Below are 62,075 nucleotides of genomic sequence, written 5' to 3'. Positions count from 1 at the left end.
ACCTTTGGATAAGGAATTGAAACTAGGTAATTTACCCAGAGTTAACAGTACGTAGTAGAATGGGGATTTGAAACTGGGTTAGTCTAAATATAGATGTTCTTCCATTTGTATCTCACTGCCTCTTTATTCCAACTTAGCCAGCTTCCAAGAGTCTAGGAAAAAGTCAGGGTGTGTGTTTAAAACCCATGCCTCTTGCCCTTGGCCCGGTGGCTCAGTTAGTTGGAGCATCATCCCATACACCAAAAGGCTGTGAGTTCGATCTCTGGTCAGGACACACACCTAGGTTGCAGGTTTGATCCCTGTTCAGGGTGCATATGGGAGGTAATCAATCGATGTTTCTCTCTCTCTCTCTCCCTTTCTTCCTTCCTCTCCCTCTCTAAAATCAATGACCATGTCCTCTGGTGAGGGGGAAAAAAGACCCATGCTTCTCAAACTCTTTGGCTATAAAAATCCAATCTATTATGAATCAACATTTTAATAAAATATAATAAAAATTACTAGGAAAATGAAATGAAAAAATATAAAGATATATATAAAATATAAGCCTCATTTTCAATGATTCAATCTAACAAACCAAAAGTACTGTCAAATTGCTATCAAGTTTTCTAAACATCAGCTCTTTGTTTCTGTACTGCCCTTGCCAGTGACTGGTAACAAACTGTGGACCAACATTGGTCTTCAGGCCTCGCTGAGCAACACAGATTTAGACAGCTTTCTGCCTTCATCCTCCTCCCTAGACTTCAACTCAGGATGTCTGATGCTCTTATGTCTCAGCTGAGATGAGGGTGGGAGAATTACTCGTTGTAATGTTGAGCTAAACATCATAAGAAAAGGCTAGATTTTCCTTGGCTGTTTTCATGGGGAATTCTGTTTTCGTCAACAGATTTGTATTACACTTTGGGAAACACTTTCCTTTAAATTTTTGTTTTATTGATTTGAGAGAGAGAGAGAGAGAGAGAGAGATCAACTTGTCCACTTATTGATGCATTTATTTTTTGATTCTTGTACGTGCCCTGACCAGGGATCAAACTGGCAACCTTGGAGTATCAGGATGATGCTTCAAAAAACTAAGGTACCCAGCCAGTGTTGGAAACACTTTCTTGATGGTGATTTTCTGTCCTTTTGGTATGTAGGAAAGAGACTGAGCACAGTGGGAATATGTGGGATAGGAGAAATCTGTAGGTTGAAGAACGTGCCCACAAGAGGAAAGTTCTGCATTTAAAGATTTGCAATGTCATTGAATAATGACTCATAGTGACAAAAATTATAAGCTTCTTGATTTGAGTGACTATTAGGTTGGGTGTGATTAATTCGTGGGCATTTGTTATTTTTCTGACGTAAAAATGACTTCAATCTGGTAAGATATGTTTATAACTATATTGGTCCTTTTATTTATTAGGAAATTCCAAGATGTCTAGTCTATAGGGAATCTTCTTAGAAACTCAAGAGGTTGCTGCCTAGATCTGTTCTTTTCTAAGATTTAGAAAATGTAAAATGATCACTTGGCCCTGGCCAGATAGCTCAGTTTATTAGAACATCGTCCCGATATGCCAAGGTTGTGGGTTACATCCCTGGTCAGGGCACATAGAAGAATCAATTAATGAATGCATAAATAAGTGGAACAACAAATAAGTGTTTCTCTCTCTCTTTTTCTCTTTCTCTCTCTGAGATCAATAAATAAAAAAATCTTAAAAACGTGATTATTTGCCCAGTGTATGAAACTCTGAGAACTCTATTTATGTGGAAATTAGAATACAGAAGAAGCTTCAGGATGCTGAGACATCTTCACATCTCTTTCACTCACAAATGATCTGAGGACCTATCTCATACTCTTACTTCCAGTGCCTTCTACTGACCTCCCTCCTACTGCCATGAGCCTGATGGACTTCAGTGCCCTTGTGGATGATTTATCCAAAATGTGGCTTTGCAATTACATTCCCTCAAGATTTCCGATGACCTTTTCCTCTGACTTTATTCAGATACCTACTCTAATGGTTATAGCATGGACTTTGTCATTCCTCAAAACTACCCACCTCCAAAATTTCTTCTTTCAGTCTTTCTACTCTCTGACCACTGCCTCCTCTCCTTGGTGATTTGGATTCTACCATTACAACTGTTTCTCTCTTTTAAAAAATCTTTAGTGTATTTTTCCATTAACATTTAGTTCCCTTATATCCCCTCCCCAACAACTGTTTCTTGAACTCATCCGAACCCCAGTCTTTCTATCAGCTCTCTCCTGTGTTCACTTCCCTCATTATTCAACTTTGACTCCTGAGTCCATCTTTCTAATCAGGATCTTTCCTATATTTTCAACGTCCTCTCCCCCTTGTTCTTTTGTTATTGTACATCAATGGGGCAAACCAATACTGCTTTCTGTTGTGTTGACTCCAGGATGCCAAGAGAATTCTGAGAAAAATGATACAATCTGACAGACCACTTCAATTGATGATTACCTATCTCAACTGGGCTCAACATTGCCTGGAAATCCACTATGCTTCTCTAGAGTTGTTTGCTTTCCACATATCTGTGGACATCATTGCAAATCTTTTATTTCCTCTCCTCAAATATCCCTGAATTCTCTCCTTTTTATTCATTCTTTTCAGAGAAAGTGGAAACCATCTGATGGAAATAACCTCAACTTCCTGCCAACAAATCCTCAAACCAACCTGCTTCTGTACCACTGTCCCTACTTCCTTTTTGTTATTATTCAGTGAAGGGATTTCTCTTCTTTTCAAAGATTGTTCTTTCCTCTACCTGTATAGTACTCCTTCCTGCTTTCTAAGGAGACTGTCTTAATCATTTTCCCCATCTCACTCCTTGATCTTGAACTTATCTTCTTCCTTTATTGGCCCAATGTCTTGAAAGAGCCATTCATACTTGTCATTCCACTTTTTTTTACTCCCATTCAATGCAGTCCCATCTCCCATCTCCTGCCACTCCCTGAACTTTTCTTGATAAAATCATCAGTGCCCCCCTTGCTATATCCAGCAGGAATTCTTTTGTCTTGATCTTACTGGACCTCCTGATAGCATTGGATCCAACTGACCATTCCTCTTTCTTGAAATAGTTTCCTTTCTTGTCCTCAGGCATGCCACTCTCTCCTGGTATATCTTTTTATGCTCAGTCCTCTCTTTACAAGTCCTTTTGTCAGCATCTCCTGCTCTGACTTACAAATGGCTGGGTTCTCTGGGGCTTGGTTATGACTCTCTACCCTTCTTACTCTATATTCTTTTCCTTGGTGATTTTTCTCCACTCCCATGACTTCACTTACCATTTCCATAGCAACAACACCCACTTACACTCTGGACTACATTTCTATGTCCAGCTAATCACTCTGGATATATTCTCTCAATGTCTTGGAGGCACCTCTAACTTACCAGGGTCACTGTGGAATGTATGACCTTCCCCCTCAAACCTGACTTTTCTCTACCTAGTTGTTTGGGCTAGAAATCTGAGATTTATCTCTGTCATCACCTGCTGTCACCACTCTCATCTAAATAGTTGTTGGATATTTAGACATTGGCACTTCTCTTAATTCTTACTTATTATCACCTTGGTCCAGACTATGACTCACTCTGAAGTGGAAACAAATGGCCCCTAAAGGGTCTCATTCTGAACATATATTCTCCTCTCTACTTGGTAGCCTTCAATGGTTTCCCTTTGCTCTTAGGTTAAAGTCTAAGTTTTTTTACCCCAGTTCATTTCTTCCAGCTCATCTTAAATCTCTCTCCCTCATGTACACTGCCCCTCACTTGCTGTGTATCACTTTTGAGTTCCTTAAACAGTTTAAGTTCCTTCCTATTTCAGGGCCTCAGAACATGAGAGGAGATGGAGAAATAAGAGGATCCTGAAGGGGGCCAAGGGTCTACTGTGTTGAGATCAGCACAAACTCTTGCTTCAGAGACACCCTTTCCCCCATTCTTTGAAGTTCTAAGGGGTATTTAAAATGTGGCTCTCTCTGCCTAAGGTCCTTGTCAATTCTCTCTTTTTTTGGGCCAACTCTTCTCATTTTTCATGTCCAACTGACTGCCACCTTCTCATGAAAGCCTTCTTCTAATCCCACAGCTAGGTTAGTTTCTCTGCTAGAAGCTCATTTAGTAGTTGTCATAATTATAGTAAAATTGTAGTTAACTTTGTAATGCCTTTTTCTGCTCCTAACTATTACATTTATGAAGGCAGGCACCGTGTCTGTTTATTCACTGCTTTTCCCAGCACCCAACATAGTACCTAGAGCTTAATAGGTTCTGAGTGAATAAATGTGCGTATCATAAAGACTGGATTTGGGACAAAGGCCAGGAAGAAGTCAGTCTACTTCTGTTTTGATTTGAGTCTCATTCTTATCAGATATGAATGTAGAGATGATTCTGTAAGGATCTTAGCTTAGTTATTTATGCTGCATACTAGCCATAGTTTCTAATTCAGCCCTGGTGATGGGAGTATCATAGTGTTCGACTGGGGAAATGATATTTCCTTCTTCTAATCCAATAGGATTTCTTTGAGTAGGAATGAGATTCTGAGTGGTGTATTAGATGAACTTTGTTATGCAATGACTTCTTGACTTTGGAAATAGATACATTTTTCTTGAATAGTGATCAAGGAAGAAGCAGGGTGGGATGCTATTTCATTTTTCAGGTTGGTAGTAGATAAGCAACAATAATGAGTAATGAGCACATATGAACAAAGCCCAGAACTACTGTAATCAGTAAGAACTTTCTACATAGTTAATCTAACCTATATTTAATGGTATGTGTAACTGTTGTTCTCTTAATGCAATTAGACACTTAAGTTAAGCAATTCACTAGGCTTATGTGACTCTACTGGCTGTTTTTCATATATATATATAATGTATATGAACTTGGCTTGGTGAAAAAATATATTCTTATACTATATATATATGAACACACACACATTTTTCACCAAGCCAAGTATTTCTGAGACCAATTTCTGGTACACACACAAAAAGAAGTCATTTTCCTTCTTTCCCTCCCAAGTGCAAGAGTGGTCCATTTTCTCTTTCTGCCTAGAAATGGTGGGTAGGAAGTAAGGCAAAATGTGTTATAAGGAAAGGTCCAGGTCTGGTGGATGGCACACAAGGTGTGTCCAGCTTATTTTCATGGTTTTAGCACTGATCTTACTATCTGGTCCCACATGAGCATTTTCCCAAATGTCTAAGAGAACTGCTTTAAAAAAACTGAGTGTTAACCCATGCTTTACATGTATTCATGTTTTTCTGTTTTACAACAACAACATCTTGAAGGAATGATTATTTTCTGCATGGTACAGAGGGAAACACTGAGGTAGGTGATGTCTCAAGGTCAGAGTCGACCATGACCTTGAGACATAGGACTATGTCCCAGAGGAGGGTTCAAGTAGGCATGGGCCTGGATGACTAAAGGAATCAGATGCAGCTGTTAGGAATTATGGACTTGAAGGGAAGTCACAGTCATCTAATAGAGTGTTTTAGAAACGTTGGCTACAAAAGACTGATGCTATTACTTTTCTCCAGAGAATCTCTATTATAAAATATCTTGCCTGATTACATTTTAAGGGAATAATTCCACTTTTGATTTTGTTAATAAGTTATATAATAGATGACTATCAAATAGAGCCTCTGATCAACATGAGACTACCTATTTTTCCATACCCAGTGGCTATTACTTCAGCCAAGCACACAAAAATGTTTTTCAAAGAGCCTGTGCAGACTTATGAGAGGTGGGGGTAGAAAATGTATAATTTCATTAGGATTTTTCAAATTTTGGAAATTATTCAAAGACAATACTCTTTTCACCATGAGTACCTTCAAGAATGTATCAATCTTGGCTCTTGTTAGAAACCATTAATCCAGATCTATTTCTTTATTTTATTATTGAGGAAACTGAAGCCCAGACAAGGTAAGGAAATTTTCCAAAGTCATCAAGTGAATTAGTGCATAAAAGGAGTACTGAAACATTGGACATGTGTCACCTGCGACCCATGAACCACTCAGAGGTACAGAGTTGACTGGTTCATTCCACAACCAGTTCTGCAGCTTTTGAAAGTCCAAAGGACTTCTTGCCTTTTTAAATTGTGAGTATTCATTTTAATGATCCAGCTCTTCTTTCCTTGGAGTATTATTTCTGCTTTTCCCTAAACCACTCCAGGCCTAAAGCTGGTCCTTATTTTCCACAATTAAATCCACTAATACAAGTGTCTTAGGGGAAACATGCCATAGAGTGGGCACCTTCTGCTATCAAGTCGTGCTCTTCTTTCCTCTTTCTTTTCATTTCTGATCTCATCCCCTTCCTTCCTGATTGTGCCTTGCTCTCAACATAGAGCTTTTTTGCCTGTCTAATTTCTGTCAGTGGACAGATAGGGTCACTCCATTGTCATCACAGATCCTGGAAACTTCTCTCACTGCGCCCACCCTCCTCACCTCTATGGCTAGGGCCACGGACAAACAAACTCTCATTTTCCACTGTTATCCAAACTCTGATATGAGGAGACAGATGGAAAGGAATGAGGTGATTGCTCTTAGAGAATGAAGTCTTGTTGCAAAAAAAGAAAAAAATCCCCATTTAAACTTCATTTCTATACTTTCTGTCCAAAATACATATATACCTTCATAACTGACATTCCAGTTGACCCTTAAATCGAACCTGGTATGTTAGTAAGCTCAGGCTGCCATAACAAAATACTACAGACTGGACCACTCAAATAAGATAAATCTATTTTCTCACAGTTCTGGAGGCTGAAAGTCCAATACCAAGGAGCTGGTAAGGTAGGCTTCATTCCGAGGCCTCTTCTTTTGGCTTATATGTATCTCCATCTTGCTGTGTGTTCATGAGACTTCTTTATTGTGTGCATGTGGGAGAGAAATAGAAAGAGAGAGAGANGTATGTTAGTAAGCTCAGGCTGCCATAACAAAATACTACAGACTGGACCGCTCAAATAAGATAAATTTATTTTCTCACAGTTCTGGAGGCTGAAAGTCCAATACCAAGGAGCTGGTAAGGTAGGCTTCATTCCGAGGCCTCTTCTTTTGGCTTATATGTATCTCCATCTTGCTGTGTGTTCACGAGACTTCTTTATTGTGTGCATGTGGGAGAGAAATAGAAAGAGAGAGAGAGAGAGAAGAGCTCTCTGGTGTCTCTCCTTTTATGGACAGTGATCCCATCATGAGATCTCACCATCATGGCTTCATCTAACCCTAAGCAACTCTTAAAGGCTCCATCTCCAAAATAATAAATATTGCATTGGGGGCTTCAACATATAACTTTCTTAAAAAATATTTATTTAATTGTTGTTCAAGTACAGTTTTCTGTCTTTTACTCCCATCCCAGCCCATGTCCCCAGTGCTCCCCTCTTCCCTCCCATTTCCACCCCCTCTTAGTTTTTGTCCATGTGTCCTTTATACTTGTTTCTGTAAACCCTTTCCCCCTTTCCCCTGAAAATTTACTCCTCTCTCCCCTCTGGACACTGTTGGCCTGTTCCCTATTTCAGTGTCTTTGGTTATATTTTGCTTGCTTGTTAGTTTTGTTGTTTAGCTTCCTGTTAAAGGTGAAATTATATGGTATTTGTCTTTCACTGCCTGGCTTATTTCACTCAGCATGATGCTTTCCAGTTCCATCCATGCTGTTTCAAAGGGTAGGAGTTCCTTCTTTCTTTCTGCTGCAGAGAATTTCATTGTGTAAATGTACCATAGTTTTTTGATCCATTCATTCACCGATGGGCACCTAGGTTGCTTCCAACACTTGGCTATTGTAAATCGTGCTGCTATGAACATTGGGGTGCATAGGTTCTTTTGGATTGGTGTTTCAGGGTTCTTAGGATATAATCCTAGCAATGGAATTGCTGGGTCAAAAGGAGGATCTATTTTTACTTTTTTTTGAGAAAATTCCATACTGTTTTCCATAGTGGTTGTACCAGTCTGTAATCCCACCAACAGTGAACTAGGGTCCCCTTTTCTCCACAACCTCTCCAACACTTGTTTGTTGCCTTGTTTATGATGGTCATTCTGACCAGTGTAAAGAGGTATCTCATTGCGGTTTTAATTTGCATCTGTCTGATAGCTAGTGATATTGAGCATCTTTTCATGTGTCTCTGGATCCTCTGGATATCCTCCTTGGAGAAGTGTCTGTTCAAATCCTTTGCCCACTTTTTAATTGGGTTGCTTGTCTTCTTAGAGTGGAGTCATATAAGTTCTTTGTGTACTTTGGAGATTAAACTCTTATCTGAGGCATCATTGGCATGTTTTCCCATACAGTTGATTCTCTTTTTATTTTAATACTGTTTTCTTTAGCCATACGGAAGCTTTATATTTTGATGAGGTCCCATTTGTTTATTCTTTCCTTTATGTCCCTTGCTCCTGGAGACACATCAGTAAAAATGTTGCTGTGTGAAATATCTGGGATTTTCCTGCTTATGTTCTCCTCTAGGACTTTAATGGTGTCATGGCTTATATTTAAGTCTTTTATCCACCTTGAATTTATTTTGGTGTATGGTGTAAGTTGGTGCTCGAGTTTCATTTTTTTGCATGTAACTGTCCAGTTCTCCCAATACCATTTGTTGAAGAGGCTATCTTTACTCCATTTTATGTTGCTTCCCCCTTTGCCAAATATTAATTGACCATAGAGAGTTTGGTTTATTTCTGGGTTTTCTATTCTGTTCCATTGGTCTAGGTGCCTGTTTTTATGCCAGTACCAGGCTGTTTTGATTACAGGGGCCTTGTAATACAGTTTGGTATCAGGCATTGTGATCCCTCCTACTTTGTTCTTCTTTCTCAAAATTGCAGCAGCTATTTGGGGTCATTTATGGTTCCATATAAATTTTTGAAGTGTTTGTTCTATGTCTGTGAAACATGCCATTGGTACTTTAATAGGTATTGCATTGAATCTGTAAACTGCTTTGGGTAGTATAGACATTTTGATGATGTTATTCTTCCAATCCATGAACATGGTATATGTTTCCATTTGTTTGTGTCTTCCTTGATTTCTTTCTTCAGTGTTGTGTAGATTTCTGCATACAGGTCTTTTACCTCCTTGGTTAGGTTTATTTCTAGGTGTTTTATTTTTGTTTTTGCTATATTGAATGGGATTTTTTTCTTGATTTCTGCTTCTGTTGTTTCATTGTTGGTATACAAAAATGCCTTTGATTTCTGGATATTGACTTTGTATCCTACTGTTTTGCCAACTCATTTATTAGGTCAAGCAGCTTTTGGGTAGAGTGTATAGGATTTTTCATGTACACTATCATGTCATCTGCAAACAGTATCAGTTTTGTTTCCTCCTTTCTGATTTGGATGCCTTTTATTTCCTTTTCTTGTCTGATCGCTGTGGCTAAAACTTCCAATACTATATTGAATAGAAGTGGTAAAAGTGGACAACCTCGTCTTGTTCCTGATCTTAGTGGAAAAGCTTTTAGTTTTTGCCCATTGAGTATGATGTTGGCTGTAGGCCTCTCATATATGGCCTTTATTATATTGAGGAATGCTCCCTCTACTCCCACTTTGCTGAGTGTTTTTATTATAAATCAGTGCTGTACCTTATCAAAAGCTTTTTTTTGCATTTGTGGACATGATCATGTGATTTTTGTCTTTGCTTTTGTTTATGTGATGTACTACTCAACATATAACTTTGAGGGCACACAAACATTCAGCCCATAACACCTGGAAAAGAAGTTCTGCTAGTTTTCAAGATGAGAAACTGAGGGTCGGAACCAGTAAACAACATTAGATGGAGCCAATGAGAGAGAACGGAAGAAGGAAGGGTAGTGTCTATGATGATGACTCCTCCATGCTCCCTGATGCCTACCTATTCTTCCCCTTCCTCTGACCTAGGACAGAGCTGTTTCTTCTAAATTCTTAGAAGGGTGTAGTCATTTTAGAATATGTCTATACATCATAAAGCTGTAAATACTCAGGAAATGTTTTCTGAATACTATACTTCAAAAAATATTAGTGCTAATTTTGAAAGTTAAGACTCCAATCCTTACAAATACAGTATGAACTAGAGCATATATCAATTAAAAATATGTCCTGAGGGTGTCCCAATATGCTGACACCCTCAGGACATATTTTTAATTGATATATTTTCTAGTTCATACTGTATTTGTAAGGATTGGAGTCCTTAGCATTAGCTTGGAATACCTTTCATTCCCATTTTCCTCCTAAACATGTGCCTTGGAGCTAGATCTGGTTTTGAATATTACCCTCCTATTACATGATCTTGGGCAATGTTTATAATGGCCTCATCTATAAAATAGAGGAAATAATAATAATTGTTGTAGGGAATAAGGATGTGTAAACCTTAATCACATAGCAAATGCTCAAAACACATAATTATGACTTCTTTCACTGCTCCTTGAAATTTAAATCTTAGAATATCTTGAATTAAAGTTTGAGTAATCAAACTTTACCGTTTGAGTAATCAAACGGTAATCATTTATCTGACTCTTGAATCTGCACTTCGGGAGCAAATCTGCAGTTTGTAGAGCACATTTGGATGGCTCATCTCTATTTCATTCAGCCTCTACGGGAGAAGAAGGAGCCACTTTATGTTAGTGCTGGCTGTTGGCTGGCAGCCCCAGTTCCTCTCCACAGAGTCTTCTCCAGAGGCTATTCATCATCAGGATCATCATCACACAATGGTAGTTGGTTTTCAGAGAAAGTGGTCCAAAGAGACAGGAAGTGGAAGCTGCAAACTCAGCCTGGGTCTGAACACTGTAAGTTCTTCTGATGGTCCTAGAACCTGCCTAGATTTCAAAGGGGGTGGATATAGAGTACTGTGAAATAATTAGCGGTAACCTTTACTATGTAGCAGGGCAGGATTTGGATCTCCCCAACTCCAGTCAAATTGCTTAAGGCAATTTTTTAAAAAATCATCAGGAATGTGGAATTTAAGTACAACTAGCTGAAGCAGTTTCAGATGATATGGCTGCTATTTTAGGTACATATTAATTCACTAGTCATTCTCTAAATGGCAGCATCTCTATAACACTGGCTGTTAAACAGCTGCCCACCCTCAACTCTTTATTATCTAAAACAGCTTATTTGAATGGTTATCTATCTTTAATAGAGATTGCTTTTACATAAAAAATAAAAATATGTCGTCCTGGCTGGTGTAGCTCAGTGGATTGAGTGCGGGCCTGTGAACCACACAATCCCGGTTCGATTCCCAGTCAGGGCACATGCCTGGGTTGCAGGCCAGTTCCCAGCAGGGGACTCACGAGAGGCAACCATACATTGATATTTCTCTCCTTCTCTCCTCCCCTTCCTCTCTAAAGATAAATAAATAAAATCTTAAAAAAATAAAAAAATTTGTCTACAAATTCTTTGATATTCTTACCTTCAAAATGTGGAATCTACATTTCCCCCTCTTGAATAAGGGCTATACTTACCAATTCACTTCTAACAAATAGAATGTCACAGATGCAATGGTGTGAGATTTCTGAGATTAGGTTCAAAGGACACCGTGCTATCTCTTTGCTGTCTGTCTCTCAGGTCATGGCTCTGGGGAAGGCAGCTGCCATGCTGTGAAGACATGCAGGTAGCCCTAGGTAAAAGCCCATGTAGTGAGGAACCAAGGCTACCAGCCAATAGCCAGTGAGGATCTGAGGCCTCCTGTCAATAGCCATGGGAGTGTGCCACCTTGCATGGGACTTGTCCAGCCCCAGTGATGGCAGCCCTGGCTGCCATTTTGACTGAAAACTCAGAGAGCCTGAGCCAGAACCCCTGGTTGTCACTCTCAGATTCCTGACCTATAGAAACTGAGATAATAAATGTTTGTTGTTTCAAGCTGCTACATTTTGGGGACAGCAATAGGTAATTAATATGAAGGGAAAGGTGTCTTATGCTATGCCCAGCTCACCATTCTCCCCACTACCCATGTGGCCAAGCCATATCAACATTTCTGAGTCAGTTTCTTCTTATAGAAAATAGCAACAAGGCCTGACATACACAGGGTCTGGCGCAAATAATGCCCCTTTATATTACAAAATACTTTTATTACAACATCATAAACATGTAATTCTGTAATATAACAGTATCACACTCGAGCACATGGCTATTGCACCCATATTATTACCCTACCAACCCCACTCAAGCAGGCCTTACTTCTGCCGGACTCTATATATGCCTATTACTGACTAGCTCAAAATAAGCTCAAAATACGATCAATAAATTGTAGTTGTCAACACCTGATTAGCTGTGTGGCTTCCCTAGGTGGGTTTCTGTCTTTTGGCTTCAGATGTCCCTCACTTCCCTCACATGAGGTGCCAACCTCAAATTTGGGTTAGTGTGCACTGCCTGGAAGACAGCCCTAGGCACCTGAACCTTCTCTGCTGAGGGCTTCATAGCTTCTTCTTTATTTCAGTAAGGAGAGTCTTAGTGAAGACTACGTCACCCCTTCTCTCATTTTCTTCTGCTAGCTTCCATTCTTAAGCCTAACCTTTCATCTCAGAATTTCAGCTTTGATCCTCCCCACTTCCTTCCTATGGTTAATTTAACCGAAGTGAGTCAGGTCTTACTGAAAAACTGACCACAGCCAGTCAGCTCTTACCCTCCCCTAGAACTGGGGCTGCCTGAGCAGAGTGTGAGGGGATCAGTGTTTACTTAGCCCATTCTTTTCCCTTTGTGCCTCCAAGTTACTGGGCTTTGAGCAGGGCTTCCCCAGCTGTCATGCCCCTCCCAGAAGATCCCAATCAGGAGCCAATCTCATCTTTGATGGCTCAAAGAGTAGCAGCAGCTTGAATCCCTGGGTTTCCTATTGAGTGGGCTAATTTGCTTATGTTCTACTCTGTTGGGCCAGCCTGTTGCCTCGGATCAGGGAGGATTTGGTGGACACTTGTAGTTGTGAAGACCAGTCACAACCACCTGTGTGCCCTGGGGCCATCTCCAAGTGCTGGAGCCCTGAGAGCACTCCATCTCAGTCCTTCCAACAACCCAGGCAACTGAGTGTTCACACCTGGAAATTGGGTGCTTAAAGAAGCAAAGAACACTAAAAAACTTCCTCTGCTTATTCTTCCAACTTATCCTTAGCCTTGAAAATCAGCACGCTCTTTGAGGATTTAAGGGTAATTCCTTCAAGGATTGAGTTTATGGAGAGACTATAGTGGTCTTCGATATTGGCTATTGAAGGGAGAATATCTCCTCCGACCCTGCTTGGATTTGGAGCCTTCCCTCTTTCTGGGAGAGGGTAGTTGGCATCTCACTCTGGAATGTAGAATTCACTCATCTATTCTCTTCTATCTTGGATACTTTGAGGGAATAATTTTAGTCAGACAGAAATCAACTGACACCATAACATGATTTTAATCAAACCCATTTATTTATTCAAAATTAAAATCTGCTACAAAGACAGACAAACAATGTAACATTCCCAGAGGAATTGAACTGCTTCTAGTTAAAACTGAGTTCTATTAGAACCAATTTTAGGTTGTTATAAATAACAAGCTGACCACAACTTTTAAAAATAAAGTGGTTGGGGAAAGAGGTCAGGGGAATCCCTTTGAGCCACTGGGATAGCAATCACCAAAGGGGCTCCCTAGTTTCTCTTCTTAAGAGGGTGAGATCTTTGTAACACTCTGGGAGCCCCAGGCCCAGTGACAAAAGAAATTAGAGGGAAGTCAGGGAAAACAGCTCAACAGCTACAAAATATGGTCAGGCTCTGAATGGAAGCTTCTGTTGGCTTCCCAAGAAACATTTTTTCATTATATAACTTACAATTTCTCTTAAAACACTCAAATACCATAAGGTGTTACCCTATGGAAACAGCTTAAACACAGGTGAAAATAATAAATATTGAAAAAATATAATATTGGGCTTCTTTCTAAATAGTTCACAGAGAAGCTCAGAAATAAATAGAAGTGGGAGTTGAGGTATCAGAGGTAATAAATATTCTAGGAGAGAGGTACTATGGGGTTCTCCAAGGAGCTGGTCCATCTCTCCTGGAACCCTGGATCTGATTCTGAAGATCTTTAATTTATTTCTTAGAGTCTAGTAGAGTCATCATCCTGGATGTTTTGTTCCTTAGGATGTTTCATTTTTTCATCTTCATTGTCATGTAGACTTCTATGTAGTTGATGAAGATGTCAAACTCACTCATGGCTTTGTAGACCCCTTTCTTTTCAAGCTGTGTGGGGAGATAAGAAATGTTTAGTGAAAACCTAATCTGAGTGAATGAGTAAAGTTGGCTTCTCACTTGGATGCTGTGACCCTGGGGCCTAGAAGCTGCACTTGACCCCTCAAGTTGGGAGGTGAAGGATGGGCCCAGAGAACTTGAGAATATGTCCAGCTGCTGTGAGAAAGGCTATGCATTGATGTGAGGCATGGCTAGCAGTGGGTGGCAAGAGGAACATCCAGTCTGCAAAGCACAGTCTTCAAAACGGTGCCTTTCCAACAGTTTTAAAGGTCATGTGCTCACATGATGCTTATTCAGAATTTGATGAAAAAACATTAGAGGAACCACTTTGAAAGCAGGACAGTGGGAAAGGAGAGAAAGGAGCCTCTTTTAGGTTTATTCCCTTCCACCAACAGATTGAGTAGGACTTGCCCAGCTGTTCTGGCCTATGTCAGGGGATTCATGTCCCCTGGTGTTGAAACCCTGCCCATGGTCTGTCCCCAGCCCCTGAAGAAGACACAGGCCACATGGCTTCTGGGAAATGGGATTTAAATGTTCACGAACAGTTGGAAGTGTGAAACCCCATTTGGTTTGAGAGTTGCCATTTTCAGGTATCTCAGGAGTTGTGAGTGGCAGATGGGAAGTGGGCGTGGACCAACTCTAGATAAGTGAGGATCCTGCTTCCTGCTCTGTCTGAGTTTTGGGGAATCTAGGATAAACCCTTGGGTGTGTTTGTGTGTGCACATTCACGTGTTGACTTCCTGCACGTGTGGCTTCGGCCTGGATTCCCAACAAGCTACTTTCTGTTTCCTTTGTCACTCTCCCCAGCACCTAGCTCAATGTGTTCACAGACTTGTTGGCTGGCTCAACCCACAGGCCTGCAAAGGCGGGGAGTAGTCATTTAGAAACCCCCAAAGAGACTTCACAGAAAACAAATATAACCGAGGCGGCAGATCCTCACTTGCTGAGGCGGTCACACCACCTGTCGGGTTCCCACAGTCCCTCCCAACGAAGAATAGGGACAACTGAGCATGTGCCAACTTCTGCCCCTTGGGGAGTGGTCAGAGGTCCTGTTCCCCAAACCCTCCCTGCCACCATTCAAGCTTACCTTACTAAAGGCACTCTTTACTTGCTCCACTGCTTTGCTCTTGTTTTCACAGGGCAGAAAGCGATGCTGTGGAAGAAAAGAGAAAGTGTTAAAGATTCTGGCTCCCAGCTTCTGAGTCCATAGCACTTGAGGGAAAAGCTGGTGGAAAGAAGTAGGGGCCAAACTTGTCCTGAATGCCTTCCTCTGTCCAACCCTACCTCTCATTCTTCCCCTCCAGACAGAGAAGAAATGTAGCCCAGGAGCCATTCTGAAATGTTTACAAGGCTTGCTGAAAGCCCAGGTCTTGGAGATTCCTCCCCTGCCATGCACAGTGCTGCCTAGATGCTGAGCCAGCCTTTTTGACCTTTCCTGCTTCTCTGTCCTGTCCCTACCCTCAGTCCCAGACACTGAAGACCATTTCTAAGTCCCTGAGAAACAGAGACACTCTCAGCTATGTGGACTGAACACGTTGAATAGTCTTATCTTACAAATAGAGACCCAAATATGCTGATCTTCCATTATCTGCAAGAGAACCAAGGAAACCACTGATGACGGTAACATTTCAGTTGGAGAAACAGATTATCCTGGGGACTTGTTCACAGACACCAACCTCAGGGCCCTTCTAAAGAACCAGGGAATATCCTGTCAGTATGCTTTCAAAAGGTTCAGAATAAGAAAGAAGTGAAATTTCCTTCCCCGGGATCCTCAGGTCCTGTCTCCTCAAGGGACAAGGGAGCCCTGAGGAAAGCTCTGGGCCCATTTCATACAGAGACAGGGGAGTACTTAATAAACCACAAATGACTCACAAATAACAGGAAAGCTGTTTGCAAATCTTCACATGTAAATGCCTAGCAGCCACCCCACCCCCTGCTCAGAGAGAAATGAGTGGGCTCCTGCCACTCTGCGTGCCTGGGTGTGAGTGATGTGAGGGCATGAGGCAGTGTTCTGGAGTTTCTGAAAAGCCGAAAGGGAGAGAACTAGCCCGCTACTCACACAGCGCCGCAGCCTCAGCCTGAGTGTCTTCAGCTTTTCCCCCAGAGAGTTCACGTGTTCCTTGATGTCTGGGCCCTGGCTCTCAGCCTGGGGCATCACCTCTTCCAGGTAAAACTGGATCATCTCTGACAAGGCTTGGCATCCCAGGTAACCCTAAGGGTAGAAGCATGGGGTGGCGGTTGTGAATGGGAGAAAGGGCTGCTGCTACTAGCTGGAGAGGATGGCTTTGTTCCCAAGGACATCTCTTTACCACCCGCCTCCCCTCAGGACTGAGCCCTTGTAACACTCTGGTTGGCCTTGTGCTGAGTTAAGATCTTCCCACTTCTCCTTTTCAAGAGAAGAAAGCAGACCCAGCTCTCTACGGGTGTGAGGCAGAGCCTCACTTCTCCTAGTCAGGGGTCACACTCGCCCACCCACCCGCTCTCACCTTAAAGTCTTCCAGCAAGGACCCATTCAACAGCATGCTGTCCAGCTGGTCATTCATTTGCTGCAAGAAGAACAACATGAGACTAAACCTGAGGTTTGGGGAAATACCTGAAACAAATGTTCTTTATAATAGAGCTTTTGATATTTAATCAATGCAGCCCAGGTTCAAAACTGGAGCGTTTTCAAAATGAGGCATTCTGCAGTGCTGGAACCCTTAGTTAAATCAGGTCCTCTCGCTCAGGATCAAATTATTTAAAACAATCTGCCTAATTTTGAAGCCAAGGCAGAAGCTCAACTCGTCCCAGTCCTCCTCCTGCAGAGACATCCGGTTTGGAGAAGTAACCCAGGTCAGGCTTTCAGCGCTTTCTCCTGTCTCCCTGCCCCCACCCCGGTCCTGCTCTCACCGGCTGCAGCTTTCTGGGCTCTCCGGGAATGGGAGGCATCTCCTCACACAGGATGCCCCCTGCATGGCACTTCCCCAACTGGCAGCCTTTCAGATTCTGGGTACTGCTCTTAGCAGAGGTAATTTATATTTTGCTGCCAGAGGTTGTGGGCAGCATCTTCACCCTCAGTCACCCACTTCTTGATTTCTCCCAGCTAATGAAGCATTGAACTCCAGCAGAATCTTGTAAAAAGTTTCTGAGCACAGGAGAGAGAGAGAGTGCTTTTACCTCGTAGGCAGCTTTTAACCTGCGTGCACATTTGGTGCATCATCCAGGCTTAGCTTAAATCACTGAACCCATAGTTGATGTGTGTGTGTGTGGGGGTCTCTTAAGAATTTAACTTTGGAGGCAATGAATGCTGGGGACGGAGGAGAACAGGAAGGAGTGTTCTTGCAGCTCTAGCAGAATGCCTAGTTCAGGTGGTCTTAGGGAGGAAGGACAGGGGGCATCATACTCACAAAGAAAGTCTTCACCATGCTGAAGGCAGCGCGGAGCTCTCGAAGCATGTTGGGCAGATTGGCTGGGAAGTCACTGCAGTTGTTCTCAGATAGCCTGCTCTGGTCTTGGCTGGCCCCCACCCCAGCCAGGAAGACCAGGCAACAGAGAAGTGCTGAGCTGGGCATGGTGGGGCTCTGCCTCTTGTGAGTCGGGCTTGTGGTTTGGTTTTGCAAGAGCAAGGCCCTGATGTGTAGACCTTCACCTACTGTGTCCCCTTTTATATTGTCCCCATTGATAAAAAACCCCCACGTTTCCTGACTAAAGCTCCTCCTCCCTTCTGTAGACCACTCTTTGCATTCGATGAACTTCGTTAAGTGCTAATTTGTTTTTTGCATTGTAAGCAAAAAGGATAATTGAATAACTTCTGCATTACAGCTATTTTTAGAATTAGCTACCTCTTTTAAAATATTTTTTCAGCTTCTCTTAATAAAAAAAAAGTTGATTTCCTGAGATGGACAGCTGTTCTGTGCGCAGAAGCCCACAGTTGTGAGTTCCCTTCACGTGCTCCTAGGTCATAGTGACGTGAACAAATTGGCCATTCCAGAGTATACTGAGGTTGAGAAAGAATTGGATCCCTTTTTAACCTGGGGTGAATACTCAGGGCTTCTCCTTGCTGAATTAGGCAGTCACCTCAACTCTCTGGGCCTTTAAATTTCCTGAGTGAAAGCTGCCTTCTGCTTCTCTCATTTTCTGTTCCAAGGCTGCCCCTTGAAGATGTTGGCTTCCTACAGGATGGAAAGGGGCATGGGGTGAGCTTCAGGCTTCTTCTCTGGCTCTGGGTTCTCTGAGACACTCGGGACCCCATCTCCACCTCCTCGGCTGTCCCAAGACTCGGGGGGAAGTTAGTAAGAGTAGTTCATTCTTATCGTAAGTTTGGTAACTGCCAGCCACCATGACCCTTATCACCTCCATTTTCTAGTGAGCAGGCTGGGGCCAGAGGTGTTAAGTAACCAGCACAAAGTTACATGAGTGCTAAGTGAGGGTGACAGAGTTTGCACCCAGGCTGGCCCGACACTGGCACCACCGATGCTCCTCACTCTGCTCTACACGCTTCCCAATGTGTGGAATGAAACGATTGGATTAGAGGCTTTCAGCTTTCTTTTAGTTGTAGCTTCTGTGACTGGAGACTTAAGCTTGAAAGAGGGGGAGGAAGAAGTAGAAATAATACAGAAAATAAGTCAGGATTCCGTGAAGGTGGGCTTGCAGGCCTCTTTCTTTTCTTTTACCTATTTCTTCTCTCCTTTCCCAAAGAAGCCTTTGTTGTCTTGCATTTGGACCTGTGAATGTATGTGCATGTGTGTGTGTGTGGGGTGGGGGGGCGGGGGTGGGCACAGCAGCCAGAGGTAATGAGGCACATTACTCTTCCTCTGGTTAGGAAAGACCAGAGCAGTGACATATTTCTTCAGGTCTCTGGGAAGTCTCTGGGGGGCTTTTGTACCCTGACCTCCTCCTACCACAGGGGCTTCTTCCACCAGTGAAGACAGTAATAGGGAGAACACTGACCTGGGATTGAGGGCTGTAGGCCTGGGCTCTGTCCTGGTTCTGTCACTCTTTAAATCCGGGGCACGTCTCTTGACTTCTCTGTGTCTGTTTTCTGTCTGTCCCAGGGGGCAACAATATGGCCTTGGGCCTCACGTGGGATGGGGCTTGGGGAACTAACAATTGGACCAGGATGTAGGGCATCTTTTGCTTTCTATTATTTCCTTGCCCCCCTGCATCAGTAGTGGGACACCTTGAACGGTGCTGGGTTCTGAGCTTGCCACATCAGAGAAGGAGCTGTTTTAGAAAAGTGTAATGGACACACTAGGGTCAGGATGGAATGAGTAGGAGGGAGAAGCAAGAGGGCCCACCCTGTAATGGTACCTTGTAAGTCAGAATCAAGGGACTACAACCTCTCCTCTCAATCCTTTGGGGAATGTTACTATAGAAACTTAAGGGAGTCATGAAGGGAGAAAGAGCCTTTTGGAGACAGGAGTGGTGCTAACACAGGAATTGCTTCTCCTGCCAGATGTGAACTGGGCTTAGGAGGACTTTGTTTTATAACCAGGAAACAGAGAGGAGCCAGGAGCCGGGTCTTGCATCCTTTCTTCCCTTCTTTGCTCTTGGCTCCTGGGTTTTCTGGTCTGGGTCTGCTTTAGCCCATAAGGCTGACCCCTATCTGAGCTGAGTGTTCCAAGTGCAGATTTAATGTAGCAGAGCAGATAGGGTGGGGAACCTGAACAAGGGCAAGGCTCTGAAGTTCTCCCCAATACAGGCAGCATGGACCCCTCTAACTTTTGTTAGCCACCATGCCCTGTGCTTTCCTCCACTACTAAACCTATAAGCCTACAGCTATCATCCATGTCCACACCTTGTCTCCTCACATCAGCTATGAGGTCCCTGAAGCAGGATGTTGCTTTATTATCCTGTGTATACATTGTGCTGAGCACAGGGTCTGACCCATGGTAGGTGCCAGGTACACAGCTTCTTCTTTATTATATTAGGATGGGAATAGCACAGTTTCCTGGGAACCTTGGCTAGGGCTGGAGGAAGAATGCTAAGGAGGCTGGTCTGCACACAGGCAAGGACTCAGAGGGATGGGGGAGCAACTTAGGGAGGCAAGAAGCATCTCTTTCACTTTCTTATGATTTGAGATATATACATACATATACATATATATACATGTAATCCCATGCACAAGATGGCAGGGAGGAGGCAAATGGGCAAAAATCATTTCTATCTTTCTTTAATCCATAAGCCATTTGTTGAATAGTTGATGCTTTCTCCCTTGATTTGAAATCATTTTCCTCTCTTATTTAAGAATTTCAGAATCTAGTTGGTCAGAGATAACCATAGGCAAATTTTGTGACATATTTTCTTAATTAACAAATAGAGGTAACAATATATTCCCTATCAACATATCTCATAGGATGAATGTCAAGCTGATACCAGAGAATAGGGATGAATATTTTGGGAAAAATTGAGACCCTTTTCTTTCATATTGATAAAACAAGGAGAACAATAAAAATAGGAGTCATCCTGTTTCTCAAGGCCGTGAAGATAATCTCTTTATTGAAAAAGTCCTTAGGGTTTATTAAGCCCCAGACTCATGGGTCACTTCTGAGCAATAAATGTTGACACTCTGCGTGTTAGGAGATCTGAGTTTGGGCTTTAGTCCAAGGGAAGTACTGAAGGGAAGAGCCTGTGTAGGGAAGGAAGTGACAGAGGAGGACGTATGGATGGAAGGAGTGTCAGTCTGGGCACCGCTGACCTTGAGGATTTCAAGAGGATATAAAAGCCACTCAGCAAATTGTGAGCTCCTTGGGATTAAATGGTCAGAGTCCAAATTTCCCTCAAATCCAGATGCACAGGGGGTATCTAATATATGCTTATTAAATTGAATTTAAATGAATTTTTCACTGGGAGCTTACTGGAAAATAAGAGGAAGGTTGTGGGAGGAAAAAAGATTTCTTCTCTTCCACCCCTGCTCTAAAATATTACCTAATTTTGGTATTCATCTGCAAATGAAAAAAAATCTTACTAAATAAGCATGGCTTTAAAAAGCAAGGAATATATATATATATATATATATATATATGAATATTCCTATTCCTAATAGGAATATATATAAAGCAAGGAATATATATATATATATTGTCTAACCCAACAAGAAGTCCAGAGGTAGGTAGTCCGAGGCTGGGACAGCTCTCACATGCCACCTACGAGCTGCTTTTTCTGCCTCCCTGCTCTGCTATTCATTGCTGCAAGATGTCAGGGAAAAGGGTCATGGGAAAAGTCCAAAGGTCCAAAGGCATATCAGCCTAGGAGATCCTAATATGCTTTCTCAAAAGTTCTACTCAGTGAGTTTCACTGGTTCTGCTGCAGAGGAGTCTAGGCATACAAGAACTGCCAGTGTGTGTGTGTGTGTGTGTGTGTGTGTGTGTGTGTGTGAATACATTTTGGAGGGTCTTATTTACAGTGCACTAAATCTTGTAAAGAGTCACCTCCCATTTACCCTCAGCAAAATGACAGCCTTCTTGGTGTAGTTGCCCTGCCCCTTGAGCAATTCCGCAACTCAGACCCAAATGTGGGGAAAGTCCTGTGGTCTGCACTGGAGCCTCGAAAGGAAGGCTAAGGAATCTGGGTTTGCTGGACTTGGGCTTCAGCCAGTTTACCTGCTCACAGGGTCATGTGAGGGGGAACAGACAGGTTCATTTGGCAGGCAGAGAAGGTGGAATGGTGGCTTCCTAGGGCAATGGGATCACTGTCCTGATGAAGAATCCCCTTGGGGACTGGCTCCTGCTCACCCATTAGGAGTTACTACTTCACAGCGGGCTAATAGCGGGACTTTCATTTCTTCTTATCTAGGACATGTAGTGCATGCAAGTAGTTCCTCAGCTTGAAATTTCGAGTATTCCCTTGAATAACCTTTCTTAGCTCCCCAGTCAGAGACTTCCTCAGTGGCTGTGCTGCAACAGGCCTGGTCAACCCACCAAGTCTGGCATGACACCCCCAAGCGTGACTGGGAGGGGGCCCAAAGGGCAGGGATCTGTGCCCCAGTCCTGTTCTGGGCTCTTCTGACTTTGGTCTTGTGCCTGGGGTGCTTTATAGTGAAGGCCTGATGGGTTGAAGGAGCTGAGCTGGGGCTGACCGCTTGGCCCTGTAAAGCAAAGTGTATGTCAACCTGACTGGGTGCTCTTCCGAGGCTCATGCAGGCAGATGAGGCAGACACTGTAAACCACAGCGGAAAGGCTGCTCTCTGGACAGCCAGTGTGGAATTCCCCTCTGCGCAATGAGGAGAATCAAGCAATTTGGATTTTCCTTAGGACACACTGTGATCTGTATGTAACTTGTCATATGAGACATTTGGTTTACTGGGGCCAGGATGCTGGGCATTGGAAGTCTCCTGCTACCCAGAGGTGATAGCTGTTTTGCTCTGTTTGCATGACAACCTGGGATAGCCAATGGGTTTCTGCACCTGGGGTACAAGTGGCTCCAGTGCCGTTAGTCTGATGGGATTGAATTTACTCAAATCTTCTCTGGATGGCTGACACCTCAAACTCGGCACATCTGAATAGAACTAACTGGCTTTGTGACCCTGAGACTTGTGTGGTCACACAGAGTCCCACACTTGGAAAATCCCTGCCCTTGCCCTGCTGCCACTATCTTGAAATTCTTATAATTTTTGAACAACAAGCTTCACCTTTTCATTGCCCTGGGACCACCCTAGTTTATGTAGTTTTTTCTCATTATGAGACTAAACTCCTCATCTTCTTTCTCCGATCTCACCTTCATCCACTCTTCCTTAATCAGTAAATGGCACTACCATCTAACCCATTATACAAGCCAGAGATGTAGAAATAACTTGCTGGTTTCTCCTTCTCTCTTGCCAACTTATATGCAATCTATTTCCACGTCCTCCAGATGTTTCTTCACAAACATCTTTGTAATATGCTTATTTCTCTCAGTTTCCATCATCATCAATTGTCTGGTTCAAGCTACCATTTTATCTCTTCTGGGCTCCAAAATAAAGGCTAATTGATATTCTAATATCCGCTCTCCAAACTCTTTTTCACTTTTTAGCCAGAGTGATTATTTCCAGACACTAACGTCCTCCCCTCCCCACTTAACCCTCCAGTGGCTGCCACTTGTCCTTTCTGGGTAAGGTTCCCTTTCCAACCTTAGAATATGTGCAGACGAAAAAGAGTTTCTACTGCATTTGCCTCTGAGACATAACTGCAGAGGTGTTAAAAGACATGGTTTGGCATGGCCTCCCACCACAATACCCCTGAAGCACCATCTCCTTCAAGAAACTTTATTCAAGAGAACAGCAAGTTGAGTACTTCATCTTGTTTATTCTGATCTTTATCTTTACAATGTACCCCTAACTCTGACTCAACCAGACTCTTTGTGTTTTTAAAATTGATTGTAGAGAGAGAAGAAAGGGGATGGCAGGGGAGAGAGAGAGTCATCAATTTGTTGTTCCACTTATTTATGCATTCTTGATTGATTCTTGTATGTGCCCTGACTGGGGAATTGAACCTGCAACCTTGGTGTATCAGGATGCTGTTCTAACCAACTGAGCTACCTGGCCAGGGCCCATACCCCTTGTGTTTTTAATGTGTGCTTTAGACACACATATACATTACATGGGAAGAGCCAGATGCTCCCTCATTCTGGACTCATGCTACTTCTGCTGTGACTATGTCATTTACATGTCACCCTTAGGTCATAAATTCCCAGGGAGGGAGTGGCAGTGTGCCGCTATGTCCAGTGTGGTCCTAGATTCTCTAAGTCATTAGGGTTCAGAACTCTTTACATTCTTAAAAATTGTTGAAGAGCTTTTACTTATGTGAGTTATATCTACCAAGTTATATTAGAAACTGAAAATGAGAAATTAAAAACATGTCTATTTATGACATTTTGAAGTAATAATATTAAAAATCCATTACATGTTAACACAAACAACATAATTTTTATGAGAAATAGCTGTATTTTCCAAGTCAGAACACATTTAGTGAGAAGAATGACATTGACATTTGTTCCAAACCTCTGTAAGTATCTGCTTTAATAGAAGAACTTGTATTTTTACATTTGCTTCTACACTCAGTGTGTTGTGATATGTTGTTGTGGTTGAAGTATATAAAGAAAATCCAGCCTCACATTACACAAATATATAGTTGGAAAAGGGAGGACCTCTCAGGGGTCCTTGGACCACCCTTTAAAAATCTCTGGCCTAAGTGTTTAACAAAAATCTCTGAGTGCAGATGAGTAGGAGGAGGGTGATCAAAGTTTGGCCTCAGAGGAAGGGGTGAGAGATACAACCAAGGGCACCTGGTCTGCATGGAGAAGGGAGGAGCCCAGTGCCTCACTGCTGTCTTCTTTATTCAGAGTTTCCAAACAGCCAGTACGGTCCTTAAAGCGCTGCCACCCTGTGTGCATCAAGTATGTCATGGAAGCCGAAGTGCTTCCTCACACGCAGTGTTTGTGGTTTCAAGTCAGAAACCATGCGATTTTGGGGGCTGATGTACCATGTTGTACCTGTTACTGTAAACCCCCTTCTCCAAGGGGCCCCAGGCCTCTGACCGGTTGAGGTGCTGTGTGCGATCAGGCGGCACAGGGATATTGGAGGGACTCTACTGCGAGCTTATTTTGGGTTCCACTTTTCACTTCCACTTTTAATTCTTCTCTGTATTTTTCTCTCTCTCCTTCAGTTCTGACACAAAGTTAAAAAACTCTGCTTTCTCTTTGGTTAGGCTTGTACTTTCTCAGTTTTCAGAATAACCTGTGAAATAACATTCGACATTTCCCAGTCCAACTTCCAGGATTTAGCCAATCAAATGAGTACAATTTGTTTTTTATTCTCTTCTCACCTCATGCAAAATAGAGTGGCATATGCAGTTAGGGGCTGTTATTGATCTGCCTAGTTTAGAAATGACTGATAAGGTGGGCACTGTTTTAGGAACTGGGCTGCACATTTTGTAGTCGTATTAAACCTTAATCCTTGTTACCCTTTTGACTGTGGGAGACTCCCTATGGAATGAGTGGAAAGAGAACCTCTATTTTTCCAGAGCTGGACTAAGAACTCCTGAGGCCCTAAAATGATTTAACCTTTTAATGCAGTTGAAAATAACACACCACTAAACTATAAGATAAGTTTAAGGAAGTCCAACAAGTTTTGGCTACATTTGATGATTACATCAATGCTTTTAAAAATATTGTTTTTTTCAAAAAGTTGAAGAGAATTTGTTTGATCCTTGGCTTTTGGGTGATCTGGGACTGTTGTTGGTAGTAGTAAGGTCAGAAACATCATGCAGGAGGTTAGATATAAATTGGTATCAAAGAGTCGATTGATTGATTTCATGAAAGAGTGGCTAAGAATTGCGCACCGAAGCCTCTTTTGCAGCCGACCTCAGAGACATTTGACAGCAAAGGCTAGATCTCTGATAGCAAAGCACTCATCTTCCCCACTTTGCGAACACTCCCCCCACTCTGGGTCCAAGTGTTCAGTTCCTGCAAAGTGTACCATGTGCCCTGCTTTGGGGCTGATCTTTGCAGAAGAGTGTGGTGGTTAAATGTGTGGGCCCTGGGTTCAGACTAAATTTGCAGCCCAGCCCTTCCCCTCACAACTGGTGTGACCCTGGACAATTTTCTGAACACTCCTATGATGGAGTGTCTATGGTTGGAGCTGATGACTCCTGCTGTTGCTGTTATGGACCAGGTGAGTTCCTGGCCCCTAACAAGCTGTCAAGACATCTGAGTTGTGGTTGCTAATCCTTTTGTGTGGTAATACTCAGCTGCTATAGAACTGATGTATCTCCTTGTGGACCTGAAGACTTGGAACACAACAGGATCTCAACCCCAATATTCTGAGGATGTTGCAGGAGGCCAGGGGCAAGTGGGGGTGTGGTCAATCCCACAGTAGAAAGAGCTCTGGCTTAGGTGTCTAAAATAACAGTAATCAGACCTGGACCTTCCACTGTGAGATCCTGAAAACATTCTTTCCCATCCTTCAGCCTTCCTTTTTGCATGTGCAAGCAGGAGATTTGACAGTTACTTTTCTAAGATACTTTCCAAATCTAACATCCCAGACTTTTGTTATTCCCCTAAGTCCTCTCCCAACCCTGCCCCATCTGTTCTCTTTGGCAGAACTTGGGTGGCACGGTGTGGTTCTGATGCATACTTTCCCTCTCTGCCAAATCCATTAGGTCAGCACGACTGCAGGCTCCTTCAGTCACTTCCAGTTCACAACTTCTGCCCCGCTGAAGTGCCATTCTGTAAGAGGAACAAAACCTTTTCCTCAGGCAGTTTGCGTGTGTTCACCTGTATTTCCTTCTTGCAATCCTGGCCCCTCATGTTCTTGAGGTTGCAGTTTCATTGTGAGTCAGGCCTGCTGAGAGCAGTGGAAATCAGAGGGCCTCCGCTTGCTGGGAGGACGTGATGCTGCCTTTTCCTCAAGAGCACAGGCCTGGGGGTGGCGGCGTGTGGGAGGGAGGTGATCACCTTCCGGAAGTGGATTTCTCACATTGACTGTCCTGGGAGGAAAGAATATTACTGGAAAGCCCTAGAGATCGCTTCACATCTCTTTCAGAAGGGCCTTCATTTCTTAAGAAATGATCCACACCATGTGGTAAAATGTCTGTCGTTTTAATGTCTGCTGCGAGGCAGGCCAGTGCCCGGGAGGAAGCCCCAATTTAGAAATGCCTGTTTTCTGTAGCTGAGAGGAGCATCTATTGCTTCTTTTTTACCCTTCTGAGGTAAGGAACTTTTTACCTCAGGATTCTGTTTCTGAGAAATCCTTGATGAAGTAGCCAGTAACTTCTAGTGAGCCATTGAGCTCTATTTAGAGTTGCTGAAGAAGCAATGAGGAAGAAGCAGCAGCCCCTTAGGTGTGCTGACCCCAGAGGCTAAGTTCCATGGTGGACCGGTCATGAGCTAAGACAGCTGGGAAGGAGAGTATGTCAAGCCTGGCAGAAGGCAGGGGTTTCAGCGGGGTGGGGGAAGGTCTCCTCAGAGGGGAAAGTAAACAAGAACTTCTTAGCGAGGGGTCTCAGGGAGAGGGAGTAGAGCGTGATAGGTGGTGATCCAAAACAACTTTGTCTATTTCAAATGTTGCCTAAGACAGATTGTATGTCCAGTAGGAGAAAGAAACTCTCCTTCGTAAATCTTGTAGACCTCAGCTCCCATGAATCTGAACTGAGTTTGGTGCTATTTATAGCATAACTCAGTTAAATTGTAATTAGGAAAAACCAGAATTTATGAAATAAACTTCTATGGTGACATTATTTCAGGTTCCAGAAAAGTGACTCACAACCGTCTGTGTGTAGGTTGAAGCTACCTGCACTGCAGTGTACAAACATGTATCTAGTCAAGGGGGCTGCATGATTCAGCTGTGTGTTGCGAAGTGGGGGATAGGGACGTGGGGCTGGCAGTGGATGGGGAAGGAGACTAGGACATCCTTAGCTGGTGTCATGGGCAAACTGGCCTTTGTTGCAGCTCTGCCACTGGAATCCAGAACCCCATGTACACCTCCACCAAGGAAACCCTATCTATGTGTGAGATGGAGTAAGTACTAATACCCATCTCCTGGTGATGAACAGAAAACAGGATGAAATGCATGTCACAATGTCTGGCCCACGGTGAGTACTCAATGACTACTATTACCTGGAAATGTGTTTCTTATGCTATATAACTATGCTACAGTTTTTATAACTACCACAGCCACTACTATCAGAACAGCTATGACTATTGATACTATAATTTCGCTTTCCCTTCTGAGCCTCCTGTAACAACTTTGAACATCCAAAGAATGGTGCAAGTGGAGGAAGAGTTGAGATCACCACTGAGTCCTTCCTGTGGAGGTGAGGCTACAGGGGACCAATAAGGCAGGGACCTTGATGAAGGCAGATGAGATGGGGAGCAGCATGCAGGAGCTTCTGGTCACCATGACTACAGCGGAGGCTTCTGTTTCATTTCACGTAAAATCAGAGGGCTTTAGAGTAAATTGGAGGGGAGGAGGAGGAGCTGGGTTGCAGCAGGAGGCCACCTGGAGCCAGAGCTTGCTCTCCTATAGGCTGTAGTGTTAGGAATGTTGAGGTTGAGGCCCACTGGAGTCAGTGCAACAGAGATCTGGGTCTTCAGAAATGGTGGGAAGGGGGTCAAGTTCTTCTTATCGACTCCACTGTAGTCCCTTGATCTTTTTGCCCTAGCCTAGTTAAGGGCCAGTGGAGGTTCAGCTGTTGCTGGTAGTTACTACCATTACCATTCTAAGGACAATAAACTTAATTCTTTATGTGGTTGTTCCCTTCAACCCCAGGCAGCCAGCAAATGGATGCATACTTTTTTTTATCCTCACCCAAGGACATGCTTATTAATTTCAGAGAGAAGGGAAAGAAAGAAGAGAGAAAGGAGAGATAAAGGGAGAGAAACAACAATCGGTTGCCTCTTGTTAGTGCCACAGCCAGGGACCTCATATATGGTCCCCAACTGGGGACTGAACCCGCAACCTAGCCATGTGTGCTGACTGGGAATCAAACTCCTGACTTTTCAGTTTATGGGACAACACTCCAATGAAGTGAGCCACACCAGCCAGGGCTAGAATGCATCTTGCAACCAGGTTAGATGTCTCTAGACCACAGGCTTACCTGTCTTTTGAATGCACCAGTTTCATCACCAACCCACCACATGCATGAAACTTGAATGGCTGCCCAGTGCCTTCAACGGAACCTGAGCTTTGCATTCACACTCCCAAATACCTTCGCAGCCTTCTTTCCCACAAAATTTCTACACAAGGTCTCTGGCCAACTTGGGGGCTCTCATCTGTTGTCAGATGATGCCCTGTTCTCTTACAACTCCTCGCTTCCATTTGGCTTCATTGGCCTGAAATGACTGCATTCACCCTTTCCCCTTCCATCCAACAGAACTCTTCAGTGCCACCTCTCCTGTGAGCCTTTGTTTACCAATCTGATATCACTAAGTTTTTTTTCTCTCTTTTAAAAAATCCTTCAGTGCTTACGATTATACTTGGCTGCACTTGGTGGGCACCACCTAGAGTTGTGAAGCATCTTTTTCTGGGTATGTATTTGTGTGTGTGCACACATGTGCATGTGTGTGTGTTTCATCTTTGGGGACTGGACCTATGTTTAACATATGCTAGGGAGAAAGAGGAGATACAGTCTAACTCTGTGTAAACATTTTATTCATTTTGGCTACCATGTAGGTTTAACATTCTCAAATGGTAGAGATCTAGGCCCAGGAAAAGGAGACCTGTTTTAGTTTTAGTCTTTTTTTCTGTGTGATTATGAGGAGGTGTTTCACCTTCAGTGAGCCTAAGCTTTCAGTCTCTGTGAAATGGGGACTCCTCACTTCTTTTTCCTCCCTTGCAGATGATCAAAGAGGCTTGTCAATAGGTTGAAATGCTTTAAGGCTACAAAATAGCTCATGGCATGAAAGAGTTAGCTCCTTTGTGGTCTTTTCTTGACTCAGGCATGGAGGCCCTGGTGGTTTTTCCTAGAACCAGCAGAAGGAGTAGAATCCAGGACTTTCTGCTTGCTAACCATGCCACAAACCACTAAGCCACATCTTTTCCCTGGGCTCTATTCTTCCCACTGTCCCATGTGGTGCTGTCTGTCAGGCCTCCCTATCCTTTCATCCAATCATCTTACAGCCATGGGATCTGAGTTTTTCAGAAATCTTCCTTCTAAAATCCCCCTCTGCTCAGGATTCATGGGACCCTGCAGACCTTCCTTCCTTCCTGTGGCATGGCTGGGAAAACACACTGGTGTGCAGACCTCTTATTCATCTTCTCAATCAGGAGATGTGAGCTTAAGCAATGATCTGTTGTGTGAGTGTGTGCTTGTGTATATGAGGAGGTACGTGACTCTTTAGAGCTCTTCTATGACTAACTGATGCCAGCTATCTGCTACCATATAGTGTGTGCCTACGGTGTGCCATGGACTTGACAAGGTCTGACCCAAGTATCCATGAACCCTTGCTCATGCCCATACCCAAGTACTCCCTGGCTTAATTGGTTTTCCTTTACCTCTCTGATCTCTCACTATGTTCTAGGCACTTTATATTATTTCAATTTGAGTTTTACAACAACCTCAATAGTTTATACAATTATTGATTCTATTTTACAGTTAAATGAGGTTCAAGTAACTCACCCAACTCATACAGTTATTGAAGCAGATTTGACCCCAAAACTTACACGTTTAAAAGACCTATATGTGCCCTGGCCAGTGTGGCTTAGTTGGTTAGAATGTTGTCCTGTAAACTGAAAAGTTACGAGTTCTATACCTAGTCGATCCTCTGTTGGGGTGCGTACAGGAGGCAACCAATCAATGTTTCTCTCTCACATTGATGTACCTCTCTCTCTCCTTTCTTTTCTTTGTAAAATCAATGAAAAAGTGTCCTCAAGTGAGGGGAAAAATCCTATATGTTTACTTTCTTATATGTGTAAATTCTTCTTAAGAATTTTCTCAAAACCACCATACTTACTCATTGAACTTTTTTGGAAGCTACAAAACTACTTCTCTACATTGCTTCTAAACCTTATTTGCCACCCATTGCACCCATTTCCCCCAATCCATTGCTTCAGAAAACATTGCCCATGCACTCATATCCTCTAAAAGCATCTTTCAGGAAACTGTCCTAGATTTCAGTAAGCCCTAGACATAGGAAATGAGCCTGTTTAAACCCAAAGGGCAATAATCTATGAATCTTCCCACTTTAACCCTTACACAGGAGGCTTAAAAAATTTAACAAAAGAAGCTAAGTAGGAGTCATTTGATCTAGGTTCTTGCTTACAAGACATGACTAAACAATCTGGGGCCAATTCTTGTATATTCTTTTCCTGAAGCCTTTTTGAAAAGATTCCATGGTGTCTAATGATCCTAGTGGTCAGAATTTTCTTTTTTATTCCAACAAAACCCCTCTCCTTCTTTAGCCTGTTGCTAACTCCATGGAACACCAGGAGTTTCGGGTAATCAAAATCTTCTTGCCTTGTCCTGGTAAGTAGAAATTATACAAACAATTTCCATGTGTCCAAGGTGTCAAAGCTTACAAAGTACTCTCACATGTGTCATTCAGTCCTCCCAGTCTCCCTAAGAGACAAGAAGGTCAGAGTTCTTGTGGTTTTACAGATGAAGAAACTGAGGTTTAGAGAGGTTAGCTGGGTGCTCAAAGTCAGGTAGGAGAATGTGTGGGGTTAGGACTTGACTCCAAGAACTTAGTTATTAGAGTAAGGAGGAATTTTGGAGTTTATTTTCCAGTTTAATTCCATATTGATCCTCTTATTTCATAGATAAGGAAATTGAAATTCAGAGTCTTTAAAGAACTTGCCTGAATGGCAGACTAGAAATTAGAATTTTGGTCTTTTGCTAATCAGTTTGTTTCTTTACCCAAAGCATCATACCAAGATGAACAATGTGGCTCTGGTTGGTGTGGCTCTGTAGTTGGATCATCGTCCTGTAACTAAAGGATTGCTGATTTGATTCCCTTTCAGGGCACATACCTGGGCTGTGGGTTCAATCCTTAGTTCAGATGTGAATGGGAGACCACCAATTGATGTTCCTCTCTCACATAAATGTTTCTCTCTATCCCTTCCCTCTCTTTCTAAAAGCAAAGAAAAAAAGTGAGGATAAAAAAGATGAACAGTGTGGCTTCAACAATTTTTAGAAGGTTAAAATATGTCATTACACCTGAAACTGATATAATGTTATATGTTGATTATATCTCACAAACTGACATAATAATGGTGTGGTCCTCTCCACCCCCATCCTCTCAGTGTCCCAGAGGAAAACCTGAGCCCCATGGAATTCCAATTGCTACTAGTATTCAGTCTCTTCCTCTAATTGTGGCTTGCCTAAGGACAGGTAACAGCAGCTCCTCCATTTCAATGAAACGAAAATACCTGCCACCCCCCAAGTAGAAAAAGAGGGAAGAAAGAGAAACCCAAGCTTGGTAACCATAGAAAATAAAAAATATGTGTCTCAATACGGTTCATCAGTAGAATTTTCCCCAGAGCCAACGGCCCGTGTCAGAGCTGTATTTTCCACTCTGGCTACTGTGATTTGGTTGTGGCACACTTGCTTTCTTTCCTTTCGATGGAGACAGACTCTGACGCAGGTTTAAGGCTCCGGCAGGTGTCTGGGGGTTCACTCTGGTCTCTGACACCTCATCCCCTCCCCCACCTTCTCTCCCTCCCCAATACTACCAGACCAGCTGGGGCAGAAGGAGTAGGTGGTGCTTGCTGGAAAGGAGTTAGGGTTTCATCATCTTCAGAATCCCCTTAGCATGTGCCTACAACCTGAAGGCAGAGTGGGCAAGACAGAGGGGAGATTCTAGATTCCATAGGCGTTTCTTTTAGAACACAGCCTGGAAAGTTTAGGATGACTTGATAGATGGCATTTGATATCTTTCCTCATTTCTTCTTGCTAAGTTATGCTCTCTTAAGCTTGAGGCATTTGTGGGCCGGAGAGCTTCCCCAGCGCTAGTCTGATGTCCATCTTATCTGCTGATCACCATAGGAAAGATGAACAGTGTCTGCTACATCCACCAATAATCAGATGCCAATTAAAGGACCAGAGTGACCTCTTCAACTTATATTTTGGGAAGGAGATTGTTTTCTGGGACCACTGTAGACTGGATAGAGAGAATGAATCAATGAACATGATTTGTTTATTACTAGGGCAGGGCTGGGTGCTGCTGCTGGCTGTACCCAAGGTGTCCCTAATTTTGACTTTAGTTCTCTGCATACTGTGCCCAGCCACATCTCTTCCTGTGCCCTCTAGAGACCTCTCATCATTTCTCTTGGTTTCCATAACTTCAGTGTGGTTTCCTCTACCAACAGCTTCACTCCTTCACCCTGACCAGGTGCTCCCTTCTCCTCCCCCAACAAAAACCCCATTTTCTTAAAGGTAACTGACCAACTGAAGACCAAAAAAAAAAAAATAAGTTATAACCGAATTTTCTCACCCTCCCAGGAAAACTCAGAGTTTTCATTGTAATATTGAAAATAGGGTGTCTAACTTCAAGTGTTCTTATGTGTGTGGTGTGTTCCTTTGATGGAAAGGTGGGTGTAGGCCCTGGACCTTCCTACACTGGTTGAATGTATCTTCTTATTGTACACTTGAAACTGGTGTAATGTTATATGTTATAAGAGACCTTCTCCTTATGAAAGATGAATAGTGCCAGTCATGAGCACATGTCCACTTCTCTGGAATTGCCCCATCCTGGTAACATCTGTGGCTTCAAAGGGCTGAGTTTGAGATGCCTTTTCTTTGTTCTAAGCTTCTGAGAAGCCTGGGAAATAGCAGAAAAGCCTGACCTGGAAACAATATACAAGCAAACCGGCTTCCAACCCACTCCCCAAATAAATGTGGCAGGGTATCCCTGAGTCTGGGGCGAGTCTGAATTTCTTAGACCATCTCCTCCTTCCCTAATCCCATCCTGGCTGTGGCCTTGGCCCCCTCTGTATCATGTTAAAGGCTGTGTTTAGTCAGCAGTGCTGTGTGTTCTCAGATAGAGCCTAGGAAAAACTGGGTAATGACAAAAACAGGATTGCCTTCGTTGTCCCTTTTGGGTTTGGCACATTCATATTGCCTGTCTTTTTAATAACTGTTTTCAGGATTGAGCCTGCTATAAGTATCATGTCACCTTTAAAATAAATAACAGAAACAAAACTAGAGCTATCCCTTGGAATGTATTGGGCGCTCTTCTAAACGATGTACATATATTAATCCCTATAATATTTGCCACAATCCTAATATAGATTCATATAATTGATTTTGCCTCTTCCATCAGTCCAATTTACAGTTGGTGAAATGTGTGTCAGAGAGGCGAGGTGTCCAATCTGAGCACACATAGCTTGGTAAATGCCAGAACCAGGATTTAAACCTGCGCAGGGTGGCTGTAGAAGTCACCCTCTGTTGTCCCTTAATAGACAGAGCTTTGGGGCAGCCAGTGGCATGTTCAAAAACCATGGGCTTTAAAATCAAAGGCATTTTGGTCCTAATTCCAGCCCTGAAAGCTCTGATGGGTGAAATTTTCTTCTTGGACAATTTTTTTCCAGTTAAGAACCACAACGGTACATTTCATAGGGCTGTGTGATGATGAGCTAAAATGAAGAATTTAAAGTTCACCAGATGGTGTCCAGCCCATAGAAAGTACATCATAAATGTTAGTTTCCTTATCTTTTTTTCTGTTCCTCTGCTGGGAATGGTTTGCGTCCTAGGAGCAGAGGAATGAGGGCATTCAGGGTCCATTACAGAGTGGACTGGAAGTGTTGGAGTTGTGCCTGTGTTTGTGGAGTGCCCATGCAGGTGGCTGGCAGTCACCAGGGTTGTCCTGGAGCCAGATTCTGACCAGGCTTTCTGCAGGTGACTTTTAGGGTGTCTGACACTCTAGTATCTCCATCTCAGGTAGAGTTTGCTGTCTGAGAAATTTGCGGGGTGGGTATTTTAAAAATAATTTGAGGTAGCTGGGAATGGCTGTGTCAGGGGCAGCACGTGAGCCAAGTTCCAGGCGGCAAAAGCCATGAATCAGGCGTCATGTAGCAAGACAGGGTTTTCCTTCAGCCGGCTTGGGTCAGCATGGTCCGGTTCCCTTGAGGGATTCCCCGACTGTATGCCTCAGGACTACCGTCTTGTAGAATGTCTCTGATTCTACCATCTGGCCTGACTCACCCCAGCCTCCAGAATGCTCAACGATGCTCAGATCTCCATCAAGATGCTGCTTGGAGAGTCAAATAGGACCTTCCACAAGCTGAGTGTGAGGCTGAACAAAATGGCATGTCCTCTCAGTTTTAGGAAACGTCGGACCATCCTGTCACTCTTCATCTTATGCTTGGAACTCAAAAAGAGGAAAAAACACAAGGCTGGAAAAAATAATTATAATAATTATTAATGCTTTCTGAGTCTCTGACACTGCTAGATTAGTCATAGCTGCAGTTTGGGTAGCTGTGATGGGAACACCTCGTTGGCCTCCTTAACAGTTAGTGATGCTGAATTATTTCATCCAATCACCTGGCCAGGAAAGAGTGTTCTTGCTGACAGATGGAGAAGCTGAGCATCAGCGAAAGGAGAGTGGGACAGGGCTGACACCAGGTATGGAGAAACGCCCTTGGGGCAAAGGCTAATTTTAGTACACCTGAGTCAGGAGGGTGAATCCCCAGGTCAGAGAGCATCACCCAGTTTCCCAAAGACATCTAGAGGGATCTTGGGTCATCTCTCCTCTTGATCTCTTAAGTGGTAGGTGGACAATGTTCTCCAGCCTCCTGAATTCCATGGCCAGGTCACTCTTACTTCATCCTCATTACCATCAAGTTACTCCCCATTTTGGCCACTGACTGAGACGTCTCACTGGCCAACAGATAAAGTCTATGTTCATATAAGTACCTCAGTTTCCCATATGCAAAATGGAAATATAGATACTAACACTCTTTTTTTAAAATCCTCACCTGAGGATATGTTTATTGATTCTAGTGAGGGAGGTAGGAGAGAGAGAAATACCAAATACCAGTTGGTTGCCTCCCATACCATACAATCCCTGACCGGGGATTGAACCTGAAACCTAGGTATGTGCTCTGATTGGGAATCGAAACTGCAACCCTTTGGTGTATGTGATGATGTTCTAAACAACTGAGCCACCCAGCCAGGGCATTACCACTCTTGTTGGAAAGATAAAATGAAATAACAGATAGAAAGTGCCTGGCACAGCAAGTGGCATACAGTAGACATTCAACAAATGGTGGCTTATTTAACTCCAGTTTCTCTTTACAGTCTGTCCCATTATATAGTCCAGTTTCTATCCCCTGCTCTGAACTCCTCACCCCGCCTTCCTGCCTCCCCCACACTCGGAGATTTCTGTGCCACTATATTCTCGATGATCCTCTTCTATGAAGCCTCTTCCCACTGCTCCGCTCTCATTGACTGCCCTTCTCTGAGACTGTTGTATTTTTGGTTGGGTCCTTGATTGTTGTTTCCCTCGTGGGCCCTCCCTACTTGTGGCATGAATGTAAGTTTTGTTCTCCATGTAGACTGTAGTTTCTCAACTTCAGGAACCATGTTGATTGCTTCTTTTGATTCCTGTGCTCAACAGGTCACTTAGTGAGCAATAGGTTCTCTTGAAGAGACCTGGGTGGTGGGTGTGGGTGTATGGCAATGGAAAGTTACCCAAAGTGTTGGGGAAACCAGCTGGGGCACTTCTGTTTGGGGATTTCCCTGGACCATGTATCATGACCTGTACCAACCCTCTTGCTTTGTCAAACTGTAATCCCACCACACTCCTTACTTTCTATACCTATTTCTGCCCTTGGAACCCATTTGAATTGGTAATGGTGCTGTGGAATTGAAAATTTCAGGATTCTCAGGGCAAAGGCCAATAAGTGCATCCTTCAGGGTAGGGTGGGGTATCCCCAAACCTTGTGCTCTGCATATTACACTGGGCCTCCCAAACCTCACCCATCTCCCTGTGCCTATTGAAGCAACCCCAGTTGTCTTGACCAGGTGTTTCTCTGAAGGGCCTTCTTTTCTCTGCACAAACACTTAAGACACAGGAACCAATCTAGATCCAGACACATGGGCCAACTTAACAATTTGAGCCTAGAGTAACACCTGGCAGCTAGGACTAGTACTGTTCTGCTGGCAACAGTCTGTGGTTGTTGGTCTGTTGTTAGAGGGGATATATGAGTCATCATAAAGCTGCAGTACCTTTCTACACCCAGCCTCAACTTGTTGACACACTTCAGTTTCTTCATATCCAGCTGGGTTTATTCTCTCATGTCCACAGGTTGCCTTTTGTTCTGGGGTGATTTACAGGGACCAGTCTGGGATGGTGCTTGGTCAGGAGTGAACTTTGAGTTTGCTCAACCCAAGCTGGTATATCTGGATTACCCTCAGATTAAATGCCTCAAGAGCCTAGCCTATCCCCTTTTACTTGGCACCTATTTTTTACTTAGTGCCTATATTCTACTCAGCACCTATTTTCTTCTCTACCCAAGCAAACTCATCCTCAGGCTCTTTCCTATTTGTCAGGATTATAAAATGTAGAAGGCTGGAGCTGTAAGGAGCTGTAGGAACTAGCTAGTTTCCTTCTTCCTCATTCTGTGGTTGGGAAGACGGGCTCAGGGCATGGGAGTAACTTGAAGTGAACTCATATGACTTCTGCACATGGATACCTGTGCACTTGCCTAACCTAGGATTGGAGCTTTTCCTCAGGTTATTCCTCACAACCCATTCTTGTTCTATCAATTGTGTCTGAATCAATGACTCCCTTCTCTTCATTCCTTCTACTACCAGTCTTAAAGCTTACCTTCTCCAAGAACCTTTCTCTGATTCATTCAGTCAACTCTCCATACTTTATTGAGCTATCTTAATTTTCATTAAGTATGGCTTTTTTTCCATGAGCTCCTGTAGAATTATGTCAATGTGTTCTTTTTATCCCCATTTGCCTGGAAGCTCCTGGGAGTCCATAGGCTTGCTTCTAGGAGTCCATGAAAGCCACCATCTTCTTCCTCTGCATCCTTACCCTTCATCCATCTCAGGGCAACAAACTCAGGGATGCTCATCATCCAGGAGGTGGGTAGCATTGCCTGATGATCCAGGTTGCAAAGCCTTTCTGTGCTGAGGGGGAAGCTGGGATAAGACTTTGAGGAAAGAACCTTCCCTGACTCCCATGCTAGGGTCAACCTCTAAGGGTCAGGGCTCAACCCCTGTAATACAGAGGCCTTGCTGAACAGGAAGTGAACATTCTTGATTTTTGCATGGTTAAGTTAAGTAACTTGTCTGGGGTCACACTGTGACAAATTCATTGCCAAACTATTCCTTTTGACAAGTCAGTCTTCCTTTGTACTTTCTTGCTCAACCCATGCACAATTCTAGAATTCTTAGGCAGGAAGGGAGTCTATGGTGGGGGTAGGTTGGGTGGGGATCACGTTATATATTCTCCTAAGCAGAAGACATGGAAGTCAGAGGTGCCAAGGGGTTTTCACATGTATATGCGGTCACCCATTTCAGCATCTCACACCTCAGAAGGTTCAGCCATTCTTGTAAATGTCTAAATATCTGCCAACTGTAACCTGATACTGTTTTACTTGCCAGTATAGAAATAGACAGGTGTCTATGCTTATTTGCACCTCAGTTCCCTAATTTTTGTTTTTTGCTCAAGACCCAACCAAGCTTCTACTACCACCTCCAGACCCACTCCTCTTCCTCATAAACACTACATGTTCTACGGACAGATGAGGACAGCAGAAGGTCATTTCAGGGTATGTCCTATCAGGGTTGAGAACTCTCTGAGACATGAGGGAATCCAGAGAAGGTGTAGTGGTTTTTGAGAAGTATAACATTCTGGGATATCAGCTCTGGCTCTTTTTCCACGTAACTTTGAGATGAAGCAATTTCTGAAGAGGTCAAGATAAGAACCTTGGGTGTCATCAAGCCCAGTCTCTGATTTTAGAGACAAAAGAATAGGATCTCAGAGCTAGCTAGTGACAGAACAATTGATGAGGACTGCAGACCTCCTGATGGCTCAGGGAACCCAGAACTTTCCATGTTTGGTTGTGCTGAGTTGGAATTGAAGGAGGAAGCAGAACACACCTGCTATATGTTGGTGGAGACAGGTGACTTCCTCTGGACCATTTGCTGCCCATTCCTCCATCCCCACAGATCTCCAGCAGAGTAAAAGGTTCTATAGGGATAGGCCCACTGTGCTCCCAGTTCACAGGAGAGTACTGAGAGGCCATGGGGCTTTGCTTCCATCTGTGGACATGCTTTTGCTTCTTCTGAAGATTTGGTCCTGTCCTTAACAGCTCTGAGCCTTACCTTGACCAGCTGTAAAATGGGAAGAATCATCCCAAGTTCCTTGTCTACTATTCCAAACAGGTTTACCTCCTTAGACAGAAAGATGAACAAAGAGACTGTAACAAGAAACGAGCACCATCCTCCTGATGACCAGATTGTTACATCCAACAGCTGCTGGCTCGCACCGCTGGAGAGTTATAATGCATTGGAGTCACCTTACAAGCATTTACTGCATTAGACATTTTCCTTGAATTATTTGCACAATAACCATATGAGGTGGGGTACATTTTTATCTCAGTTTTGCAGAGAGGAAACTGAAAGTTGGAGAGAAAGCTGAAATAACTTGCCTAAAGTCATTCAGCCAAGAAGTGACAGAGCTGGGGCTCAAGCCCAGGCATTCCAAGTCTTAGCTAAATTTTTTCCTCTGTGATCATGCCTAAAGTGATATTGCAAGATGTATGATGAGTCTCCCTCAAAGGAAGGAATTGTGTAACCTGGGGAGTTGAGAAAGGGAAATGATCTGTGAGCAGTAGAAATAAAGGGGTCAGAATTTAAAAGTTTGGAAACTGCTGGTTAGAAGAGTGGCAAGTTGTCAAATGCCAAGCTGCTAAGCTCATGCTTTTCACCTGGTCAGGTGTGTCATGCTGCTTGCCCTCTCTAATTTGTAGGAGGCTTATAGAAGCCCACACTACATCACCTCTAGGAGAAAAGTCATACTTTTGTGGAACCACAAATCCTCTGGGGGCTTCAGTTTTTGGTATGGAAATGACAAGGAAAGACGAAGGAAAGTGAAGTTTAAGTTCAAGCTTTCATTACACCATCCCCAAGTACATTTCTTGTGAAGCTAAGGACCCTAAAGCTTCAGGATCTCTCCCCTGCACCAGCCCATTCCAAAGCCGCAAACCTGGTATCATGTTAGTAATTACACACACACACACACAGACACACACATTTTAAGGAGAGCTCTCTCTCCAAATGAATTTGCCCTAGGGCCCATCAGACCTGGCTGTGCCCCTCCCCCCCCCATCAGACAAATGTCAGAATCTCACAAGCCCTTGAGAATCCCACACCATTGACCTCTCCTCCACCTCCCACACAGTATAAGCCTTGATCGTAGGTGTGATCCCATTCAGAATTGCTGGGTTAAATTTTTGTAAAGAGGCTCCTGATTGTGCATTTTTGCAGATCTCAAAGCCACCACAAGGTGGGAGCTTAGTGATGATGACTTTCTTTGTGATGATGACTCTATGATTTTTCTGCACAGATAGACGTTTGCTTGCACCTACAGGATTCCAAGAAGATATAGAGGGAGTATTTGTATATGAATTCATGTGTTCTTCATCATCCATGCCTTGTTTGCATGCATGTGTGCAAACACTTCTGAACTCTCTTCTGTGGAGTGAGTCACTTCTGTTACAGGAAACTTGGCTATAGAGTTGTTCTCTGGGACCAGGGATACCACAGTTTATTCCAGGGATCCATAAGAACGGGTTTCCAGACACCCACAAATCACTAGGACTGCCTTTGCCTGAGCCATATAGGTCCTTTGCTGCTAGGCTGCTGGCCAGGTTTAGAGCATATGGAGGGGCCACTGGACTGGAGATACTTAAGGGGAGTGATGGAAGGTGGAGTAGAAATGAAGACCATATACTCTCATACCCTTTCCCCAGGAGCCCCCCCTCCTGGCAAGGGCCCATTTCTTCACCCCTACACAGCATTCAATGTGGTTTGCTGGCTACAGTGATACAGTCCAGTTCTCTAAGGCAAAATGGGGTGTTGTTCATAAGAAGCCTGGAAGTCTCAGAAGATCCACGGGCAGAAGCTGCTGCTGCAGGCCACTGAGGGGCTGGAATGAGGAATGGACATTGTCAGAAAACCTGGCCTCAGCCTCTGAGCTGCCGAGGCCACATGGCTACTACTTCCTGCTTTTTTGGTACCCCATGCATAATGCCCTCTCTCCAGACCAGCATTCTCTGCATCTTTGAGAAGTTTACAAAAGGCAACAACTACACCACTTCCAGGCCATTTCTCTTTCATTCAAAGGACCAGCAAAAGCTGATTAGTTTCTCTAATACCAATTCTTGGAAGACAGAAACTAATGGCTCAGTCCAGGTCAAGTGTCCTCCTCCAATGAACTATATCCAGGGGACCAGAGTCATGTGGCTGCCAGGGTCATGACTGAGGTCATGAGGTCAGACTGGGAAATATCATAAATGCTTTGTCCTCATAAATGAAGACACCCACCAATTGTAAGACTTCAGAAGAAGTCCTCTCTGTCTTGAGTTTCTGTAGCACTTGCTGTCCCCTCTTCTATGATACTTATTGATTTCTATCTTGTGTTAATATTGCTTTTAAATGTGTTATCTCTCACTCCACGTATCTGTGTTTCTTGTTTGCTTACCTTCATATATCTTATTGCTTGTGCAAAAAAAATTGGGCATGTGCCCAATAAATATTTGAAGTCATGATAATCCCCAAATAAATCAATTTTCAGAAAACTTAAACAACTTGTCCAAGTCTTTCAATTCACTGTACTGTCTTGAGTTGATTAAATTCAATAAATTCAACCAATTAATTCAGCCAATTTTTATTGGATCCCTTCTACATACCAGGAGCTGTCCAGGCTATGCAGAGTGTACAACACTAAAGAAGACAAAGAAAGTCCGTACCCTATTGTGCTTCCATCTTAGTGGTGAAGGCCATCAATAAACACTGTTTACTATGAAGTACACCTTATGCTGGGTGCTAACATTAGAGATGTGTAAACCTCAAGCAGTGCCTCAAAGAAGCCTAGTTTTCCTGGGAGTTGCAGACAAATCATCAGATATGTTACTACACAATAGGACAGTGCTGTTGAAGGAGGCAGGAGAAGTGCTGTAGGCTTCAGAGAGTGATTGACCACTGGGGCAAGGGGATGGCTGAAGGAGGTTTCAGTGAGAACTATGAGCTATGACACACGAGTAAAACTGAAGGGTAAGTAGGAGTTTGCCAAGGAGAGTGTGAGTTGGGTATGTGAATGTGTGTGTGTGTGCATTTGGGGACTGGGGCAGGGGAAAGGAGCTAGGAGTGACTGTGATCAGGGCCTTCCAGACAAACACACGCAAAGGAGATTTCAAGCTTTAGGAAAGGGCTGCTGTGTCTGGAACACAAGGAACATGGAGGCAAAGAATGGTGAAGTTGGCAGAGACCTTGCCTGGCCTTGTATAGCTAAGCCTAGCAGGTGATGAGTAAGTATTGACAGCATCTGCCCTGGTATCTAGAGGGCAATAATGTTGGCTGCTTCAGGGGTGGGACCAGGCAAAGCCCGGAGACCAGCAACATGTGGCCAGGAACATTTTCAAGAAGGCTGTAGGGTGGGACATTGTGCTGAATCAGCTCTGGGGTTGACCTCTGGTTCACGGAGAGAGATGGCTGGATGGCAAGATGAAATTTTCACTCCCAAATTGCAACCTTTTTCAGAAAGTATGGAGTCTGCCAACATTCAATCCCTCATGAGTAGAGTCGGGTTTTCTAAATTTTGCAGTTGAATTTAAGAAAATTGTTTATTTCTATTAAAAAAATATCAGCAGAAGGGGGCCTCCATACCCTTATGTCCTAATATCCTTGTTAGCCTTTGAGACAGGCTAATAAGCCAGGACAAGTGAAATAAAGAAACTGAGATGGTAGTTTACAATCATCTACCATAAAATAGAACATAAACTATTTCAATACTTTTGCATTGATTACACGTTAAAACATGACAATACTTTGGATATATTGGGTAAACTAAGTTATTGAAATTACCACATTTTGCCATGTGTAATGTTCACTGTTTTGCCCACATTTTTTAGGGAAAAATAAGGATGAGCATTATACATGGATATAATGATTACAGACTGTGGGTATAAGTATAACAATCCCATGCATAAAGCACACAAAATCCTGCATGGGTGTGCAGTATACGAGGCAAAATAAGGTAGTAAATCACAAAAGCCTATCTTGCCTAACTGTGGACTCTTAAGAGTAAATGGTTTATACTTCTCCCCAGCCAGAGGGTAAATAGCTTAAGTCACCCTACTGTGGGAGACAGATAACAAAAATCCAATTAGTGCCATTTGTGCCAGCCACACCCAAGAACGAATGAAGTCAGAAGAATAAATCTCATTTTGGTGCATCAGCATAAAGCTGATGAATACTCTATTGACATCCTCCCCTGCAGCCCCAACCTTTAAACCCTCAGTATGAAAGACCCGGCATGTTTTCTCCCCCTTGGGAGCACGTGGCACCTTTCCCTTCTTTTTCTTCACCGCAGGCCCGTCACCTTTCTCTCTCCTAAGTTCCAAGGGCCCTACTTTTGCTCTGTAACTTGTTTCCTGAGCCTACACAGTCCACCTGGCCCATTTCTACTACCTTTGTAACTTTCTAAATAAACTTTCTCTTGTAATTTGAGTTTTTGTCTCTGAATTCTCTCTTGGCTAAACTCAAGAACCAAGGTCCAGTTTTGCCACCTACACCGCCAGTAACAGTTTGAGTTACAATCCTATAGTCCATGGCCCCTTAGTTGATGCTATAATGAAGGCTAGAGAGAAGTGATTTCTTGAGACCACTCATGCCCTGGGTGGTGTTTCTCATGGGACCCCAGGTCTCTTCTGCTCTGTCCCAACACCATTTATACTGTGGCTCCCTCCTGTCTTTCCAGCTCTGTCTCTATCCCCTCCCTACTCCAGATTAGCCTCCAGTCACGCTGGTCCTCCCATCTAGCTAAGATATTTAGGGTCCAGGATAGTCTTAGACATCTTTCCCCCTCTTCTCTGCCTGTCAAATATCACTCACCCTCCAGGTCAACCTAAAGGTCCTTGCCTCTGTGAAGGCTTCCCCAGTCCATTTGACTCAAAGCTTTCTTTTCTGTACTCTCCCAGCACGTTAGACTTTTGTTGCTACTCTCACCTCATAGTATTATAGTCATTTGTTTTTAGTCAACTGAATTCGTTGACCTCTGGGACTAGACCTGAATCATCTCTGTATCCCTAGGCACTGGCATCAGTGCCCAACATATAAGAGACTCTCAATAAATACCTCATTTGTTAATGAAGGATGGTTTATCTAGGTATTTGTTTGTTGTGGTCGGGTAGTATGATGACAGCTTTGGGAAGAATTCCAACAAGCAGAAAGGGTGGAAAAGACACTCCAGGTAGAAGAAGCACTATGAGCAAAAGCACGAAGGTAGGCAAGCATGAAGAAATACAGAAACCTGAAGGGTAAGAGAGAAGGGAGGAAGGACAGAGCATACTACATGCCAAGTATAGTGCTGGGCTCTTTATGTGCATTGTTGCACTATGCCTCTACAAGGATGGTAAGGTGTTTCTTGTTCCCAGAGAAGACTGAGGCCCAGAAAGGTCATACAGCTCATGGCCTGGTGATAGAGATGGGATCAAACCACTTCTGTTAGGCTCTAAAACCCCTGGTTATTGGGACCTCTGAGAACAGCAAGTAATTCAGGTTGGCTGGAGCTTATGGTAAGTGAAGAGGAGCAAGAGGAGGGAAGTGCAGAAAGATGTACATTACAGGGTTGTGTTACTATTAATTTCCAGTGTTTTCTGACTGCCTAATGTGCCAAAACCTGTGGTCAGCATTTAAACATATCACCTCATTAAAACTAACGGCAGCCTTATTAGGTTATCACCTCTATTTTATAGATAAAGGAAGTAAGTCTCAGAGAATTTCAATAATTCACTCAAGGTCTGATAGCCAATAAGTGATGGAGCCGTGACTAAATCCAGATCTTTTGATTCCATAACCCAGGCTCATTGGGAAGAACTTAATGACTGAGTCATCACTTAAAATTCATTTCTGAATGACATAAATAAGGGTATTTTTTTGACATAGCAAGTTTCATACCTGGGCTTCTTTTCCAACACTGTCCTTTCCTCCCTGTGAATTCTGGCCATTTGTCCTGTGACATCTACTCAAACAGACAAAGCTGGAGCCCCATAAAAGCTAACTGTTAGTTTTAAGAAAAGACCAGTCTTTTGGCAGTTCAGAATCCTTTTTGAGAAAAAAAAATGGATAGAAAAGTGAGGGAGATGTAAAAAAAATAATAAGAGACCTGGCCTAGATCTCGAGATGAGATGGAGCAATGGCACTGGGAGGGCAGAGAGAAGGTTTTTCCCCCTTTCACGTACTTTTCCTTATAGGGATTCAGTCCTGAATGGGTGAAGTTCAAAATCAGCCTTGCTCAGAATTATTACCTGGGACTGCTTGTTCAAAAGGCAAGTTTCCTGACCCCACCCAAAATTTTCAGAAAGTATTTTTGTAGGGCCCAAGTCTGTCTTTTTTAAGAAAAAGCACTCCAGAAATTCCACAAATTGAAAACACTGCTTTTTGCAGTGCATTTACACCCATGGGCTTTAGCCGTTGGTGCCAAGGGAACTTAAAATACCAGGAACTTGGGGCTGGACGCCCTCCCAGTCCCTGCCCCAATCAAAGCCACTGGCCTGGAGGCTGTGTGTAGGAGTCCTCATCTTTCGGAATTAGTGATGTGGTTAGAGTAGCAACGTGACTCTGCGGACTGAAAAAGGTAGGTCGGATGTGAGAGTCTCCCTCCGTGAACCTGTGTGCGTCATCTCAGTCATAGCTTGTATCTTTACTCTCATAAACAAGTCATTTTTGTTCCTGTCAGCATCTTGGCAGGCAGGAACAAAGAAGGCAAGCTGAAATGGAGAGGGCCAGACACGGGCCTCAGGTGATGCTTTCAGTCATGGCTGAGATTGGGGAGAGCAGGAAAGTATTAAATGGCTGGCTGTCAGCAGTAAAAATATATGATAACAGAAAACACTGCCAGAGGATGGAAGAGCTGTCCGTTTGCATGAGTTTTAGGGACCATAGCATTTTTGCTTTTGTTTTATATCACCAGGGATGGGGTGACCTAGGCCAGAGCCCTTTAAAGAAGGGAATTTCAAGCTGGATGTACTTCAAAATAATCTGAACCTTTAGAAAACAAAGGTGCCCAGGCCTTACCCCATACTTATGGAATTCAGACTTTCAAGGGTAGGACCTGGTAGTCCAATTAAAGATCCCTGGAGACTGAGGTGCAGCCAGCCTGGCATTTCATTGCTTAAACAGCTAGCATCTGGATGCCATGGAACTGTGTTGGATGGCATCTGTCCAAGCCATGGCACAGAAGGCCCCTGCCCTGGGAGAGTTGAAGCCAATGAACTCTGACGTCCTTCCCAACACAGGCATTTTCTGGCCTCATGGTTAACCATTTCAATTTATTTTTCTAAACCTCCTTAGATTTCCTACCGGGGGATTATCCGGCTCCCCCCACCCCCCCCAAGGTTGGGTGCATTGAAATCATATGGGTAGTGAGAAGCTAAAAGGGACTAGAGATGGAAGGAATTAGGGTGTATGAAGTCACTCTCTAGGGTGCATCTTCTGAGTCATAGGTTGCATCTCAATATCAAGCTTTTATTGATATCAGTGTCTTGTTAGTCATAGTTCAAACTTAGTAAGGAGGAGATTTGGTGCTTAAAAGTGTTCCTAATCAGAGATGTCTGACATCATAACCCAGGAAATTAAACACAGACACCCGAGAGCGACCTATGAAAGACAGCAGTCTCATTTCAGGGGGTGAGGGAGTAGAAGATGGGCTGTTATTTTTCAATGTAAAATTCTGTATTTGTTTGGGTTCTGACATTTTGTTACATTATAGGAAAAGTTGCTGTGTCCCCGATGGATTGAATAGGTGCTGATTCCTGTAGGAAGAATGATCTGAACCCCAGAAGAATGCTTTTTGGAAGAAGAATTCACCAGTCCCCTTCCTTTCCCAGTCATACCCTACTTCAAAGTTCCACTCAGTTGTTGGCTCCTCTGTGGATACTTCTCTGATTATTTAAGCACTAAGTATCGTCCCCTGCCCACACTTAGCTCTGACTCTAGACTACACTTGTATCTGTACAAATCATTTGGTTGTTCATTGTGTATGTATTTCTGGTAGTTCTCAATTAAGCTGCCATGGCTGTTATTTAACTTTGTGCATTGGTTTTATATTCTTAAGGATGCCCTGAGCTAATTAGTTGTTCTAGGTCCTGGGAGATTATCTATGTATTGGACTCTTGGGAGTCTATCTATTATCTATCTATCTATCTATCTATCTATCCATCCACCTATCTATCTATCTACCATCTATCATCTATCATTATCCTCAGATATAGGCTAAGGGGAATTAAATAATATGATAAGGAAAATTACTGATCAGAAAAATAAATAACAACTCAATTTTTTCTTAATTTATCAAAGAGTACTATATGTTCTATGCTAAAATATTACATCTGAGTGGAATAGATATGTTATTAGGCTAGAAAACATGGCTATTGAATGAACACTAAGAGAAAGCCATGACTTACTTGAGAATGAACACTTCACAAAACTAAATTAGTGAGTAAAAGATAAACTGAGGATAAATTTCCTAGAACACAGAAACAAAAGATACAGAAATGAAAACGAAAGAATAGAGTAATTCTGAAAAACAGATATCAAAGGACCAACCCCTAAATAATGAGTTTCTAAGCTAATTAACATAGTCATTTAGAACAGAAGCTATATGTAGAACACTTACTGGTCTTAAGCAAAATCTCACTTTAAAAATTGAATGTGCTTACCGTATTAATCAGGAATCTTCAGGATGTGTCAGAGTCCCAGCTCAAACTAACTTAAAAAAAGAGAAGGGTTTTGTGGTTCACTTAATGAAGTCCATTAGTTAACCAGAAATCCTTCTCTTCAACTCTGGCTTTTCTCTGGGTTGGCTTCATTCTTGGGTAAGTTGTTTCCATGAGGTGGTACCTATTAGCTCTGTGCTTATATTCTTTTAGTTTTCCAAATCCAATAGAAGGAAAGAGTTTTCCTTTTCTGATACTGTAGCATTAGCCTTGGATTAATTTCCTTTGACTCTGATTGGCCTGGTTTGGGTCACTCACCTTTGAAACACTTTAAGCAGCAGAGAAAGGGTTTTTGCATTAGTTTCATTGGCACTGCACTTCCTCTCCTGGAGTGAGAGGCAATCAGTTCTACCCAGTGTCCACATGTACTCCAAATAAGGGGGAGACAGTTTCCCAGAGGAAGACAGGGGTGCTGACTGCAGAAGAAAGATGAATGGAGGCTGGTTACACTAAATAACATTGTATTGGGCAGATTAAGAAAAGGACTACTCTTAGACTTATTCATGTAGAAATTTTAAGCCTTAAATATTACCAAATCCTCCAAATAAATATGTAGGAAGAGAAAAAAGTCACAGTTGTATCAGATTTTTATTCCCACAACTCTAAATGCTAAAAGACAATAGAACAACGTTTTGCATTGTGAAGGAAAGAAAGTGGTTGTGTGACCCAAGAATTCTATACTTGAGCCAAGTGTCACTCATAATATGTGTACTCAGAAAATATAATTCCCAGGATTCCCCTTGAGCAAACTAGTAAGAAATATGTCTCAGGTCTACGGCCATACCACCCTGAACGCGCCCGATCTCGTCTGATCTCGGAAGCTAAGCAGGGTCGGGCCTGGTTAGTACTAGGATGGGAGAAATATGTCTCAGAACAGACAAGTAAGTTAAGAGTAAGTTAGAATTATCACCAGGTCCCGTGATTATACCTCTGAAATTGGTCCTCTTTTCATCATCACATCTGTTACTGCCTTAGTCCAAACCACCATCATGTCTCATCTGGACCATTACCATAGCTTTTAACTAGCCTTTCTCTTTCACTCTTAACCCTTCAAAGTCATTCCCCACGTATTCTCCAATGACTTCCTAGTAAACTAGATCATGCCACTTCCTTGTTTAAAATAACTTCTGGCTTTGTATGGCATGTGGAATAAATTCAAGCTCCTTACAGTGGCCATCAAGACCTTGCCTGATTCAGCCTCTGCACATCATCTGCAGCTGCACTGTTCTCTGCTCACCTGGCTACAGCCACATAGCTACCTATTGGGTCTTTCTGTGAATGTGCCAAGCTCTTTCTCCTTTCAGGCCTTCACATATGCTATTCCCTCTACTGGAAACTCTCTTCTCTCAATTCTCTCTTTGGCTGGCTCTCTTTCTTTTATTACATCTCAGATTACTTACACCACTTCCTCAGATGTTCTCTGATCTCACAATCTGAAACTAGGTTTCCTTCTATTTTTCTTGGCACTCTTATTTCAAACCATAAATTACAATCCCTAATTACATATTTACTGTTTACTTGTGTTATGCCTGTCTTGCCCTAAAGTGTGACCCCCATGAATGCATGGAACATATCTATTTCGCTCACTACTGAGTTCCTCTGTCTTAGCACTGTGTGGGACACAGTAATGGTGTATACTAAATATTTTTAAGAGAAAGACAAAACATAGAAATGAGGTAACTATAAATACTCATACAGTAGAAAAAAGTTGATGTAATTGATTTTACTTAATGTCTAAGGTGGTGGCAAACATTTTTTTAAAAGATGAACTACAATGTTAAAAAGTGTAGCAGGGGGCAAACTTTAAAGTTTTAGACTAAATGAACAAACCCAGTGTATACTGCTTTCTGTTCCTGGTTTAGGGCCATGAAAACTCATATGACCTATGTGATGCAGAAGCTCTGAGAACAAAATGAGCTGTGCATGTTGAGCAAATGTTGCCTTGAGGAAAGGATACCATTCAGTGAATCAGGGAGAGGTAAGAAGGGTGTTTCCTGGGTGTGTGTCAGTGAGTGTGTGTGTGTGTGTGTAGTGGTAGGTAGGAGAAAGCTAAATAAGCAGACATCTAGAATTAAGACAGAGTAAGAGAGTGTTGAGGTGAGAGATGAGGAGCACGGCAGGTCTTCCATGTACCAGAGGACTTGCCATATATTAAAATTCAGAGGAAATACAAAAAATGCTATCATGAGGACAAAGCTTTTTCTTTGGAGAGACGGTGGTGTGTGCGTGTGTGTGTGTGTGTGTGTGTGTGAGCCCACATGCATGCCTGCAGTAGCGTGAAGATTTTTGGCCTGTGGACAATAAGGACACCTTGTGGCACAATGAGGAAGGGGTGAGAAAGATGTAACAAAGAGGCCACAGGCACTAGAGGTGCTGTTCTGGAAAAAAAAAGCCTGCATCACAAGTAAATGGGTGCACGAGGATCCTGGGTGATGGAAAAGGAAGGTAGAAAACTCTGGAAACAAATTTGCATGACTCTCCAAGAATCCAAGAGCATGTCTTGTTTAGGGGAAGGGAGCAAAGCTGTCCTCTATTCCTGGAAAGCAACCTGTATCTTGAAAATGATGTACCTTGAGGTTGGTCCCATGGGTGTTGCTGCCAGCAGACGAGGGTGCCTTAAGGGACAGAGGAGAGAAACGTAGCATTCTTAGGCAGAAGAACCTGGGCTGGCTAATCTGTCTCTGCCACTTCATGTATATGTAACCTCAAGTTAGTTCAGTGTCTTAAGACTGCTCTCATCAAAAAGAAGGGGTAATAATTAAAGATCCCACATCCTTATGTGTGATCCCCATGCGTGTTAGGCTTTAATCTGTATGGAGAGTTATTCCCCATGCTTGGTCCTGAACAGTGTGGGGAATAGGTGGGTGTGAGTCTTTGTGAGGGTGCTCTCTGTGGGTCTGACCTCTATTGGCTTTTTCTGCCAGGTCCTCACTTTATTTTAGGCTCAAAGACAGACCCTGTTTGGCCAGCTGAGCAAAACATTGCTCTGTCCAATCCGTAGCAATTGTAGGGAATTTAAAAACAATTTTATCTTTCACCCAGTCTCTGAGAAAGTCTGCAGTGCACATATCAACCTCTAGACATCTATCTCTCTAGTTTCTAGGAGAATAACCAGAAAAGGGGTCCCTTTTCTCCTGTTAAGCACATGTGAGAAAATGAGGTTTGAAGAGTACTAGATGGCCCCAGAGCAGGCTCCATTCATCAGGTGAGAACTACTTCAGACAAGAAATACAGTAGCTGTGGAAGTGGGCTGGGGTGGGTGAGAAGGATATATTTTCATTAAATGACTTCAAGGTACATTTCTTCATTTCTAATGAGATTGACAGTAATTTCCTCAGATTAATCAGTGGATGGCACGTTGTGGCTCAGCAATCACCAGGTAGGGAGTCATTCATGCCTCCCATGTTTTCGAGCACTTCCCAGCAACTTCCTCTGGGGGCGGTTGCCTTTGAGGGAGTGCCCACTCTTCTTAAGACCCAGCTCAACCACTCTTTAGCACCACAAGACTCATAGTTAGAGTCAGATCACAGCGTTCTCTGATGCAGGAGGAAATGGTTTATACACTAGAAGTGCAAGATTGTGTGCAGAAACCTGGGAAATAAGTGTAGGAGTGTATTGTAAGGGTGCAAGACCAAAGATGATGAAATCCAGCACTGCATCAGATAAAACTTATTGGGGATATTTATTAGATATCCTGGGTTTAATGTGTTAGCTCTTACAACTGGGAGCGGCTCTAAAAAATTTCTTGGTTGGTTGATCAAACCTTCTACTCAATGGTGGCATATAATAAGGTAAGAATGCTAGAAACTACTTTGACATGGTGTTGAGGAAGGCATTTAGGACACGCCTCTGATACATCTGATGATGACTCATACAACTCAACAAAATAGGCAGAGGATCTGAATAGATACTTCTCCAAAGAAAACATATACAATAATATAAAATGCAAACTGCAATTGAAAAATAAAATTAAAAAGAGATTTGGGAAGAAAGGAATAAAGTGACTTTATCATATCTGCACACCTACCTGCAAAGACATCAATCAGCGGGCCCAAAGGACACTTTATTAAGACATTGAGAAATACATTGATGATGGTGGCACTAGCATCTTTGAAAAACTCTATGGTGACTTTTCTGTAAACCAGATATAGTGGTGAAAGATACTCCTTTGAGCTGGGCTCCCTGATTCCAGTGGGAATGATGGCAGTTCCTTATAGCAAAGCCAAATGACAGGACTTAACTACCAGTGACAAGGGGACCATATATACTGTAAAAACAAGCTGGGACATAGTGGCAACCAAACTGTTTAAACACCTAAGGATTTGAGTTTATAAGGTATGTAAATGTCTAATCACCATGTTGCACACTTGAGACTAATAGTGTATGTCAATTGTAATGGAAAAATAAAATTTAAATTAAAAAATCTAGGGATCTTTATTGGGACTAGTTGATCGTGGCACAGCTAGGAACAAAAAGGATTAATCTAATAAAAAGCCCAGTGGCCAACAACCTGACTTGAGTGGCCTTTCAGTTTCTTGTCCTAAGCCAATTCCAGCCTCAGAGTCCCTTGACTGAAGGGATACGAAACGACCCACCATCCTGTGGACAGCAGTTAGCCACTCTCCCCAGCTATTTCAGTGCTTACTTAATGGGGAAAGTTTACAGCACCTGTGTATAAAGTGTCAGTAATGGCAGGAGTGGCGCTATGTGTAAATTCAACAACATGGACTTACCCTGTCAAGGCTTTTCTATCAAAGCAGCTAAATGCTTCACTTGCTGACTGAACTAAGCCCCCGACATGACACCATTGCCTAAGGGGCCCAGCCAGCTCCCAGGGGCAAGGTGATTACATTGTATCCCATCATGGGGCAGGGGGGAGCAAAAAATTTTCCTCACTGAGGAGACATGTATTCTGAGTAGTACAAATTTGCTTTCCTGCCCAAGAATCTTCTGTCAGCACCATCTGTTACAGAACATGGTGTACTGTAAACAATACTGCTTTTGATCTAGAAAGTCATTTCAAAAGAAGCACAGCAATGGAATTAACTGGTACCCGCACGTAACCCACTACCCAGAAACAGCTGGCCTAATGGAATTCTATGCAGCAGAAAGAAAGAAGGAGCTCCTACCCTTTGCAACAGCATGGATGGAACTGGAAAGCATTATGCTGAATGAAATAAGCCAGGCAGTGAAAGACAAATACCATATGATCTCACCTTTAACAGGAACCTAAACAACAAAACAAACAAGCAAGCAAAATGTAACCAAAGACACTGAAATAGAGGACAGGCTGACAGGGATGAGAGGGGACAGGGGAGGGAATTTCAGGGGAAAAGGGGAAGAAGGGTTTACAGGAACAAGTATAAAGGACTTTATAAAGTATAAAGTCCTTATACTTTATAAGTATAAGTATAAAGTATAAAGGACAAAGTCCTTTATACTTTATACTTTATACTTTTTTACAGGGACAAAAAGTAAGGGGGGTGGAAATGGGAGGGAGGAGGGGAGCACTGGGGGGCGTGGTGAGCTGGGATGGGAGTAAAAGACAGAAAACTGTACTTGAACAATGATTAAAATAAATTTTTTTAAAAAGAAAGATTAGAAAGCTGGCTTGCTGGAGGTACTAGCTGGGGGGGTTATACCCTGAGAGGAAAGAAGTTCTTCAAAGGACATAGATTATACTTTGACTCATAGACAAATACACAGTTCTGCATTTCCTATTGATGAGTTACATGAGTCTGGAAATTAGAAGTGGAGGTTGACTGTCTCCTCCCAGCATTAAATCTCATAACCTGCTCGTGAATGTTTTGATTCCAATTCCTGTGCTTTTGAGAGCTTACTGGTTTGGAGTCTTGATTCCCAGCTGCCCCCTCCTCCCCTCAAAAAAAAAAAAACTAAAACAAATGTGTCTACCAGGTCATATACCAATATTTCATTGATTTGGAAGATGAGATTGTCACCTGGCCATTTTGTGCTTCTCATGCTTCTAAAGAAACAGGCAAAAAAGAGTTACTCTCCTGGCTGTGTGATTGGTACTGATTACTGAAGGATAATCGGATTGCTGCCATTCAATGGTGGCAGAGAAAACTATATCTGGAACCTAGGGTACTCTCTGGAGTGGCTTTTAGGGTTTTCAAGTCCAACAGTAAAAGTTAGTAGAAGACAATGTTCTTATCCTCTACTAAAGGCATAAGCCGTGATGATTCAGATCCTTCAGGCGAGATGGATTACCACACTATATAAAAAAATCCCCAGCCATCTGAGGAACTGGATAAAGAAAAAGGAAACCTGAAATGGATAGTGAAAGATAGAAGTTATAAATGTTAATTATGACCTCATGACAGGTTATTTTCTTATTATGTGTGTGTGTATTTCATTCTTCTCTTGCCTTCTTATTCTGACTTTTGCAAGTTTTTTTGAACTTACCTTTACAATTTGGTTTTCAGAAAGCTATGAGCTGAATGAATACGAACACACCATATGTCAGAATTTGTGGAATACTACTAAAGTAATACTTAGAAGAAAGTTAACAGCACCTAATGCCTGTAATAGAAAAGAATTTCCTTAATCTGCCAAGGGTATCTATGGAAAATCTATAGCTAACATCATACTTAATGGAGAAAGACTGAATGCTTTCTCCCTAATATTGGAAATAATACAAGAATATTCATTCTTGCCACTTGTATTTAGCATTGCATTTGAGATGCTAGCCACTGTAATAAAGCAAAAAATAAAATTAGTAAATACGTAAGTAGAGAAATAAAAGGCATCCAAATTAAAAACAGAGAAAAACTGGTTTTGTTTGTAGTCTACTTAGAAAATTTTATACAATCTAAAAAAAGCCTATTGAACTAGTAAATGAGTCAAGAAAGGTTGCAGAATACCAGATTAATATACAAGAAATTTATTGTGTTTCTAAATGTGTGAAGATCACTTATATTTCTACACAGTAGCAATGAACAATCAGAAATTGAAATTGAAAAATACTACTTACAATAGCATGAAAATGTGAAATATCTGTTTAAATTAAATAAATGATATGAAAATTGTACAGTGGAAAATACAAAAAATTGCTGAGAGAAATTAAAGACCTAAATAAGTGGAGCCATATACCATGCTCATGGATCAGAAAACTCAATGTTGTTAACATAGCAATTGTCTTTGAACTGATTTATAGATTCAATAAATGCCAATAATAATCCCGACAGACACTTTTTATAGAAACTGAAAACTTATTCTAAAGTTTATGTAGAAATTCAAAGGCACAATTCATAAGAGAGCAAGCTGATAAATTGGACTTCACCAAAATTAAAAACTTGTGCTTTTCAGAAGGCACTGTTAAGATAATGTAAAGACAAGCCACGGAATGGGAGAAGGTATTTCCAAAGCATAAATCTGATGAAAGATTTTTATCCAGAAAATATCAAGTACTTTTAAATTTTATAAGAAACAAACAATTCAGTTTCAAAAATGGGCAAAATCTTTGAACAGACGCTTCACCAAAAGTGTTATATGAATGGCAAATAGGCAATGGAAAAAATGTTCAACATCATTAGTCATTAGGAAAATGCAAATTAAAACTACAATGAGATACCACTATGTTGGAATTTATTAGAAGGGCTAAAATTTTAATAGTTTCCTATTGGTAAGAATGTAAAATGGTACAACTACTTTGAAAAATAGTTTGGCAGTTTCTTTAAAAGCTTAACAAACTACCACATAATCCAACCATTTCACTACAAGGCATTTATCCAAGAGAAAAGAAAGCATATGTTCATACGAAAACTTGTACACAATTGTTTGTAGCAGCTTTATTTGCAATAACTTAAACTGGAAACAGCCCAAATATCCATTAGAAGGTGAATGGATAAAGAAATTGTGACATTTTTATACAATGGATACTGCTCAGCAATAACAAGAAGTGAAAATGAAAAATGTATCTTCTATTTTATGGAAAAGACTAAACGGACTTTTTGGCCAACCCAATAGATTGTATTTTTTATTTGCCTGTTTTTTCCACTAGACTCTTAGCTCTTTAAGAGAAGAGAAACTATTGTGTTTTTGTACACCCAGTATGGGGGATAGAGTATATGCTCAGTGTATTCGATCAGTGAAAGATGTGACGATAAATAGATTTTATAAGTCAAAATGTTGCTACATTAGCTAATGTTACCAGATTAGCAGCAGAACCCAGCAACTGTAATGGGCCTCAGCGATCAGTTTCTCCTGGACCCAAGATTAAATGAGTTCAAGTATATAAAGCATTTTAGTGCCTCACCCATCATAAGTACAATATAAGTGTTTGCTGCAACTATCACTGCTGCAACAATGATGACTTCTGCAACTTTGTCCTTGACAAAAGTTATTTCGTTTTCCCATTAGGCTTTTCCCTTGAACAGGACATTGAATGACCTTGGCACCCTCTCAGATGCTTCTCCTCCTCTTCCTCCTTCTCCACTCCTGGAGTTCCCTGGAGTTAACAATTCTCAAAAGAGGAATCCTCTGGAAGAGGCAGTATGCTCAGGGTTAATAGAGTTTGGGTGTGTCTTTTGGCAAAAGCTTAGCCCCTGCTCCAGTGCCAACAGCTACTCTCTTATTAGTTTCCATTGTAGCAGGTGGATGCAACTATAGTCACTGCCCAGGTGTGTCTTAGCTTCTCTAGATCCGGCAAAGCTAAGGAGAGGCAGAATTGAGTCAGAGATAGACTTCTCTGGTATGTGCCACCTTGGGATAAGTATCCACCTTCCCTTTGCCTTTTGAACCTGGGTCATTCGGGGGAAAGCTGGAGGGAAAGATCACCCATTGGAGTAAAGCCTAATTACCCTTGGGGAGAGGCTTGCTCTGCACCTTCATTTGGAGGAGGGGCCCAGGTTCTTCAAGTTCCCTCAGGCCTTGCTCTTGCCCTGCCTTTCTGGGGTGGCTGAGGCTGAAAAGTCCCAGATTTCTACTCAACACGTCCTGGCCCCACCCTGCCTGAAATTTGGGGGAAATTGAGCATTTTTAGCCTGAACTGTGATTAATATTTGGTGCTGGGAAAACCAGGGTTCTGGGATATGCTTGAAAACTTAAAAGAGGAAAGGGGAAGGGAAATTTCCAAGATACCCCTGAGACACTGAGACAAGACAGGTTTCTTGGTAAGAGGCTGAAGAATGGTACAAACTGAGGAGGGTTAGTGGGGGAAACACCCCAGGATAGAAGGGATTTCAGGGGAAAAGGGGAAGGGTTTACAGGAACAAGTGTAAAGGACACATGAACAAAAACGAGGGGGGGTTGGAAATGGGAGGAAGGTGGGGAAGGGTGGGGGGCGGTGGTCTGGGATGGGAGTAAAAGGCAGAAAACTGTAGTTGAACAATTAAAATTTTTTTTTTAAAAGCAAAGCAAGACATGTGAGGATTGCAGATATAGAGCCCTGAAGAACCACATTTAGGGACAAAACAAAGCAAGAATCCTGGGGCAGATACTGGAGTCTTGTGGCTGGTCTGGGGGGAAGAACGGGATTCAGATTTTTTCCAGTAGTCTTCTCATCTTTCCAGCAAAACCTCACTTCCTTTGGGAGACCTTCCCTGACCTTGGACAAGGTGAGGTCCACCTTTTGGCTCTACCTGGGCAGCACTGTCATAACCCCTGCCCCACTTCAGAGTTGGACTCTGGGGGTCCAGACCCCATCTCCTCCCTTACTAGCTCAATGAATTTAAGCTCTTTTTACCTAAGTTCCCTCAATCTGTGTACTGTGGCTAAAAGTAGTACCTCCTCATGGGGATTGTAAAGACGAAACAAAAGAATACACTGAAAGCGGTTATCATGGAGGCTGGCTCTTGAATGGTCAGGGGGATGTGATGACAATGACTGCTTGATGGCATCTCCCCTACTACTGTGAGGTCTGTGGGGGGCCAGAACTCTTTGCTTTGTCCAGCACTATTCTCCTAGCACCTGGCATAGTGCCTGGCACATTGTAGGGTCCCTGTGTATTTGCTGAATGACTGTGTAAGTGACTAAGGGGTTAGGGCCTAGGGTTATAAGTCACTGTGTATGCCCTCTAAACATTTTTCTCAAGGTGATCTAAAACAGACACCAAGGTTATTTCTGGATAGAAAACAAATGAGCTACCATTTGTCTTTCCTTCTATTTTTTTGTAGTCTCCACAGTTTTTTCTATACCAAACAAGGATGACTTTTCTAATGGTTTAAAAAGAGAAAATGTTATCAAACAAACATCACACTATGCATTATCTGGAAAGGAAGAGATGTGGCTAACAGGTAAAAGTGGGTAAATGATTCAGGGGATGGCTTGGGTCTCTGCCCTGGTTCCTACCTGCCTTCTCAGTTCTCCCCTTGGAGATCTCACAGGCTGTTCCTGCTAAGGGAATTTTCAAAGCACAAGAGAAGCTCCCACTTTTCTTAACTTAAGAAGGGTCTGATTAAACAAGTTAGAACTCTAAGAGGATCTCCAAATCTTCAAAGAGGAAGAATATTCTCAATATCTTTTGGTGCTGAGAAACCAGCATGAGCATGTGAGCTGAGGGTAGAATGTCTTCCCCTGGTGCTCACCCTGGCACTGTGGCTTGATATCAGTGGATGGCAGAGGCCTGAAGTCCCCCCGAGAGGGGGAGCTCCGGCAGCTGCTCCATGGGGGAGAGAAGGAGAGTGACCAGAGTTCTTAGCTGTGGCTGACTGCATGAGCCTCCAACCACTGAGCCTCAGTTTCCTCATCTGGAAAAAGGAGATAAGAACATCTTCCCTACCTAGGTGGGTTTTTCAGTATAAAGCAATGCCATGTGTGCAAGTGCTTGAGGGAATGAAATGATGGGCAGACAATATTTGTGAATGGGAGGAGGACTGGGGGAGAAGAAGAAAGCACAGTCTTTCCTCAGTGAGCTGTGTGCCTGTTGCTTGCATTTTTATATGAAAAAACCTTTACCGAGTTTTTCCTTTTACTGAAGTGTTCTGCATATCATAATGCCTTATCCTCCTTTGTCCCATGTTAAAGATAAGAAAACTGAGGCTAATAGAAGATAGGCTCACAGGACTTGCCGAAGGTCACACAACTAAAGTGGTGGAGCCAGAACTCACACCCAGCTATTCCTTCACATTCCTACTTGTGGTGACTGACTCGTCTCAGATTGCCCAGGACTTTCCCATCTTTAGGACTGAAAGTCCAGTGTCCCAAGAAGCCCCCTCAGTCCTGGGCATCCCAGGATGGTTGGTCATCCTAAGTCTAGTGCTCATTCTCCAACTCAATGTCATTTGGCTTTGCCAGTCAGAGTGGAGCTGTAGTTCTAGGGGAGCCAGAAATTATTCTCCCTTGCTTTTTCCTCAAGGAGACGTTGATTTAAGCCCCCAGCCCTGGGAAAACGCTTCCACAGGAAGGACTAGCCTGAATAAATCCAACAGAAAGACCCAGTGGGTAGCTCCTTTCTAGCATCAGATCCGTTTCCTGGTCTCTGTAACTTCCATCACTGAGCATGCTGAAACCTGCGCCTAGGTGAATAGGTAGAGAGAAGAGGCAATTCTTTCTTTCTATGTGAATACCCCTCCCTGTGTGCTAGTAATTTCTGACACATGTAGACATCATATGTTTTGTAATGCAGGAGGGCAGGGCAGGAATTATCATCCCATTTCCCCAGATGAGGAAATTGAGGCACAGGGAGGTTGACCTGACCAATGCTGTATAGCCAGCCATGGTCAAAACTACACCCAAATCCAAGTCTTTAAAGTTTTTGATTTGGAGATCATTGACTCCTGAATGTCTGTCTGTAGAGTAGAGAGAAAGTTGTATGTCTGTGTACTTTTGGGGGAAGGGTCATTATGTATATTTCATTAGTTTCTCAAAGAAATAAACTAGAATTCTTGCATCTGTACTCTGTGTATGATTAACCTCTTCTATGTTTAAACATTAATTTTCTTGCAAGAAAATGTTCAGTGATAGCAAGTCACTCTGGCACTTAAAATATGCTTGAGTGTTACTGTGCTTTAAGGGCACTAGACAAAATGGGTGATTTCACTTTGAAACAGCTGGTTAAATTGAATTTTTTCTCTCTCTTTCTGTTTGGTATTTATTCAATACCTATAAAAATGTTATGTTCAGAATATTTTCTTCTGGTACGATGTTTCGTCTAATCCTCAGCATGAGTGAACAGACTGAATGAAATCCAACTCTTCAATAGCCAGAGTTTCCTGCCTCCAATTTTTCCTGTGAGCTGGTTGTTTTGGACACTGGGTGAGAAGCATGCAAACCCTTTGGGTCTTAACTCTGACTTTTCTATGAAAGGCTTCACCTAAGGGGCAATAAAGTATTCTATCTGGCCCTCCCCACCCACTTGGCACCTGGCTTAGAAGACAAGCTATTTTTGTTGAACTCACCAAAACCCCATACAGGCTGGTGAAACACTGTACAGGTGGGTGTGGGAAAACACCAAAGAACTATGCAATTGCCTGTGCATTTGGGAGGTCCCATTCCTTGTCATCTGCTCACTCATTCCTCTATTAACTCAATAAACACTTATGGAGTACCTACTGTATACTGTATTTTAGAGGTAATGAACATAACATGCAACATCCCTGCCATCATGGAACTTATATCCAAGCAAGAACTTGACTTTAGATTCTTAAACTAAAAGGTTGATTTTACAAAGGAGCCATGTGGTCACCAGCTAGAATGGAGCAGACAGTCTCAGTCCACCTCAAGTTTCAAGTCTGATGGGAGAGAGATTTTAGAATGGTTCAACAAAGCTAAAGTGAAAGTGAAGAGTACAAATAAGTCCACCAGTGCTGAAGGGAGCCCAGGGGAAAAGAATGCCACGAGGGTGGCTAGAGAGGAATTCCTAGACGAGATACATCCTGCTTTCAGTTTGAGCCCTAAGCTTAAAGTTATAGCTCACTGCTAAGAGATGACAACAACTGGCTCCCACCCAGCTTGCCAGATTGAGTGAACCTGTTCCTGGAGTAGAAGGGAAGTTTAGCCATCTTAGGGGTGAAGGTTCTCTAGAGAAGAAAGTCCAAGGAAAGGACAGGAACCTAAGAGCTGGCATAGTACCACTGAAGAGTGCTCCTGGATGGGGCTTCGTACAGAAAACAATGGAGGCAAGATGTAATCCTTGTGCCTGGTCTGCTCTCACACCTCAAGTGTTTCCGACCTGTCAGCTGCCACTCTGCTGCCCACTTACTACAACTGTATCGACAGTCTCCAGCCAGATACCCTCCTCCTCCCAAGTCTCCTGAAGGGAAGATCTCCTTAGGAACTCCTGGCTCCCAGTGCCCACAGAGCAGCTCTTTTCAAGTGGCATGGTTCATTTTAACAAGAAGGGAAAAACCACATCCAATTTCCACAGAATCACAGTTTCTGCTGACATGCCTGGATTTGTTGGTTGGAAAGGGTGCTTTCAAGATACACTCTATATTATTTGCTGTGGTGACTTTTCTTTGCTTGATGGGAATAGGAAAAAGTTTTGAAGTCCAAAGAGGTGACAAAGGACATGTGACAAAAAAGAGCACTGGATTGAGAGTTTGGGGACATGGGTTCTGGTCCCTGATCCACCACTATTCAGCTGTGTGGCTTTGGGCAAGATGCTTCTTTCTGAGCCTCTGCTGTTTCTGCATCTGTAGATGAGAAGGCTGGATAAGACACTCCTTCATGTCTGGTAGAGTGAAATGGCTAAGAATGGTGGGATGGAGTCGGGCTGCTAAGACTGCATTTAGCTTTGCCGCATACCTCCTGCCTGGATTCCCTTGGACAAGCTAACTGACAGCTCTCTCAGCTCTCTCTTCTGTAACAAAAGACACAAAAACTGTTTTTCTTGTGGAGCAGGTGTAAAGATTAAAAGAGGTACCACATATAGGTGCTTCATACATGTGGACAGACATATAAATGCCTGGGTGGACATATATGCTCAATACTTCTTAGCTTCACTGTTAATTGAGCTCCTCTGTTTACAAATATTGAGTCTGTGACCACGAGGAACATAAGATAATAGGATGAAAGGCACATGGAACACTTGGACCTGATCTCATTCTTCTGATTCTTCCTGAAGTGGGTTGAGATACAAGTGCAGGGGAGCAGGACTTTCCCTTCACCCAGTAGCTCAGACCTCCATGTATGGACTTCAGTGACATGTTGCCTCTAGGGAGGTGCTGTTGTGATATTTATATTAGCAGGATGGGGGAGGAAAGTGAGCACATGTGTCAGGTGTTATAAAAGAATTATATCTTTATTTTCCATTGTAGTAAGCTGATAGAATATTTCTAAAATCAAGAATTCAGAAATAGCAATAAAAGTGTGTTCTTTAGAATTATGGAGCTAAATAGCAGAAGAGGAAACTGAATGTTGAAAGCTGTTACCTACAGGGTATAGGATGGGGTAGGGAGGACTGGAGCAACTGGCTGCCATTTTTCATCATCTATATGACCTCTAAAATTATATAAGAGCAAATCTTTGGTTAAAAATAAAAATAAAATTAGAAAATACAAATAAATACAATATATTATCCCAGGGTCTATGGCCAGGAGGGATTTACTGCTTAGCTGAGAAAGTTTAAGCTTTGGGCCCCTTACTTGCATGATCTC

At 42.8% G+C, this 62,075-nt stretch overlaps 1 protein-coding gene across 1 annotated transcript; it reads right to left on the bottom strand.

Moving 5' to 3' along the window:
• Positions 1-13,282: 13,282 nt before the first annotated feature.
• IL10 (interleukin 10) lies at positions 13,283-17,725 on the bottom strand. The gene is made up of 5 exons (XM_037067174.1): positions 17,501-17,725; positions 16,601-16,660; positions 16,174-16,326; positions 15,202-15,267; positions 13,283-14,105 (listed from the first exon to the last, which is right to left on the bottom strand). Exons 1-5 carry the CDS (start codon positions 17,663-17,665, stop codon positions 14,013-14,015), a joined length of 537 nt encoding a protein of 178 aa, XP_036923069.1. The 5' UTR covers positions 17,666-17,725; the 3' UTR covers positions 13,283-14,012.
• Between the last annotated feature and the right edge of the window lie 44,350 nt (positions 17,726-62,075).

This window comes from Sturnira hondurensis, unplaced genomic scaffold, assembly GCF_014824575.4.
Source record: "Sturnira hondurensis isolate 20B ecotype Veracruz unplaced genomic scaffold, ASM1482457v3 Scaffold0017082, whole genome shotgun sequence".
Classification (NCBI taxonomy): domain Eukaryota; kingdom Metazoa; phylum Chordata; class Mammalia; order Chiroptera; family Phyllostomidae; genus Sturnira; species Sturnira hondurensis.
Note: the sequence above shows the minus strand (reverse complement) of the source record. Positions and strands in the feature narration are given on the sequence as shown.

Coding starts and splice junctions, on each gene's coding strand:
- IL10 (XM_037067174.1), bottom strand. CDS start 17,665: ATGCCCAGCTCAGCACTTCTCTGTTGCCTGGTCTTCCTGGCTGGGGTG. Junction 16,661..17,500: donor GCATGGTGAAGACTTTCTTT/GTGAGTATGATG, acceptor TTCTTCTTGCAG/CAAATGAATGACCAGCTGGA. Junction 14,106..15,201: donor TAAAGAGTGCCTTTAGTAAG/GTAAGCTTGAAT, acceptor CTCCCCACACAG/CTTGAAAAGAAAGGGGTCTA.